Consider the following 72089-nt stretch of genomic DNA (forward strand, 5'->3'; position numbering starts at 1 on the left):
CCATCTTTTCTTTAATAGTGGTGTTACATTTGCTAACTTCCAATCTGCTGGGACTGTTCCAGAATATGGAGAATTTTGGAAAATCATAGCCAGCACATCCACTATCTCTGCAGCTATCTCTTTTAGAACCCTAGGATGTCGGCCATCAGGTCCTGGGAATTTTTCGGATTTTAGTCCCTTGAGTTTCTCTAGTACTTTTTCTCTGCTGGTATTAATTACCCTAATTTCCTCACTCTTATTAGCCCCTCAGTTACCCTCTATCTTTGATATGTAACTTGTGTCTTCTACTGTGAAAACAGACACAAAATATTTGTTCAATTCCTCTGCCATTTCCTCATTCACCAGGATAATTTCTCCTGCCTCTGCCTCTAAGGGACCAAAATTTACTTTTCATATACTTGCAAAAAGCTCTTACAATCTTTTTTTATATTCCTGGCTAGTTTACCCTCATATTCTATTTTCCTTTTTATCACCTTTATGGTGGTCATTTGCTGGTTTCTAAAACACTGCCAATCCTCAGATTCACCAATGTTCTGTGTGACATTATAAACCTTTTCTTTTAATCTAATATTATCCTTACTCCCCTTAGTAAGCCACGGATGGATCTTTCTCACTGAGTTTTTGTTTTTCGATGGTATGTATTTTTGTTGATCATTTTGAATTTTTTTTAATGTTTCCCCCATTTTTTTCCACAACCGCATCTTTTGGTCTATTTACCAAACCTTAGCAAGCCCTCTCCTCATACCTATGTAATTGGCTTTGTTTAAGTTTAAGATTCTTGTTTGTGATTGGAGAATGTCGTTAAGACCATGAGATCATAAGACGTAGGAGCAGAAACACGCCATTCGGCCCATCGAGTCTGCTTCGACATTCAATTAGATCATGGCTGATCTGATAATCCTCAACTGCACTTTCCTGCCTTTTCCCCATAACTGTTGATTCCCTTACTGATTAAACATCCGTCTATCTCAGCCTTGAAGCTACTTAATGACGCAGCCTCTACGGCCCTTTGCGTTAAAAATTCCATGGATTCACTGCCCTCTGAGAGAAGAAATTCCTCCTCATTTCCATCTTAAATGGGCGACCCCTTACTCTGAGATTATGACCTCTGGTCCTAGACTCTCCCACAAGGGGAAACAACCTCTCAGCATCTACCCTGTCAAGCCCCCTAAGAATCTTATATGTTTCAATAAGGTCGCCACTCATTCTTCTAAACTCCAAGAGTACAGGCCCAACCTACTCAACCTCTCCTCATAAGAAAATCCCCCCATACCCGGGATCAACCTATTGAACCTTCTCCTAACTGCCTCCAATGCCAGTATATCTTTCCTTAGATAAGGAGACCAAATCTGTTCACAGTATTCTAGGTGTCGTCGAACTAGTGCCTTGTATAGATTTCCCTATTTTTATACTTTGAAATAAAGGCCAACATTCCATTTGCCTTCCCTGTTACCTGCTGAACTTGTATGTTAGCTTTTTGTGATTCATGCATAAGAACTCCCAAACTCCTCTGTGCTGCAGCCTTCTGCAATCTTTCTCTATTTAAATAATATTCAGCTCCTCTATTCTTCCTGCCAAAGTGCATAACCTCACATTTTCCCAAAATTTTTCCATCTGCCAAGTTTTTTCCCAATCACTTAACCTGTCTATATCCCTCTGTAGACTCTCTGTGTCATCCTCACCACTTGCCTTCCCTCCTATTTTTGTGTATTCTGCAAACTTGGCAATTGTACATTCATTTCCCTCATCTAAGTAATTAATATATATTGTAAATAATTGTGGCCCCATCACTGATCCCTATGACACTCCACTAGTTACAGGTTGCCATCCTGAAAATGCCCCCCTTATCCCAACTCTCTGTCTTATATTAGTTAGCCAATCCACTATCCATGTTAATATACTATCCCCAACACCATGGGCTCTTATTAAGTAGTCTTATCGAATGCTTCTTGGAAATCCAAAAATATTACATCTACTGGTTCCCCTTTATCTACCCTGCTTGTTATCTTATTCCTGTTGTTTTCAAACTTAATGTGGAATTCATTTGTATTATGATCACTATTTCACAGTGGATGTTTTACCATGGCATTACTAATTAACCTTGCCTCATTGAACAATGGTAGATCAAAAATAGCTTTATCCCTTGTTGTTTGCAGAACATATTGTTCAGGAAACTGTCACAAAAGCATTCTGCAAACTCATCTTCCAGATCATATTTGCCAATTTGAATGGCCCAGTCTGTATGAAGATTAAAGGCCCCCCCACAACTATTACATTGTCTTTGTTACAAGCTACAATAATTTCTTGTTCAATGTTCTGTCCTACACCAAAACTACAGTTAGAGGGCCTATAAACTATTCCCATCAGCGTTTTCTGACCCTTGTTATTCCTAACCTCCACCCATACTGATTATGCTTCCTGATTTTTTTGAGCCAAGATCCTTTCTCACTAATTTCCTTATGTCATCCTTTATTATCAGGGCTACCCTTCTTCCTATTTCATTCTGTTTGTCTTTTTGAAATGTTGTGTACCCTGGAATATTTATTTCCCAACCTTGGCCACCTTGTAACCATATCTCTGTAATGGCGATTAGATCTAAATCATTTACCTCTATTTGTGCCACTACTTCATCTATCTTATTGTGGATGTTCTGCGCATGTAGATAAAGTGACTTAAATTTAACTTTTTCACTACTACTCCCTCTCTGAATCACTATTACAATTAAACTCTCTGTCCCTTCCTGTCCCACTCAACTTGTCTTTACCCACATCAATATACTTTTCTATTGCCTCAACTTTTATCTTTGCATTTCTAAATCTCTCTTAACCTGAACTCTCCTCCCCCTCTGTTAGTTTAAAACCATTTTCTCGAGTCTGACCATATTTGCTGGCACACTCTTAAGTTTACATGTGTTGTTCCTTCCTGTCACACCCTGGTTACCATTACCCCTATCACTACACTGCACTATTGCCTTGTCCTTTCTCTTTAACTTTCCAAATCTCCCCTCATGTGAACCCTCCCTGCTACTATTTAATTTAAAGCCATCCCTACAGCCTTAGTTATATGGCTCACCAGGACACTGGTCCCAACAAAGTTCAGATGAAGGACGTCCCAATAGTACAGCTCCTTCTTTCCCCAGTACTGGTGCTAGTGCCCCATGAATCAAAACCCATTTCTCCCACACCAATCTTTGAGCCACGCATTCAACTCTCAGATCTTATTTACCCTATGCTAATTTGCTTATGAATCAGATAGTAGTCCAGAGACTATTGCCTTTGTGGTTCTGCTTTTTAATTTAGCCCCAAGTTGCTCATATTCCCTCAGCAGAACCTCTTTCTTAGACCTACCTATGTTGTTGGTACCCACATGGACCATGACAATAGGATACTTCCCCTCCCATTCCAAATTTCTTTCCAGTCTGGAGGAGATGTCATTAACCCTGGCACGAGATAAGCAACACAGTCTTCAGGACTCATGCTCTCAGCTGCAGAGAACAGCATCTACCACACCCCCCCCCCCCCCCCCCACCCCTTAACAACACTGTCCACTACAACTAGATTCCATTTTACTACCCCCTTGCATGGCTCCTTGCACCATGGTGCCATGGTCCACCCTGCACTCCCTACACTTATCCACATAAACTGCAAAAACCACGAACCTGTTGGACAATTGAGTGGCTAAGGGTCCTCCATTACTACCTTCTCTGTTCCCATCGCTGCCTCATTCACAGTCACAACCTCCTGTTTCTGATCACAGATCAAATCAGAAGTACCTAGCTTAAGGGGCATGATTGCCTCCTGAAACAAGTATCCAGGTAAATTTCCCCCTTCCTGATGCATCGCACTGCCCAAAGCTCTGACTCCAGCTCATGAACTCTGAGCTGAAGGTCCTCGAGCTGCAGACAACTTATTGCAGATGTGGTTGCCATGGGTTACATTGGTGTCCACCAGCTCCCACATGCTACATGCCGTGAAGTGGTAGATTTTGACAGGAGGAATGAGGAGAGGCAATATAAAATAAATGGTATAATTCTAAAAGGGGTGCAAGAATTGAGTGGCCCGGGGGTATATGTTCACAAATTGTTAAAGGTGGCAGGGCAGGTTGAGGAAGTGATAACAACGGCATATGCTTTATAAAGAGAGGCAGAGAGTACAAAAACAAATAAGTTCTGATGAATCTTTATTTAACCCTGGTTCAGCCTCAACAGGAGTACTGCATCTAATTCTGGGCACCACACCTTCGGAAGAATGTGAAGGCTTTAGAGCGGGTGCAAAAAAGATTTATGAGAATCTTTTACAAGAAGCTGGGTTTGTTCTTTTAAAGGGAGAAGGTTAAAAGGAGATTTTATAGAGGTGTTTGAAATCAAAAAGTGTCTAGACATAGTAGATAGAGAGAAACTCTTCCCATTGGTAGGACGGTTCACAACCAGAGGATACCAATTTAAGGTGATTGGCAAAGGAACCAATGGCGAAATGAGAAGAATCTTTTTTGCACAGTGAGTGGTTTGATCTGGAATGCACTGCCTGAGAGTCTGGTGGAGGCAAATTCAACCAGGGGTTTTGAAAGGGAATTGGATAAGCACCTGAAGAGAAGAAATTTGCAGAGCTATGGCGAAAGGTGGTGGATTGAAATGGAACCAACTAAATTGCTGTTTCAGAGAGCCATATTGGAGATGAGGAACCAAATAGCCACTTTCTGTACTAAACATTTAAAGATTCTATGATTTTTATGTAAAGTTCAAATTAGAGAAGTAAGTTGGAAGGGTGTAAATCTAATGTTCCCTGCCTCCTTGCCATGCTCCTGAAAGTGGAAGGCAATGGCAAACCAGCACTGAAAAAAATCCTGCCAAGGGAGCGACTCAGGATGAAGCAGCGGCAGACAATGAGCCAATCTGCCTTCAGAAAAGCACATATGAATGAATGAATGAAATCCAAGGCTGTGATCGATTGGCATTAATAGTGCACATTAATGTTTAATTATTCAGGCAAAATGCAAAATACTGTGGATGCTGGAAACTTGCAATTGAAAACAGCAAATGTTGGAAGCATTCAGCAGGTTAGGCAGTATATGCAGAGAGAGAAACCCGGTGAATGTTTCAGGTCAATGATCTTTCACCAGAAGTCATGGATTTACATTTGGATCTGCAAATTGGGTATGAAATCTGCAGCTCCTGATTGCTTTCACAACTCTGCTCTTTTTGCACGAACAGATTCACTGAATGATGCAGTAAACTGCACCGGTAATGCAAGGCCAAAAGCAAAGCACTGCGGATGCTGGAGACCGGAAATAAGAACGGAAAATGCTGGAAACGTTTAGCAGGTTAGCAAAATCTGTGAAGAGAGAAACTGAGTTAAGGTTTCAAGTCGCTGATCTTTCATCAGAACTGGGAAAAGTTAAAAGTGTAAAGGTTTTATGCAAGAACAAAGACAGGGTAGGTTGGGTAGTGGGGAGGTGCTGCAGGAGGAAAGAACAAACGGGTAGGGTGGAGGGCAGCTGATTAAATGACAAAAGGGATGATGTAAGGCGAAAGGTGATAATAATAAGAACAGAGGAGAAATCAAGGAGCTGAAAATGACAAAAGCAGAATCATTACCGGCAACTGTTGTCCAAAAACATTGGGAACAGTGGTTATGATTTGAAATTGTTGACCTCAATGTTGAGTCTGGAAGGCTGTAAAGTGCCTAATTGAAAGATGAGGTGCTGGTCCTCATGCTTCTGATGAGCTTCATTGGAAGTGTCGGAGGCTGAGGATAGAAAGGTCAGAGTGGGAGTGGGACCGAGAATTAAAGTGACAGTATCCAGAAGCTCAGGGTCATGTTTGTGGACTGAATGGACGTGTTCTGCAAAGTGATCATTCAATCTGTGAGTGATCACCCCAGTGTAAAGGAGACTGCATTGTGAACAGCGAATGGCAATACACTAAATAGAAAGAAGTGTTGGTAAAGTGTTGCACCCAGAAGGAGTGTTTGGGTATGCAGGCAGTAGAAGGGAGGAAGTAAAGGGGCAGGTGTATCTGCTGTGCTTGCATGGAAAGGTGTGGTGGTATGGGGAGTGGGTGTTGGGGGTTCTTGAAACGTAACACAGGGAGCCTGGGTCAGATTCATAACATCATTGGTGAGAAGTGGGAGCAGTACCACGAATTTGACAACGTTGTCAGTATGCACAGAGGACTTAACCTTCGAAACATTAAAATTTAAAAAAAAGAGATGCAGAAATTGTTTTTTATGAGGTTTCCATTAGTAATTTAGATCAAGGTTTCACTTATAGTAACCCAGAATATTATAAATGTTTCCAGAGCAAATTCTGCTACAGATTGAAATTACTGAAACTCTGAATTTCACATCAGGTGTTAAATATTGAATCTTTCTCTCTAATATTTAAGATATCAGTGAATGGTAATAATATATCCCAGTACTGCATCACACAATGAAGTACAGACCTCATTAATTAAGGATGTGAGCTTTGTCTTGGATTTTAATCCTCAGCAACCACATTGAAGATTACTTCACGAATGGACACATTCATTTTACAAAACCAAATGAATGCCATTGAATTACCCTAAAAGCGAAATAAATAAATGTGAAAATAAAAATAAAGGTACCTTAGTTATCAACAGTTGTGTTCAGAGCCATTTGTTTCCCTTGTCCGTCCTATGTTTGTTGGTTAGACTGTATTCATGCAGTTCATTGACGGGTGTGATTGGGTGATGTAAGAGAAGACTTTGTCCTGAACAGGTTTCTCTCCCAGACAACTTAGCCAAGGGTAAGGTTTTCTTTCCAGGCTAAGTGCAATGCAATTGTCATCCAAAACTGGGATTTCGGTTTCCCATTCAGGATACTAGCACTCTGCATTTTAGTTACTGAGCTGATCATGGATGTTACTAAAAATACTATTTTTAAAAATTAATATCAGTACATTTACTTATAGTTGGGAACACTGGTGATTAGTTCCTAAGTACAATGCTCAAGGATGCATCATTGCTAAATAAACTTGTTTCACTTGTTCTTATCATATGTTCACCTTTATTTTACTTTTAACCTTTATTTTTCTTTTAACTGAAGGGTAAGATGATTAGTAAGATGTTGAAAAGCCTCAACAACCAACAAACAGATTTGAGTAACCGACAATCATGGTACTCGTACCCTCAATTACTTAGTTTGGATGTAAAACTCTCCTACATCTGATGTCAGTTTATTGATCATAGTAACCTGTCACAGTATTGTCATATATTAAACATATTTTGTCTGTATGTCTTACAAGTCAACATTTTCACTCACATTTATAATGGAAACTGCTTATGTGAACTTGTCATGACTCTCCTGCCAGTAATGGGGCTGCAATAACAAGAAATCCATTAACAAGAAATGGTAACAACAGTATGACAACTTCTCACAGGCAAAAGTAAAATACAGTACTGGAAACCTGAAATACAGTTCTGATGTGCTGAAGTTCTGATGTAAGGTCATCAAGCTGAAACATTAACTTGCTTCTCTGCCTACAGATTTTGCCAGAGCTTCATTTTTATTTGTTTATGGGAGGTAAGCATTGCTGGCAAGGTCAGCATTTATTGCTGATCTCTAATTGCCCTTGAGAAGGTGGTGTTCAGCCATCTTCTTGAACCGCTGCCATCCACAGTGTTGTTAGGTTGCAGGTTTTTGACCCAGCACAATGAAGGTGATGTAGCTCCAAGTCAGGGTGCTGTGTGACTTGAAGGGGAACTTGCAGGTGCTGGTGTTTCCAAGTGTCTGCTGCTTCTAGGTGGTAGAAGTTGCAGCTTTGCAAGGCACTGTGAAAGGAAACTTGTTGAGTTGGTGCTGCGCATTTTGTAGATGGTACTCACTGCTGCCACTGTGCGTCCGTGGTGAAGGGAGTGAATGTTTAAGGTGAAGGATGGGGTGCTAATCAAGCAGGCTGCTTTGTCCAGGATGGTGTGGAGCTCCTTAAGTGTCGTTGGAGTTGCACTCATCCAGGCAAGGGGAGAGTATTCCATCATATTCCTGACTTGTATCTTGCAGATGGTGGTCAGGCTTTGGGGAATCAAGAGATGAGTTACTTGCTGCAGAATTCCTACCCTCTGAACTGCTCTTGTAGTCACAGTATTTATATGGTGAATCCAGTTAAATTTCTGGTCAATAGTAACCCCCAGAATGTTGAAAATGGGGGATTCAGTGATGGTAATGCCATTGAATGTCAAGGGGTGATGGGTAGATTCTCTCTTGTTGGAGATGGTCATTGCCTGACACTTGTGTAGTGCAAATGTTACTTGTCAGTTATCAGCCCAAGCCTGGATATTGTCCAGGTCCTGCTGCATGTAGGCATGGACTGCTTCAGTATCTTTGGAGTTGTGAATGGCGCTGAATGCTGTGCAACCATCAGCAAACATCCCCACTTCTGACCTTACGATGGAAGGAAGGTCACTGAAGAAGCAGCTGAAGATGGTTGGGCCTAGGACACTATCTGCCGAGTATTTTCAGTATTTTCTATTTTTAAGCCTGAACTCTAGTTCCAGAGTCTGTAAAGAAAGTTGCACCATACACAGGCTCCAGTAATGAAGGAAGTTTCATTTCTGTAGCTACACTAGATTTGCTCTTCAGGGGACAGTGGCAGATTTACAGTTATGTGCTCAGCTTCATTTTTGTGCCCCCCCCCCCCACCTGGCTGGGACCCGAAAGGCAAAGCCAAGAAAATACACAAATTGATCAGTGCTTCTTCATTTGTACAAACATGCCTGTATGAATAATTGCCTTGTTGAAATCCAAGCTTACCTCTTGTCTGGATAATGGTAAAGATGTTAAATATTTCGACGCGAGGTAAGCAAACATAGAAATTGCTGATGTGAAAAGCCAAAAACCAAGGACATATGGTACAGAGAGAGGGGGAGAGTCTGCAGCTAGGAGAGGGAAGCTGACTGGATGCCCACTCGAACATCGATATGTCAGTCTGTTGGTCTAATTTTGTTCGGAGATGGAGACACTAGACTGGGGCCCTGCTCCGATGCCAACAGTTTATTGAGGCAAAACAGTACTGACAACAAATCTGTTGCCTAGGAGACCTGAGAAACATTGGACTTTAGTGAGATCTCATCACTCATTGGAACATCTCATAACAGTGTCACTCAGTGGAAGAGCAAGAGCTGTTGTTGTGGTTTCAGGCCGGCCCACATTATAAACGTTTAAATTAAAATCAAATTAAAACTCGGGTCGAGGTTAATGTTTCAACCTCTGACCAAACTGGCGGGGGCTTTACTGAATCTCCTCCCCCCCTCAAAGCTTGCTGATTATTAAGAGAGGATGAGAATGTGGGGAGTGAGGTTCTGGGATTGCCCAGCATTTTCCCTCCTACATCCGACCACAGCCCATTTTCCAATCCAGTTTCTGATGTCTCTCTGCACTGGACACAATGCCTGGAGTGAGAGCCAAGGAATGATTCTGAAGATGTGACTATGAAACCAGCTGATAGGATGTAGCCCAGAGCAGTGCCAGGCGAATCTGTCTCTATTTATTTCCTGTCATTGAGTCTAACTTGGCATTGCTGAGGTAGGAAGCTAGTCGTAAGCGTGTGTGTGTGTGGTTTACAATTCCTCCTGTCTCAGCATGGTGGGCTGGTACTTTTAAAACCACCTCATAATCGTACCAAAATTTAAAGACTTGCAATAATATAGCATCTTTCACAACCAACAAAAGTCGCAAAGCTGTACAATGAAGTACTTTTGAAGTGGGAACGTGGGAAATACCACAGCCAGTTTGCACCCAGTATGCTCCCAGAAACAATGTGATAATGACCAGAGTCTATTCTGTGTGATGTTGATTGAGGGATAAATATTGGCCAGGAAAGACACCAAAGATAACTCATCTGTTCTTCTTCAAAATAGCCTCATGGGGTCTTTTACATCCAAAGATGGCATCTCTGACAGCTCAGCACTTTCCTGGAGTGTCTGTCTGGACGGCAGTTGGACTTGAACCCGCAACCGTTGACCCAGAGGCCAGACTGCTAGCACTGGGGCCACCGCTGACACCTTTAACATGTGGCCCTGGCTAGTCATTCAAACAGCCAGTGAGTGAGCTCTCTACTTGCATTGATGATCATGGGCTGAGGGGAGCAGATGGACTTCACCATTGTTGGGTAAAGCGAGTTGGCTCACCGTGTGCCCCTAGCGGTCTGCTCTCTGCTTATTGGCAAGAGGCATGCCTTGTGTCAGAGAAAGAGAGAGTGTATGTGGGAGGAGAGAGGTTAAAGGGGGAAATGTAATTGCTGTTGCAACCTGGTTGGAAAAGGAGCAATTCCTAGTTATCTGTTAATATAGTTTCTGCACATTTCAATCTCCTTTCAAACTTACTTTTCTATGCATCTCTTTCCTAGTGGAATAGTGGAGTCTTATTTTATTTTGTGAAGGTTTGACAGAGACTGAGACAGACCCGCTTTTTGAAATGATAATTTATCAGTAAAGCCAGTGCATCTGAAAGATGCTTTCTTCCGGTATGTTTTTTAGCTGACCAGAGGCAGGGTTGTTGCTGAGACCACCCCGGGTACCTGTCATTCCCGTCAAACACGGAACTCGGTCCCAAAAATAACTCATTTACTCGGGGCTTCCTTTTTAACTTTACAGATGCAGCATCAGTTCCAGCATCCAGTTTGAATGTTTTGAAACTCATTAATTTTGGGCCCTCCTCACCGTGGTTTGGGGGCTCCGTGCCACGGCACGGTGTGTTTCATTGTAAATCCATGGGCAATACTAAGGAAATATTTAAAGCATCGAGCAAGCAGAGTATAACTTTTTATGATGCGCCACAAATGACAAAAATATACCAAATAAAATTATGAATGCACCAAGTAAATTGTGGCTATGCAAGTGTACTGTTTGATGTGATATTGAGCCATAAAAATCAGGAAGGCCTCAGCTTCACTGTTACATTTTATTCCCAAATTGTTCGGTGTGTATCATGCTTGGGTCTGAAATTTCGAGAGGCAGTGTTTTATCAATGTGCCGGATGAGGGCACTATTCGATAAATTATGGACTGCGCTGCTTACCGTATCCAGAGTCCAGTCCAAATGTTCAAAGGTCCAGAGATCACCGACACTAAGTTGCAATAAGTGATCGGGCCCTTCTGCGCTGACAGGTAAGTATATGGAGCATACCGGAATATGGTTAGTAGCAAGTTCTCCCAGGAGCACGTTTGAAATATTTCTGTGCTGCAATCGTTTCAAACAAAATGCCAGGCACTTTAAAATCAGCAGGAACACAGCACACCAGAAAAGTTAGAGCGAAATACTCTTGTGATCGAAGAGCAGTTGTAGAAAACGTATGAATTGCAGCGGAGTTTGATTGACAGCTGGAAGTGCTGAGCCCGGGAGCACCAGCTGCCGCTCCAATCTGAACCCTTCCCAATGGCGAGAGGTGTCAGCTGTGGCTCAGTTCATAGCACCCTCACCTTTGAGTCAGAAGGTTGTGGGTTCGTGTCCCAGTCCCGGAAAAAAAAAGTCAAGAACTGTGAATGTACTCGAAAGAGTTACACCCAAGGCTCTTTGAACATCAACGCTTACAAAAAATATTCTTCCCAATGGCGACCATGCCCATCTCCAGCCCTTTTTAATCCCTTTTCAAAATTTATTTCAAATTTATTTTCAAAATATTTCCTTAGTATTGCCCATGGGTTTACAATGAAACACACCGTGCCGTGGCACGGAGCCCCCAAACCACGGTGGGGAGGGCCCAAAATTAATGAGTTTCAGAACATTCAAACTGGATGCTGGAACTGATGTTGCATCTGTAAAGTTAAAAAGGAAGCCCCGAGTAAATGAGTTATTTTTGGGACCGAGTTCCGTGTTTGACGGGAATGACAGGTACCCAATTTTTATTCATTGTTTTATCCCCTTCTTTATCCCATTTTCTATCATTTTTTCCCCACTTCACCCCCAATAGGACCTCCTGTTACTTGTTCCATGTTGTTCTTTGGATTGGAATCCCACCGCTGTCAAACATTCACAGAGTCCCTTACCCTTGTTCTGCTATTATCACATTCTGCTTTCTTACCTTTATGCCACCATCAGCACCTTTTTTGGCCCTTACCACTACCATTAACACTCCCATTGTCTTTTCGTCCATGACATCTTTGTCAATCTCTCCTTTGCCCCCACCTATCGTTGACCTATTCAGCTTCACCTACTCCACCCCCTTTAAACAGTATAAATTTCATCACATTTCTACCTCCTTAACTCTGAAGAAGGGTCATACGGACTCAAAGCGTTAACTCTGTTTCTCTCTCCACAAACACTGTCAGACCTTCTGAGTTTTTCCAGCATTTTTCTGTTTTTGTTGTGGAAGACAGGAGAGATGGAATGACAAAAGAGTTGTGGTGTGAGGCTGAAGGGAGTGTTAGTGCGATAAGCAAAGAAGCAGAAGATGTGCCTAGCGGAGCTGTGAATGACAGAATCATGAACACCTGCCTTTGGAAAGAAAAAATGAGAGTAAAACTGGAATGCAGAAAGGAAACAAAGTGGGGGCAGAGGTTTTGATCTGAAATTCTTGAACTCATTGTTGAGTCCAGAAAGATGTAAAATGCCTTACCAAAAGATGAGTCCCGTTCCTCAAACTTAGATTGAGCTTCACTGAAGCACTGCATTAGGCCAAGGTCAGAGAGGTCTGTCCTTAACAAAGGACTCCGTTTTATCCTGTTACGCCCCCACCTCAATAAATTTATAGCTGGCATGATGTTGAGCTCTTCTTCTGTCATCTTTACCTCTGAGTTCACTTCCTTGGCCAGGTGACCTCCCACCACACTGTGCACCTTTTTACCCATCACCAGTATTCTCCCTCCATCTGATCCCGCCCCCCTTTCTGGCTTCTTACCCACTCGTACTTTTAATTGAAAAATGCTGGTGTGACATTGGCTATTTCAATTTCTCTCCTTCCCTGAATCACTTTAACCTGCCTCCCTCTGAACTTGCTGCATTCTTTCTCTCAGGTCCAACACTAGTTATCAAATGGGCCTCCAACGGTGGTACTGTTGTTGCTTAGTGTACCAACCTCCACCTAGCAGAGGTTGGATGCCAACTCTCTGACATTTCTTCCTCTCTCCCTCTGGACCATGACCCCACCATAGAACATCAAGCTGTTATTTCTAGGACGGTCACTAGTCTCATCCCCTCTTGAGATCTTCCCAACCTCAAAGTCGCTCAACTTCGAACAGCCCACTTCTACTCCATTCCCAAGATTCATAAACTGGATTACCATGGTAGACCTATTTTTAAAAATTCCTTCAAGGGATGCAAGGCCAGCATTTGTTGCTAATCCCTTCTCTTACCTTCACATGATCTATCCCTTCCCTTTCTTGACTTCTTTGGTGTTAGGTTATTAACTAATATTCACTATAAGTCCACTGATTCCCACTGCTATCTTAGCCACATGCCCTTACACCCCACTTCCTGTCAGCACTCCATTCCATCCTCCCAGTCTCTTCATCTCCTGTTGCACCTGTTCTAATGTTCCACGCCAGTGCTTCTGACATGTCTTCCTTTTTCTTTCCTTTTCCTTTAGGGTTTTCACCTTCCACCCCACCAGCCTCTGCCATTCCTGCCACCTCCAATGTGATGCCACCAACAAGTACATCTTCCCCTCTCCCTTAGCATTCCAAAGCTCCCTCCATGACACACTGATCCATTCCTCCATCGCCATGCAAGCACGGGAGATGCAACACTGCCCTTTTACCTCTCCTCAACTTCCAAGGCCCCAAACATTCCTTTCAGGGGAAACAGCAATTTACTTGTACTTCATTCAATTTACTATGCTGTATTTGCTGCTCACAATGTCATTTGCTTTATACTGGGGAGACCAAGCACAGATTGGGAGACCTTTTTGGAACACTTCTGTTCAGTCCACAAGCATGACTCTGAGCTTCAAGCCGCTTGTCATTTTAATTCTCCTACTTGCTCTCACGTTGACCACTCTGCCCTTGGCTTCTTGCTGTGTTCCAGTGAAACCCAATGTAAGTTTGAGGAATGGCACCTCAGCTTTGGATTAAGCACTTTACAACCTTCGAGACTCAACATTGAATTCAACAATTTCAGACTGCAATCTTTGCCCCCGTTTTGTTTCCATTTTCTTTGCAGGTTTCAGTCTTACTCTCATTTTTCTCATATTTTTGCTTATGGACAGCAGTCACTGCCATTTACATCTCCTCTTGGGAACTTCTTTTGTTCCTTTACTTGTCCCATTCCCACTCCCTTTGGCCTTGCAGCACCAATATTTTTGTCATTTAATCTCCTCTGTCTTCTGCCCAATCACAGGTCTTCCCTTTTGTTCTTCTTTCACCTTGCCCTTTCACTTGCATAGAACTTATTTCATCTCTAACTTTTCACAGTTCTGATGAAAGGGTATCATTGCAAATGTTAAATCTATTTCTCTCTACACCGATGCCGCCTCACCTACTGAGTATTTCCAGCATGGGGCTGAATTTTCAATGAGCCATGGGGCTGAGAACAGATGCAGGAAGGCCCGCAATTTCTGGCTTTCCCACACAATACCGACCCACTGCAATTTTGATACCAGTGTCGGGAAGTGGAACCCTGCTAAGTGCCCAAAAAGGCGAACAAATGAGTTAGCGGTTCATTGAGGGCCAGCTTGTTATTTTGGAAAGGAGGAAAAGAACCATGAAGGTTCTCCAATATATTCATCAGGAGGAAGTGTTGACACATAGGCAAGCCAGTCATAGCCGCAGAAGACAACCATAAAGCTGCATAAAAGGCAGAAGTCTCAGAGAGGTCCTTATGCATTGACGCATAGTTACCATCACATGAGTGGAGCTTCCTGAGCATCTGGACTGCAAATCTAGGGCAATTGGGGGTGAGTGAGCCAGCAAGGATAATGGGAGCAAGAGGGGAAAGGGTGTCCAGGAAGCCTTGGCAGTTGAATTGACAGCAAAGAAGGCTAGACCTCAAAATGGGAATGAGCTACTTTGAGATGGGGATGAGTAGTGATGAGAAGTAGCATCCGCAACAGCAGATGCAGAACCCTGGGCATGAGTAGTGCAGAGGAGAGAATGGCGGGCAGGAAGGCAATGAAGGCGTACAGTCGAAGAATAAGTTCCCTTGATATGTCAGCGCATCAGTGCTGTGGGAGGCTTTGCCAATTCAAGAAGATGGTTTCTGACCTATATGGCCTGATAGAGGATCAGCCCAGACCTCCCAGGTTTTGTGGACATTGCCCAGCCAACAGCCGTCAAAGTCACAGTAGCTTTGCATTTCTTCGTCTCCAGATTGTTCCGATGATCAGCAACAGACCTTGGTGGCATTTCTCAGGTGGCAGCACATCATTGCATAAGGCAGTTCATGTTTGCGCTGCTGAAGAGGGCAGGGGTACATAGCATTCCAAATAGAGGGGCAACACCGGGCTAAAGGACAGTGGGATTTTCCTGCAACGCTGGATTCCTTCAGGTATAGTGAGTCATCGATTACACTCATGTGGTCATAAAGGCATTGAATGAGGAGCCAGGGAGATTCCTTAATAGGAACGGCTTCAACCCTCTAAACGTTCAGCTATCTGTGAACACAACAAGCACTTTATGCCAGTGTGTGCGCGCTATCCTGGCAGTTGCCATGAAATCTTCATCCTCCAGCAATCACAGGTGCCACTGCTCTTCATGGCACCAGTGAGAATCTGTGGATGTCTTTTAGAGAATAATGGATACCCATTGAAGAGATGGCTTTTGACACCGATGTGCGACTCTGTAATGGAGCCACAGAAGCACCAACCGGTCACTCTTTCTGTGCGTGGCACTGCGCTGCTCCAGTGTACAATCAGTGTGATGCTACAAATGGCTCTCCTTGAGGTTGCCAAGCTTTCAATCAAGGCGCTCCTGTGCTCAAAACCCTGAGAAATGAGATGCTCATGTGAGGAATGGACTCTTTCATTCTTCTCCCATGACTCCATATGCCTCAGGGAACTCTGACATGTGGGCACACATCTCCTACTGCTGATCTAGGAATATCTGCCTTGTGTGATTATGGATTTTTTTAGCTGAGTCTCCATCATCTTTCATAGATGGATGGATGCTGGACCTTAAATTGGACATTGTGACTCCGGAGGCGGTGCATCCCCACCCAGCTGAGAATGGCTATGTCTATCCTCTATCCTCCGATGAGGTCCAACCACAGTTGCCTCTACCTCCTTTTTTTGCTCACTCGTGCAGTGCAGTTCACACTGTGCAGTCTGTTCTAAGCTGGATTGAGCAGCCACTGAGGTGAGGGTACATGTTCTGGTGGAGGATGCTCTTGAATGATGTGACAGTGCAGGCTCTGGTGCTTCATTGTGCATGGACTGCTGCAGGCTCCACCTCTACAACTGGCCTTGTGGGAGTCATAAGAAGGGGGGCATGAAAACTCACCTCCCTCACCAGATGCTTCTGCAGAGGTGAATCAGAACATTACAGTTGATGTATTGGCATGGTGTTGGCCTGGAAGGAATGCGCTCCAACCTCTGGATATTTTGAGATAATTTCTCCCTGCCTCTGATGGATTCCCATCTCTCCATCACCCGTTCCTTAACGCGATGTAATCTGTGCCAAATCAAGGGCCCCCTCCTCCATGGATGTAAATGTAGCAAACTGGAGCACGCCCTCTCTCTTGCATTGTATGTTCTTTTCTCCTGCAAGGTTGAGAGAGAGAGAAAGATAAAGCTGCCCTCTGTCGCCACTTACAGTGGAACTGTCACATGAGATTTGACAATCTTCACAATGGTGCTGGATTTGTGAGCTTTGCTTAGGGCTCAGTAATGCTGTTGGGCACAAATTTCTTCCATTTTCAGGAGCACTATGGACCCTCAGGCTCGTGAGTTTGCTGGTGACTACAGAACTAGAGGTGAGCATTGCATTTCATTCACCTTACCAGACCTAAGAAGGTCATTGAAAAGCTTATGGCACTGAACCCAGGCCCTCCTCACAATGCTGAGGCTACTCATGGCATATGCACCACCAGCCATGCCTCCATCATTTGGCTAGGAGGCTTCTCCAGCCACTCTGAGTTAAAAAATACTTCTCTGTATGGCCATGGCCTCCTAAAGCACCTCTAGGGAAGCATCAGTAAAATGACGACAGCCCTGGCATGGATGTGTTGTTGCCTGATGTTCTGCTCTCTCCTCCATCTGTGGTGAAATGACCAATACCATGATGGCTGCTGTTTGCCTTTTGAATTGGCTTTCTCTTTGTAAATCCTGCCTTCTCCCTGCACCAACCGCCACTAATTGGACATTGATCTCGACCTGAGATCAACTTGTGCCGTTTTCTTCCAAAATCACGCCACATGTCTATTTTTGACATGGTATGGGGTCGGGGCCCTGATGTTCTACCAGCATCGGGTCCTGATCCCAGAACAAAAATCCAGCCCAGGGTATCGATGAGACACAAACTTTGAAGCTTGAACTGGCACCAGCACTGGATGAGTTTTCCCACCTGACATGAGAACGCAGCAGCAGTGCTCAAGTATCAAGCTCTGACCTCCATGTAACACAGAGATAAACATGAAAAACCAGCAGTTCTTCCTCTTTACAAGTTCTGCTGCTACATCAGTCAGTGTTCAGCCTCCACACTCCAGGGCTTGCACTATCCACGAGCAATAGCACGGGAGATGGATGCTCATAACACTTGCTTGAGTTAAAGTTGCATTTCAAATCTTGGTTGCAAATGAGCATGGCAGCATTCTCTTTGCATTATTATTACATTCAACTATTTATTAACTTACATGAAAGCAAAAAAACAGATAATAAAGAGCCTGTTTGATGACTTTCTGAATTGTTAAAGTACCAGTTTTCCTTTTACAAAGGTTGTACTTAAACCCCTGTTAATCAAGGTGAAACCTTTGAGTGCTCATAAAACATAACAACCCTGTATGTTAAGGATGAAATCTAATCATTTCATTTATAGCCTTGACATTTATTGTCTTAAAGAGTCATTGTTACTTTTTGTGTGTTTGTAAACAGAGTAGTGCAGTCATTAAATATTATTTCTGTTAAAATACAGCAGAACTGTTTTTTACATAATGTTCTCCATAATCACAAAAGCTTTAAAGCGTGAAGACTTCACATTTTCTTCTATAATATAGGGTTGGTGTTGCTCAGTAGCACAGGTAGTTGTAATATTGGCAGGTTCATTTGCTACAAATAGCAATGACTTTATATCCTTATTTTCTGATGAAAAGTCTTTGACTTGATTGTTTCCCTTTCCACAGATGTTGCTTGATTTGCTGAGTGTTCCCAGCATTCTGCTTTAATTTTATATCCCCACTGTTCGTTAATGTCAGTTTTCTTACAGTAAGGCTGCTTACATTGCTTACTTTATGAGTGTCTATAGCCATGTATATCCTAAGTGCTGTTTAAAACAAACTTGGCAGAAGGCTATGCAGGTGCATTTGTGCTATTCTCTACTCGATGAATGTCCAATGTCAGTGGATCTGTGGAGGAGAGTGCAGAGTGAAGTCAAGGCAATTTCCCATAGTCAGAGGACACTGCTGAGCAATTTCTCAAATTCCATGTGTGCATCCCTATTATATAGCATCATTTGAAGGGGGCTGGCGTTAGGTCTCTCCCTCTTGATCGGGTAATTATAAACATCACAAGGGGAAATTAATTAACAATGGATTAAAACAATGAGACCAAAACAGAATACATTTTTATATTCTGCTGTTTTTGGCTTTCTGTTCAGGCCAAAACATGGCATCTCCAAGATTGGGTCTCCGTTTGGCTGTCTGTTTGCTGAACATTTCTGAAGCTAGAAAGCAAGACATTGTGGAAAGGATTGCTAAAGCTGCACTCTGTGATAAGCCAGGTACATTTTAATTTTTTTATTGCTACAATTATGAGCAAAATATAACTACTTGAAATGTTTGTAAGACATTTTTGTGCCTTGATTGCAGGCCAGAAGAAAACGCAAACAACTGTGCTGAATATATTTTCAGATTATGACTATAACAGATCTGTCTTAACTCTTGCTGGTCCCATTGAGACCTTAGGTAAGATTTCACTACAAACATGTTTGCTCTTAAAAGTTCCATTTTTATCAACTCCAGAAGCAATTAAATAATTTCTTGCTTAACAGGCAAATGTTCGACTCCTCCATACCAAGGTCCAAGTTCATATTGCAGGCTTGATTGACACTTGGGTTCTGTTCTTCAATGGGTTTGGTATTTACAAGATAGGCCACCAAGTGGAAAGTTATTTCGTTGTGAGATTCTTAGTCATGCTGGTGGATGAAAGGAAGAAATTTGGGAGTACCAGCTGCCTTGAAGAAGCATGCCCCTGGAAAGCTGATTCCAAAGCTCATTAGAATTCTCGCATAGTCAACTCCCTATCCTTGTGGGGCCATTTCAGAGGAGTGCTGAGGGGAGGTAAGGGAGGAAGGAAGGAAAACTCACTGACAAACTAATCTCAGGCACCACTTACTATTAGCATTACCCCATTTAGCTAATTCCAGAAGTGGTTAGTGCATGAGGTGGAATAGGATAGGATTATGGCTGCAATCACTGCTTCACTCATAATGATAATTCATTGAAAAACTTTGATTGTGTTAATAAAGAACACATCTATAACATAAATCACAGAAATAAGTGAGGGAAAATGACTTCTGTCTTAAATCCAGGCTTACATGCCATTCACATCAAACTGTGACAATTTTCAAACATGCCACTCATTTGCTGGATTCTCTAGTTGAGAACTATTTTTCTTAATTTAATCTTGAGATGTGGGCATCACTGGCAGGTTCAGCATTTATTGCTCATCCCTAATTGCCCTTGAGAAAGTGATAGTGAGCCAGCTTCTTAAACCACTTCAGTCCATGAGGTGTAATAGGACCAGAATGCTGTTAGGGACGGAGTTCCAAGATTTTGACCCAACGAAAGTGAAGAAATGGTGATATATTTCCAAGTCAGGATGGTGTGTTGCTTGGAGGGGAACTGTAGGTGATGGTGTTCCCATGTGCCTGCTGATCTTGTCCTTCTACGTGGTAAAGGTCAGAAGTTTGGAAGGTGTTCTTGAAGAAGGCTTGGTGAGTTGCTTCAGTGCACCTTGTAGATGGTGCACACTGCAGCAACAGTGCACCAGTTGTGGAGGGAGTGAATATTTAAAGGGTGCTTTGTCCTGTATGGTGTTGAGCTTCCTGAGTGTTGTCGAAGCTGTACTCACCTAGGCAAGTGGAGAGTATTTCATGACATTCTTGACTTGTGCCTTGTAGATGGTAAAAAGCTTTGGGGAATCAGAAGGAGATTCATTCACAGCAGAATTTGCAGCTCCTGACCTGCTTTTGTAGCCACAGTATTTATACAGTGTTAAAGACAGGATAGAGAGAAACTGAACTTCCTTATCCTCTTCCTGCCTGTCCATAAGCAGATATGTTTTTGAATTATTATTTTTAAGTAGGCCGTGGCATGTTTCCCCAAACCCTCAGGTTGTGTGATCCAATTTACTAATAATTCGTGCTATGATTAACTCAGAAGGTTAGTTTATTCACATTCAAACCAGGGGTGGGGCAGGGGGTGGGGAGGTGGTGGAGTGTTCACTACCTCACACAAATACACACACACAAACATATATACAGTATAGGGAGATAGGAAAGAGGAAGATTTACAACTATGGACAACAACAGTGAAAGAACCACAGAAATCCTTATTTTTAAACTGTGACCCCTAGTTCTAGACTCTCCCACAAGAGGAAACATCCTTCCCACATCCACTCTGTCAAGACCTCTCAGGATCTTAAAGGTTTCAATCAAATCGCCTCTTACTCTCCTAAACTCCAGTGGATACAAGCCTAATCTATCCAACCATTCCTCATAAGACAACTTGTTCATTCCAGGTATTAGCCTAGTAAACCTTCTCTGAACTGCTTCTAATGTATTTACATATTTCTTTAAATAAGGAGGCCAGTACTGTACACAATACTCCAGATGTGGTGTCACCAGTGCTCTGTATAACTGAAGCATAAACTCCCTACTTTTGTAATCAATTCCCCTCACAATAAACAATAATATTCTATTAGCTTTCCTAATTCCCAATTACTTGCTGCATACTAACCTTTTGTGATTCATGCACTAAGACACCCAGACCCTTCTGCATCTCTGAGCTCTGCAACCTCTCACCATTTAGATAATATGCTTATTTTTCATTCTTTCTGCCAAAATAGACAATATCGCATTTTCCCACATTATACAGCATTTGCCAGATCTTTGCCCACTCACCTAAACTATCTATGTCACTTTGTAGCCACCTTATGTCCTCTTCACAACTTACTTTCCGACCTATCTTTGTGTCATCAGCAAATTTAGCAACCATACCTTCAGTCCCTTCATCCAAGTCATTTATATATATTGTAAAAATTCGAGGCCCCAGCACTGATGCTTTTGGCTAACCACTCATTACATTCCACCAACCAGAAAAAGACTCATTTCTGGCTACCCTGTTTCCTGTTACCTAGCCAATCTTTTATCCATGCCAATATGTTACCGCCTACACCATGGCCTGAATTTCACATTTGGTGTACGCGTGAATTCGGCGGGCCTAGAAGCAGATGTAGAATCCGCTTCTGGGCAAGATTGCGTTGGTCGCTTATTTAAGATAGAGATGAGGAGAATTTTTTTTCTCTCAGATGGCTGTGAGTCTTTGCAACTCTCTTCCTCAAAAGGCAGTGGAAGCAGAGTCTTTGAATATTTTTGAGGCAGAACTAGATAGATTCTTGATAAACAAGGAGGTGAAAGGTTATTGGGGTAGACAGGAATGTAGAGTGGAGGTTACAATCTGATCAGCCATGATCTTATTGAATGGTGGAGCAGGCTCGAAGGGCCAAGTGGCCTACTCATGATCCTAATTCATATGTTCATATGTTAAATTAATATTAGTTCACGTGATTTCCAAAGTCTGAGAAGTCAGAGTCCAGACGGTGTTTCCTTTGTCGCGGGGTTCAGTCCAGATGAGTTCCTGGTTGGAGACAGCAACACGAAAAATCCTTGAAACAAATGACACTGCAGTGCAGTGGACTTTCTGTGCTTAGACTGCTTGGCAGGCATTGATCAGAGACTTTTAAAATACAGCTGGCTCAAGGAGTTGAGAGATGATGGCTGGCTGCTTGGTTAGCCGAGCTGCTGGAGTTCTTTCCAGTTGATGTGAAAACAGCAGACTGAGGATTTCTCAGTTCTCAAAGAATATAGAGATTTTACAATGGTCACTTGAGTCATGTGATTTTCTTTCTCCACAATGGTGTTATGACACAGCAGATGGTAAATGCCGAGCTGTTCAAATCCCAGAGGGAAACTTGAAACAACTGTCACAACTAATTTTCAATTTGTATAAATTTCGAGATGCGTGCCTTAAATTCAGTAATAATAAGACCACCAAGTCTTGTAGGCTTTTATAAAACTATATTAAACATTTATTAAAAAGAGAAATTATTTTAAATACATACATAGATCTACAAATTATGACTATGATAACTTCTAAATCCCCTACTCAATCTAACTCCCAGTTACACCTTTGTTAAGGCGGCAGTAGAACACATGGATTTTAAGAGATCCAGGCAAAGAAACATTATACCCTGAAAAAGTCGACTTCCAAGTGAGTTTTCTTAACTTCAGTCCTTTGAAGACAGCAGCTTGAGGCATAGAAGTTGAAGGCTTTTCACACATTTGTAAGAACTTAAAAATGCCTTCCCTTACAAGCAGTCTTCTTTCCTTTATACATACCTTACTCTTTGAATGCAAATACCCATTGTTTCACTATGTCTTTGGACTTCATCTCCCTGATAATAAAACCCTCTCATAGCACAAATTTTTACCAGTAACCTTTGGGAAAAATAAACACACTTGTTTCTAAACTTCACCTAGCTAGGTGATCTGTTTCACCCCTCTTTTGAAAGCAATCTAGTCTGGTTTATTCAAAAATGCAGATGTTCCCTTGACACCTATATTTCTAAACTTCCCCATGTTTATCTAATTAACATTTCAAACCTAACCTCTCTTAAATCAACCCAGACTAGCTGCCTCTAACTCAATTAAATCTCTCTCTCTCTCTCTCACACACATACAAACACATAGACACATCCCACTATTGCTCTATTTTACAATAAATTTAAATAACATTATGAGAATTATTATATCTTCTTGACAATGATGTCAAAAGGGACATTTACCTATTGTCTGGAACAGGCTTTTGGCTTCAGGACTGATAATGTTCCAGCCATTAGCTTTTGAAAGAGTTACCATCCATATTGAGGTTCTTGCGTCGGGAACCATTGTATAGGCAGGCCCTCTGAGTCCACAAGAAGGATAAGCTTATCAAGATGTAAATGACGCCCATTGTTCCCTCAATGGTCCTCTTTGAAACGGTCCTGAACAGTCCCAGGTGTAAGATGGATCTGTTAATAACTCTGCAGGCACAGTGAGTTTTGATCTGCAAGTCCCCTTGTTTCATGATTATAATGTGCTTACAATTCGGTGTGAGATTCCACGACAATGAGAGGAGGATTCTTTTGTTCTTGTAACTCCTGTTGGTAGCTTCCAAAATAAAGGGCCAATCCTGTGGTCATGTGACTTATAGCAGCCTTTTTTTTGGCAAAGCAGAAAGTCCATTTTAAAAATAGCAAAAAACAATAAAGTTTTGATATATATAGTTTTAGAATTCTTTTCATATCTAATTGACATAACAATAGCTAGTCCAGTTGGGTTTCTGTTCAACAGGGACCCGCAGGATGTTGATGGTGGAGGACTTGATGATGGTGATGCCATTGAATGGCAAGGGGAGGTGATTAGATTCTCTCTTTTGGTGATATTCATTGCCTCACGTTTGTGGGGTACAAATATTACTTAAGACTGTTAGGAACAGATTGCTTAGTTAGCAACTTGCTGAGGAAAAGGTATCTGAGGTAAGCTAAGGCAACAGGAAGAACATAACATCAAATCAGTAAGGGATAAAAACACAGAAGAACACAACAGGACAGAATTGATAATCGCCTCATGTTCCTGCAATTTAATTAGCAAATCATTGATAATGGAGAAATAAAGGCAGTCTGCTATTTTTCATTATAAGAGTAATTTCACTCGAGATAGAGAAAATTAGATTTCTTAGTTACAGACATGATCTTTCGTTCAATCATTTCCGCAGCCTAGGTCTCCCAATGTGTGAGAGCTAATGGACTTACATCAGCAGAATATGGCCCGCCTGATTGTTTTGTCAAGTACTAGTTAATACAGCAATATCAAGAAGCCTTAACTGACAAGTAACCAGCAAAGGGAGGGAGGGGGCAGGTTTGCACACAAAAGTGGGAGAAGTGGGAGTGCAATTGTGAAAATCGTTCAGGTGTTTTCACAGTGATTCCATACTTTAATGGAAAGCCACTTAAAAAACAAAGCAACAATACATTTTATACAATACAACACAATGCATTAGATATTTCTGTGCTGAGTAAGTCTTTGTTAATATTTAACACACTAAGCTCAATCATTACACTTTTTTGTAGTGTTATTTAACAGCAGGTCGAGTCAATTTTCTGTTTTCAGGTAATTCCATTGTGACAGCATGCTCTGAAGTATATGATTTGATTGATATGGGACACCATGATGGCATTCATCCTTGCCTTGGGAGTGTGGATCTTGTCCCAATTTACCCTCTCTCAGAGTCCGTTAGCCTGGAAGAATGTGGCAAAGTGGCTCGTGGTAGGTTAACTGCAATATTCATTTCATTCTAGTCACGCCTGAACAACAACAACTTGTATTTATATAGCCTTTAACATAACAAAATTTCTCAAGGCAGCTCACAGTAGCATCAGAAAGCAAAATTTGACCCTGAGCTACGTAAGGAGATATTAGAGAAAATGACCAAAAGCTTGGTCAAACACATAGGTTGTACAGAGCATCTTAAAGGAGGAAAGAAAGGCAGAGAGTTTCAGGGAAGGAATTCTGGAGCTTAGGACCTTGGCCACCAATGGTAGAGCAATTAAAATAAGAGATGCCCAAGAGGCCAGAATTAGGTGAGCCCAGATATCTGGGAGGGTTGTGGGACTGGAGGAGATTACTGAGATAGGGAGGGACAAGGAGGGATTCAGAAACAAAGATGAGAATTTTAAAATTGAGGCATTGCTTAACTGGAAGCCAGTGTAGGCCAGCGAACTTAGGACGTTGAGTGAACGAGATTTGATGTGAGTCAGCACATGGGCAGCACGAGTTTTCAATGGCTTCAAGTGTACAAAGATTTGGATGTGGGAGCCAGCCAGGAGTGTATTTGAATAGTTAATCTAGAGGTATTAAAAGTATGGGTGAGGTCTTCAGCAGCATACGAACAGAAGTTTGGGTGGAGTCAGGCAAAGTTACAGATGTGAAAATAGGTGATCTTAGTAATGGCTATGGGGAAAAGCAGGGGAGTGAATTAATCGGATAGCTTTAACAAAGGTCTGACACAGGCAAGACAGCCAAATCCCCTCCTACTGTGCTTTATCAGACTTACTGAGTGTTCGAGCTCCTACCTCATATCCAAACTGATGTTTAATACCAAGGGCAAAATTTTAAGTTCCCCTGCCGGTGGGTTTGCAGGCGGGGGTGCCGTAAAATTCCCTGGTTAGCTTTCCCACCGGGCTCCTGCCTGCCCCGACCTCTCCGCAGTTTTACTGTGGGATGGGTAAGACCTAAGTAGGCCTGCCCACCCATGCCCCAGTTGAAACCCATAAGCGATTAATGAATGACCACTTAAGGCAGGCTTGTCCAACCTTTTTACGCCGGGGGCGGGGGGGGGGGGGCCACATTTCAATTTTTCTCATATTCGGGGGGCTGATGAGAAAATTTCAGATAGATAGGGTTTGGCACAACATTAAACATAAATTTCAAAATAAAGCTGATGTATGAAAAGAAACAACTTGCTGAGCAAAAAACGTCACAACAATAAATTGATAATTTTTAAAAATGAGTAGTAATTAAAGCCGGCCATTAGAGTGTGAAAGGGTGAGTGTGTGTGTGCCCAGCTCACCTCCAGTCTCAGGGTGCTCACTCACTCACCCTCACCCACTATGAGAGTGTGTAGGTGAGAATACCTGTTGGTGTGTGGGGGCAAGGGTGAATGAGAACCCTAAGACTGGGAGTGAGCCACACACACATTCTCCCCTTCCCCTCTCCCTCTCTCTCACACACACACACTCACCCCTCTCTCTTTCTCTCTCACACACACATATACAAGCTCACCTCTCTCTCTCTGTCTCCCATACACTCACCTCTTTCACATACACACACGCGCACTCACCCCTCTCTCTCACTCACACGCAACACACATACCGACCCCCCCCTTCTCTCTTGCACTCTCACACACAAAAACTCACCTCTCTCACACACAATCACCCCTCCCTCTCTCTCTCTCTCTCAAACACACACACACACACACCCCTCTCTTTCTCTCAAACATTCATCGCTTTCTGTTTCGCACACACACTCACCCCTCACACACACACTCGCCCATCACATACACACATGGGCCAAAGCAACGGGAGCTGGGGAAAGCAGCTGGAGCCGTGGGAAAGCGTGGTGGGCAGAGACCCACGCACCCCAGAGTGCTTCTCTCTCTCCATATACTTGCAGTTGCCAGTGTTCACCGCTCCTCCATTCACAGCCTGTTTCTCTCCTATGTTTGCTGCTGATTGGCTCACTAGCAGCAAATGCAGGAGAGAATCAGGCTGTGATTGAAGAAGCTATCCCATGAAGAAATCTTCAACCTCACTGACCCGTCTTACCGGCATTTGAACAATTGCTCCAGGGACCACATAGAGGAGCTTTGCGGGCCGCAGGTTGGACAAGCCTGACTTAAGGGTTGTTTCCCACCCAGGTTCAATTTTCAGGCTGGCAGGAGGAGTTGAGGGTGGGAGGATGCCCGGAAAGTGACTCTGCTCAGGCCTCAGACAGGAAGGAGGGGGCGGTGGTCCCATCAACAGCCTTCGTTCAACATTGGCCACCTGCCCACAAGGTCCAGCCCCTGGCCTCTCCACAACACCAACACATCATTTAAATTTAATATAAAAACAATAGGTTCTGGAAAAACTCATCATGTCTGGCAGCATCTCTGGAAAGAGAAACAGAGTTAACATTTCGAGTTCAATATGACTCTTCTTTAGAACTGAGGAATCGTCATATTGGACTCAAAACATTAACTCTGTTTCTCTCTGCATAGATGCTGCCAGACCTGCTGGGTTTTTCCAGCACTTTTTGTTTTTATTTCCGATCTCCAGCATTAGTTGCCTACTAAGTAATGTTTAGTCGAAGTTGCTTTTAGTTTGTCTGTTACAGTAAAAGTTTTATCATTTTAAACCTTGTGTAATTCCTTTAAGTTGGTCACTAGAAATTCAAATATCTTTTTAAAAGTTATCAGTCTCTACAGGGATGGTAACAATAATGTCTTTCTTGGTGAGTATTTTACTCAATATTTTGCTTTTATTTTAGTGTATAAATTTCATAACTGAATAAAGAATGGTGTATGTGTGATAGGCACTGCTGGAAGGGGCAATCAAGACAGATTGCATCAGTAAATTAAAGAGGGAGCAGACTGGATATTTGGCAAGGGTAGAATTTCAGGGATGTGTGTGTGTGAGAGAGAGTGATATATAGCATTTTATAAACTTTGGGATTGGTCCAAAGGATAGTCATTTTTTCCCAAGTGTTATATGTTCCTGAGCTCTGTTGTTCGCCTCCTGGTGGCTAAACATGGAACAGTATTGAGGATGACAGTCGTAGTAGAGCACAACATTTGGCTCGTGTTTTTTTTCTTCCCTGGTTAGTAGGAAGGAATAATTGATTCTGGAGGCAGTGAAGCCACATTGCCTGTTGCTATTCCTCCCTGCCACCTGCTAAGTTTTTCAACCTAACAGCCTGACTGAAGTGGAACTCACCAAGGAAGACATTATTGTTACCACCCCTGTAGAGACTGATAACTTTTGAAAGGATATTTGGATTTCCAGTGACCGGCTCAAAGGAATTACACAAGATTTCAACTTTTAAGACTATTACTGTAACAGATAAAGGAAAAGCAACATTGACAAAACGTTACCTAGTAGGCAGCTAATACTCTAAACTACAGAAAAGATAACTCATATTAATGTCTTAACGTGACTGATAACCCCATGCCACATTTATGTGTGTACATTGCAGGGCACTTTTCGCAGAACTGCAATCTGTTCAGAAAACAGTCCAAAGTCACTCCTAGCTTCCAACAGGTTCAATGCTCACCATTTCACCAAGTCATGACATCCAGCATCCGTTGAAAACTATTTTCCTAAGTTTTCCAAGAAATCCCCGACTGACCACCAGCAGCACGGCTCACCCCTTTGATTCCTGCCCCCAACCACGCCAGGACGAATTTTTCAAAATTCTTGCCAGTTCCCTCTCTTCAACTAGAGGACCTTTGCCATCAGCATCTCACATGGTAGCTAACATGGACAGCCATTTTCCTGCTGCTTGCAACCACTGCTGTCTCTCTCTCTCTCTCCCTCCCTCTTTCCTGGGCTCCCCCCCCTCTTTCTGTTCCTGATCAAAACTTCTGAGACAGAAAGTCTGCAAGAACAGGAATATCTGACTGCCTTTGTTTTCAGATGGCATGTGCATTTCAATAAAATCTGACCTAGGCCCCTTGTCCCCATGGTAACCCAGCCTCGCCGGCTAGTTGTCGGGTAGAACTCATAATAGATCACATGACTCTCTTCATTACTCCATTTTACCTTAAATTAAAGACAGTGTAAAACATAACCATGTTATAAAACCTCACATTCGTAACATTATTGACAAATCTGTCTGGGAGAAATTACTGGTCTCAACGGTCCACAGGAGCTGATTAGCTTCAATACAATAGCAAAATACTGTGGATACTGGAAATCTGAAATAAAAACAAAAAATGCTAGAAATAGTCAGCAAGTCAGGCAGCATTTGTGGAAAGAGAAACCAAAGTTAAAATTTCAAGTCGACCATTTGTGAATATTGATGAAGTTTTCTTTTTTTTTTAAAAACAATTCTGGCTTCAAAATGCAGAAGTTTTTATAACACAATCTTGCTCTTAATTTCCTTCAATGGCTGATTCATTGCTTCTATTTTTGAATCAGTTCAGGAATTGTTTCTTTTTAATTAAGCAAGTTACAGCTGTGAGGTCCTGTAACCTGAGGCTTTCTCATCCCCTTTTATTACCTCTCTATAGATATTGCAGAAAATCTATCCCATGATGTACCGGGTTGCAGTATGTTTTATTTTGGATACGCTGATCAACCTCTCAAACGAAATCTGGTCCAACGCAGAAAAGAGTTGAACTGGTATAAGTGGACCAGTTTGAATGTGAATGAAATAAAGCCAGATGTAGGAGCTGCAGTTTCTTCTAAATATGGTTTAACAGGTTGGTGTCCTGAAATAGAACCTGAAATTATATGGTGGAAATGGATTAATGACTATAAGGATTGCAGTCAGAAAACGTAGGCTCTCAAGTGCACCATCAATTTGTTCATCTGTACCAATTCACCTTTGTGTAACCATTCTCAACCTACTCACCTTACCTCAACTAAACTGCATCAAGTCCATTTGCTTATCTTAATTGGACTCAATTACCTCAACACAATTATTTCTACATATCAGGTATTCTCTTTAAATCTTCATAGGCTATCTCACATTGCAATCTTTAACTACTCAAAATTGGGCCCATAGGTTTATACAGATTAAATAAATTAGAATTCCATTTTTATCACGACAATGAGGAATTGCCCCCAGTATTTTGGAAATCATGCTCTGTGATTATTTTATTTTCCCATGTAAACCAGAAGACCAATAGTGTTAATAGATCAATAGAGTTAATGTTTCAAGTCCAGTATGACATTTTTTCAGAACTGCATGTCTGAATGACCCAGAAGTCGTTCACAGGAGGTACCCCAAAGACGCTCTGGGAGCCCTCCAGAAGTCCCCAAGCAAGGACTGCATGGCAATTGCTTGTTCGAACTCCTGATGGACAATTATCCAGCACTGGGAACCATCCAATACTCCAATTTAAATCAGAGACTTCAGATAGTTCCAACCCTTTCAGCAGAATAGTTCCCCAAGATAAATTAGGAGGATTAAAACCACTTCTAACTCCTGGGTAACTATGGTGCTGATTGCCCCCTCCCCCCAACTCCTCAGTGGAACCACTGACTACTATCCCAACCCCCTGACTGCCCCCAACCTCCAACTATGTTCCAAACCACACCCCCAAATACCTCCCCACCCCCTGAATAACTTCCCGACCGCACCCCACCCAACTACACCCCACCCTCTAACTACCCTTCTGACCTCCCACCTACCCCGCCAGCCCCCGGCTACCTACCTGACCCCCCCAACCTATCCTACCCTGCCCCCCCCCACCCCGACCATCCTACTCACTCATCTTACACATTTACCTTAACCCTGGGTTCTCAAGGTCCTCTCGACCCTCTGAGTACCCGCCATCACCCCCCATTTGACTACCCTCCCAACCCCCAACTACACCCCCATCCCCAGACCACCCTCCTGAACCCTCCCCCAACTATCCATCCCAACCCCGCCCCCCCGACTAACCCCCAACCCTCCGATTACCTTTCCAACCCTCTGACTACCCTCCTAAACCACCAACTATACCCCTGACTGCCCACCTGACCTCTCGTCTATCCCCTCCACCCCCTAGCTGACTACCCAACCCATCCTATTCCGTTACCCATCCTTCCTCCCTGACTCATCCCAACGCCCAACCCAGCCTATCCCCCCTGACCTATCCTACCTGCCACCCCACTCCCCTGCCACCCCCCTCACCCCAACCCATCTTAACCCCGTCTAAACCAACCTATCCCCCTCTGACACATCCTAACCTCCCGGTCCCATCCTATCCCTCTCCGACACATCCTATCCCCTCTCCAACTCATCCTATCCCCCCGGTTCCATCCCATCCCTCTCCAACCCACCCTATCCCTCTCTGACCCATCCTATCCCCACCATCCCATCCTATCTTCCCGGTCTGATCCTATCCTCCTGGTCCCATCCTATCCCCCCCAACCCATCCTATCCTCCCCATCCTATCTTATCCTGGTCGAATCCTATTTCCCCCCCCCCCGACCCATCCTATCCCCCTGCGACACATCCTATCCCCACCATCCGATCCTCCCGACTCCATCCTATCCCTCTCCAACCCATCCTATCCCTCTCCAACCCATCCTATCCCTCTCCAACCCATCCTATCCCCTCTCCAACCCATCCTATCCCCTCTCCAACCCATCCTATCCCCTCTCCAACCCATCCTATCCCCTCTCCAACCCATCCTATCCCTCTCCAACCCATCCTATCCCCTCTCCAACCCATCCTATCCCTCTCCAACCCATCCTATCCCTCTCCAACCCATCCTATCCCTCTCCAACCCATCCTATCCCTCTCCAACCCATCCTATCCCTCTCCAACCCATCCTATCTCCCTCCAACCCATTCTATCCCCCTCCAATCCATCCTATCCCCTCTCCAATCCATCCTATCCCCTCTCCAACCCATCCTATCCCCTCTCCAACCCATCCTATCCCCTCTCCAACCCATCCTAACTCCTCTCCAACCCATCCTATCCCTCTCCAACCCATCCTATCCCCTCTCCAACCCATCCTATCCCCTCTCCAACCCATCCTATCCCCTCTCCAACCCATCCTATCCCCTCTCCAACCCATCCTACCCCCTCTCCAACCCATCCTATCCCCTCTCCAACCCATCCTATCCCCTCTCCAACCCATCCTATCCCCTCTCCAACCCATCCTATCCCCTCTCCAACCCATCCTATCCCTCTCCAACCCATCCTATCCCTCTCCAACCCATCCTATCCCTCTCCAACCCATCCTATCCCTCTCCAACCCATCCTATCCCTCTCCAACCCATCCTATCCCTCTCCAACCCATCCTATCCCCTCTCCAACCCATCCTTATCCCCTCTCCAACCCATCCTATCCCCTCTCCAACCCATCCTATCCCCTCTCCAACCCATCCTATCCCTCTCCAACCCATCCTATCCCTCTCCAACCCATCCTATCCCTCTCCAACCCATCCTATCCCCCTCCAACCCATCCTATCCCCCTCCAACCCATTCTATCCCCCTCCAACCCATCCTATCCCCTCTCCAACCCATCCTATCCCCTCTGCAGCCCATCCTATTCCTCTCTGACCCATCCTATTCCTCTCTGACCCATCCTATTCCTCCCTGACCCATCCTATCCCCCTCCGACCCATCCTATCCCCCTCCGACCCATCCCATCCTAACCTCCCTGACCATCCTATTCCTCTCTGACCCATCCTATTCCTCCCTGATCCATCCAATCCCCCTCCGACCCATCCTATCCCGCCCCCCCCATCCCATCCTAACCTTCCTGTCCCATCCTATCCCCCTCCAACCCATCCTACCCTCCCTCCCCTGACACATCCTACCGCCCCAACCCACCCTATCCCCCTGTGACCCATTCTATCCCCCTCTGACCCGTCCTATGCTCCCTCCCCTGACCCATCCAATCCCCCCGACCCATCCTATCCCCCTCTGACCCATCCTACCCCCCACCCCTCATCCTAAACCCCCCTTCCACATCTTACCCCTCTCCTTCTTACCAAATCCTACCCACTTACCTTACACAATTACCTTATCTCTGGCTTCTCAAAGTGCTGGGACTTTTAAACTTAACTGGTTTAGGCAGCTAGTGCTGTAGAAAGTGGGCCTGACTGCACTTCCCCTGACACTGCTGCCCTGCACCTGAGACCTTGGGAACCAGGTATGCTGCACATTCCTCACCAGGCCCAGTCCAGAAGGTCAGGCAAGAAATGTGGAGCTTCCAATTAAGGTAAGTAAAAAGGAGCTGGTCATTCTGACTGTCATTCCGACTGTCCACTTCCTTGGAAGTTCTGGCCCAATGTCTGACTGCTGGATTTGACCCCAGTGACCTCTGAATAGGACTCCAGTATACCAAAGAAGAAAGTGTTTTATTATCTGTTTGGCACAAAGAAGTGTACATTATAAATTTTGATGAATAAAATCACACAGATATTCAATCTCTTGAGAAACACGATGGGACATCCAGTTGTGGAGAACATCCAGTTTTCACTCATTTCAATAAGTTGAAAGGTCCTTCTATTGTAGCACCTCTGACACTTACTTGGGATCTTGCGTATTCAAAGGCACTCAAATATAAAAACACTTGCAGTTTTACATTCACCCCCTGACGGCATCTAAGCATGAAAAAGTTGAGGCTCTGTATGTCTTGCTGCATGGTGAACAGTTGCCAGTCAGTCTAGAAGCTATAAAAAGGTCCCTAAATCCAGTGTAATAAATAAGGAATTTGACTTATTTACAGTTAAAAACACATTTGGCCATGGTGCTGGAATACCCCATCTCAAAGGATCAAAAGAAGAATTTAATTATCAGCAACCTTCGCCCATATTATCCCCCAAGATTTGCCTTCCTTATCCGAAACAAACAGAAAAAGCCCAGATTTGGACCATTGAAGGAGACTATTTGCAAACTTGTGTCATATTTGACTCTGACCCCATAGCCATTCTTTCACCAAGACTCCTTACCTCCATCTTGATAACATTGCCCATTTCCATCCTTCACTCAGTACATTTGCTACTGAAAGTTTTACTTAAGCCTTTGTTACCTCCAGACTTGACTATTCCAAAGCTCTCCTGATTGACCTCCCATGTTCTATTCTATATAAGCTTAAAGTCATCCAAAACCTTGCTGCCTGTACTCTAACACGCACCAAGTCCCATTCACCCATAATTCCTGTGTTTGCTGACCTATATTGGCTCACAGTCTGGTAACACTTTCCAGTTTCAAATTCTCCTTGCTTTCACATCCCTCCATGGCCTCACCTTCCCTATCTGTTGTCACAACAGTGGACTACAGCTATCAACTACCTACGGGCGTATTGAACCTTTTCGAAGGAAGACCTGTGTTCTTAAAAGAAATGCAAGTAAAGACTGATCAAAAGATGGCTAATAATGTAAAGTCACCACTTTCTGGAAAATTCCAATGTGGATTATACTGACAGATCTGTCCTGAGATAACTTGGAATGCTGCACCTGAAGAGATGTCAAGGCCTAATTCACTTGAAAGAAGGGTATGGAAAATGCAAAAGACTGGACTTTAATCTCCTGTGTTTGCAGAGACAATGGAGACTGATTCCCACATCTCAGCAGTCATCCAAAAATCCTTATCCTGTTATTTATATCTTAGAATGTGTAAAATGGTCTGAGATGAAAGAAAAATGGACTCTGGGTGCAAGGCATGACTATTTTCCCTCTCGGAAATACACAAGAAAAATGGGTTAGAAAGCTGGCTGCAGACCAGTGCTGTATGAGTGACATAAGTAAGAAGAAACACCAGTCAGTCATCCCTGCAAAGACAAGCAGGCAATTCTCTCTCTCTCTCTCTCTCTTTTACTGGGGGCAAATACATTCTAGCAAAGACCACAAGTAAAAAGAAACAAGACAGCCTCTTCAGTTACACTGCAGAGAGAGAACCAGGATTCCTCCCATTGGGACAAGCCAACAAGTGTCTCCAACAGACTGCGCATCTGCCAAAGTCAGCTCTACTGAAATCACCCAACTTAACAGCCACAACATACCACCATCTACGCCTTACAGACGAACCCAGGACTGATTTGTGCATTGTTTAAACTTTTATTCGGACCCTTAACTTCTCATTTCTGATCTTAGTGTGTATGTGTATGTCACATCTTTATTACTTTTCCTTCGGTATAAGTAACTAATAAATTTACTCTTCCTTTGACTCAAGAAAGCCGAGTTAAATTGGCTCCTTATAAAAAGTAAATACATTTGGACCGGGAAAGGGCATCCCAGGGAAAGGATTTTCAAACTAAACTTGTTGCGACCAACCGAGGGGGTTGAATAAAGAGAGGAGCTAGCTCATCCCCCCTCACCCAGGATCATAACAAAATTGGGACCCCATCCCGGTCGTAGAAAATTGGAGATCCCATCCGGGAATTTAATCAATTGGGGACCTCGTCCGGGAACACAACCTCTTCTGGCCCTAAAACCCTCTGAGATTTCTCCACTTCACCAATTCTAGCCTTAAGCATCCTTGGTGTTAAGGCCAAGGCCCCAAAAGCCCCAAACTCTGGAATTCCCTTCCTAATCTCTCCGCCTCTCTCTACCTATCTTTTCTCCTTTAAGATGCTCCTTAAAACCTACCTCTTCAATCAATCTTTTATCCTAATTTGCCCTTATCCTCAGAGTCAAAATTTGATAAAGCTCCTGTAAAGCACTTTACGGCATTTTACTTCTTCAAAGGTGTCAAATTAATGCAAGTTGTTGTTGGAAAACCAGGTTATGAAAATAGATTTTACATTCGTTTTCACTTTTAGTTCCTGAAGGACAGTGATTTTGACTACATTTTCACTACTTAACTTACATTTATCTAGGCTATCTGTAACGCCACCTTGTATAATACCCCTGTTGCTTTGACTTTAAAGAACCCATAAGCTTGCCATGCAAGTGATTTGGGGAAAGATAAAAATACTGGCTTTGAAAGCAGAAATAATTTTGAAATCAAATTGAATACAGTTTCTGAAAAGTGCCACCCATTTAAAATGTCATTTCCTTTCATTCTTTTAGGAATTGGTGCTAGCCCGTATGTTATGAACTGCAATGTGACTATAGATACACAGGACCTGAACATTGGTCAGCAGATTGCCAGTGCCATCCGAGGAGCGAACGCTGGTGGTCTTCAAGGCATTCAGGCAATGGCCTTTCCTCATGAGGGCACTGTGGAGATAGCCTGTAATGTGGAGAGCTTTCAAGACAAGTCTTTATCATCTCTGACAGAAGAAAGCAAGAAATATATTTCTTATTATATTCAGGGAGAAGAATACTTGTACTTTTCTCCAAGATCCATTGAGAGGCAGATTAAAAAATTGGCTGCCAGCCATGGAGTTACAACGGTTGGTACGGCATTAGTTGGGTTCACTCCCGAACGATGTAAAAGCTTGGCAGAACAGGCTATACTGGAAGGGTGTGGAGAGTTCTGGAAGAAGCGCAAGGCCATTACTATGTAAGAGAGGCATGGGTGTGTGATTAATGCCATTAAGCAATCGTGTTTAAACTAACCACGTCTCCTACATGTAGACAAACATCAATGTACTATGATGAATATTTTTGAGTCTTATTAACATATTCCAAAAGAAACTGACCTGTTTTCGATATGTGGAAAGTAATTCTTATATAAGTATGACAGTAGATTAGGCACATCATAGAAATGATTCAAATAGGAACAAGTTCCTCTGAGATGGTAGACAGGCACTGATTTCCAATATTCTGCCAATGTCACTGTTGACATGGCTCATGAGAATGTATGAAAGTGGTCCAGGGCGACTGAGTTATTCATTGATTTTCTTTTTGAGGCGTAATTCTTTTCTTTTACTGAAGGCATTGGGTCATGCTTAGTTACAGTTTGACAGGTGTTGAAAACTCTGTGGTCTCTCAAGCAAATGACAGTTCTGCATTTGTGAGCTCAGACAAAATTTGCTGGCAGATGATTTAACCATTAAAGGTTTTACAGATGAGACCAATCCTGCCCATGGGTGCTGTTTCTAACAGGAGGTACTAGATAGTGATAGGACTGGAAACCGCTGATATTTGCTCCTCCTTTTTCCAGGAGTCTTAAGGTCAAATAACTCGATTGGATCACTGGCCAGGCTGAGTTCAGCTGACTCAGCACAGACAGGATTTGAACTTGGGATCGTCTGGGTCATATTGTAGAAAATGTTTGGTCATTGGGAGAATTTCTTTCCTGCCTTTTCAGGACGTGCCTATATCTGATGACACGGGAAGATTTAGGAGCTCTGCTGTGAGACATGCTCCTGTTGCCAGCTCCAATGCGAGCACAAACTAACACTATATTACTCTGTATGCAGAATTACTGTGGCAAGCCTAGAATTTTGAAGTACAGGGCATAGCCTTTCTATAATCCACTGTTGAAGTTTAAAGAATGAAAACTCAGCCTTTTTTAGAAAGAGGAGGAACAGTGTTATTCATCAAAATAGTTCACCTTGAATATTGCACAAGAAAAGTCACGTAAAAGAGATCCACTTATTGTTACCAGACTGTGGGAACAAGTATGTCCACTACATATTGTTTAGTTCTAGTTTGAAGAATGTCATCAGAGGTTATTGCTGCAGAAAGTGGCTGAGCTGTGGTTTAAGAAGCCAGTATAACAGTTCTTTGTTCAGTTATTTTTTGTGCCTGTGTACCTGCCACAATCTCATTTGCACATCAGGCCAGCTAGAATTACCTGAGGCATATTTCTATTTCCTCTCACTTGCTTCTGGGACAAAAATGGATATACAGATATTTCTGAACTGCCAATCATGGTTAGGATTCTAATTAATACTGTGAGTGAGAGCCTGTCTGATTATTTATGGGACTATGGACTACTGTATTAAGTACTGATATCATAAGTCATAGTTATTGCATAATATTGTATAAACTACTATGTTTAATTGTGCTTAATATCCATAGTGTGGAGAGACCAATAAACTACCCACCTGTTAAATAAACCACTTGACAGGGGCAGAGGGAGAACATGAAAAAGTTAGAGGATTTGGAGCAGGCAGCGAGGAAAATGAAACCCATCTCCGCCGCCCCCACCTCCACCTGCCCCAGTGGCTGCACCTGTTTTAGTCAAAATAGGCTTCAATTTTTCATTTTGTTTTTTTCTTTTAGCCCTGTGTTAGAAGATTAATTAACTAATAATTACAATATGAGTCAGCACCGAAGCTGAGTCATATTGGACTTGAAACGTTAACTCAGTTTCACTCTCCACAGATGCCGCCAGACCTGCTAGGTTTTCCCAGAATTTTCTGTTTTTAATTAACTAATAAATTCTTATCCACACAATCTGCTTAATGATGTAATGAAGCAATGTCTCTTTGCTGTCATTTCATCACTTTCCTTGTGGATATAGTGTGTAGATATGGAGAAGGGTGGGGAAAATATAAGAACAATTTAATTACTTGTAAGCAGTTTGAATTGCACCTGGCTATTTGCATAATTCATCACAGGTTGGCCTGCTGGTCGAATAAATGATGATCGTAATCTGCACAGTTTTGGCAGCCAGGATTGTTTTGATTTTAAAAAAATACAAGACCATGTAAATGAAGCCAAATGAGAATAAAATGGCAGTCTTTTCACACTCAGAGCTTCATTGCTGAAGGAGGCCCCTTGGCCCATCATCTTGATGAAAGCTTTAGCTCTATGTTGGACCCGTTTTGTGTTTTCTGATCTTCAGAAAGTGGAAACGCCAAGTGTTTGCTTTAAGGGATTCTGATGCAAGACTGATCTTCCAGTCATTTCATTGGGGATTGTCTAATTGGCTAATCTACTTACTTGCATTAAACAGCTCCAGTCTCCAGATCACACCATTCAATAGAGATCCTGAAAAAAAAACATTTCTTTCACTTTTTAGCCCCTGGGAAAATAAATAATTTGATTTTGTAAAAATAATTTTTGCATGAGCCATACTGAGTTCACTCGCATCATAAAATAATTCCCTATAAATAAACAATAGGATTATGTTAATTCAGCAAAAATAATTGGGAACCATCAGTGTGTATTTGGATGAAGATTAATATTCAAACGAATTAAGTTTCTTTCCCCAATTTTCTCCTCTCATCTTCTAAAGGTGCTCACTCCTATTGTGATATGCCCCTTGGGTGCCAGGCATCCTCATCCCACAGTTTAGACAGCATCATCAGACTGTACACCCTGAAAGGAGTCACAACCAAGCCTGATTCTGTTCTTGCATGACATCAGCACACTTCCTACAGGAGCACTAGTGATTGGTAGGAGTAACCCTGTTATGCTCTAGCCTTGGGTTACTGAGGTCAATGTTACAGCCCCACCTGGGATCAAAAAACATCTGCACTGACTAGACATTAAACCTGAGATTTTCCCAATTTGTAATTCCAGTGAGTTCAGTCTTTAGTGATACCAACCCTTCCCTCCCACCTCACCAACTACCTAGGCCATTGGGGTTGTAGTTCAGTTCAGGAATTAATGTGGGGAGTTGCAAGCTGAAACCTGGATCTTATCACTCAATGGTGCAGTGCATCAAAAGGTGTACAGGCTACTTACAATTGTGAGAAATTGAGATCTTGAATAAACAGGCATTTTCTGTCTAGTACAGAACTTTTATAGGATTTGCTAAACAGCATTGATTCTCTCTCTGGAAAGAGGATTTCTAAACGCTTTGACCTCTAAACAATTGTAGTTCAGGCTGCCATGTTGGCATTCCTAAGCTGTTAGGATGGCGTCTTTGTGCACCCCCTTATCTATGCAAGTGTTTAGAAAGAGCCAGCATGATGTAAACTGACCTCTAACAGGGTGACGAACATGGGAGGCGGTAACCACCCTGACAGTTTGGGTACATGTCCTGTATCCATTGGTCAGAAGGGTGCAGATAGGTGATTGACACTAGGTAAGCTACCAGCTGCCAGAAAAAGGGTATATTAACAAGTGTTCAGGCACAGGGGCCAGGTCCTGGTGGGGTTGCAGTGCTCAACAGGCAGCAGCCTTCTTCAGATGGACAAGGAGAAGGAGGGAAGTCGAGGGAAGCATTCCCTAATACTTCGTCTAGACAGCAGAATGCTGTTATCACAAGCCACTGAGATCAACACACTCTGTGCCAATCGTCTATCCATCCTCTGACATCAGTAAACTGCTCTCAACTGTTACGGGTTATATGCCTTTTCTGTCTAATTAGTTAATGCATCATATCTAAACTGTTGCTTCATAATAAACTATCTTAAAATCACATACAAATAGTCGACTGCCTATTTAGTTACCTGTGGTTACTGAATCCAGAATCTTACACAATGTCCCCATACTGTTTAATTAAAATTACTTAATCCCTACTGCTGAATAATTTTAATTTTTAGCAAAAAAAGAAATCAAATTAACTTGAGTAATTATTCAATATAAAATAATTGCATTTTATTGAACCTCTGATACCTGTACGTTAGGTCGTTACTTGGTAGCCCTGTTAAAAATTGGCTTATCTACTGAGCAAGCCACAGCATTTATGTGATGTGTCTTGCTATATCAGTGAAGCTTGTGACTGTTGTGTTGCTTTGGTGTTTCAACACTGGATATGTCTTTTGCACTCTGGTGTTTCTGGAACAAAGTCAATCCAGATTGACAACTGAACTCAGCGGAATCAAAATAAACAACTTAACACCCATAGCAATGACTTTGGGATTTCTAACTGAGAAACCTCAGTAACATTGGGTAGAAATCTCCCTGAGGCACAGAGGTGCATCAGGGAGATTACTTTCACTTATGAAATATTGATTAAAGGTAAACAAAAAATTTAAGGACATGTCCCGTCATGTGAAATGGTCACATGAGCTGGGACATGTCCATTAATTTTATTAAAAACTTTTAAAACACTTTAAAATCATTCATGAAGCCTCATCCCGCCTGTGCATGAGGTTCCATGAAAAATGCGAAGGCCGCCTGGCCTCTTCGTCCGCCTACCAACCTTAAGGTTGCATGGGCAGCTCAGTTTATCAGTTTAATTGCTACTTAAATGGCCTTAATAGGTCTTTGACAGTTCGGAAACTATCAGAATTGAAAATCTAAATGATCCACGGTGACGTCGGGACACACGCCCGATGTCACCATGCGTCATTTTATGCCGTGAGGCTGCACCCAGGTGTAGCGCTCGAGTTAGGAAAGTTCAGAAAAATTGATGTCATTTTCGGGTGTGCTACCACTTTAAAGAAATTGCACTTTTGTGAATACATTTGATGGTCATGTGAATGTTTTGGTCAGCTGAAGGCGTTATGATTTTGTACACTGGAATCCTCTTATGTTAAGGTTCAGCCATCCTCCCACTCAGTGACAGTGTCCCACTGTGATGTCAACCTCAGCTGAACTATTCTCGGCACCCTTGTGTGATGTCAGGGAGATGTGTTTAAATCTTTATCTGAAGTGTATGATGTAAGTGTTTCTCACCCTTCTTCCTCAAGGAACACCAGCGAGTGAGGGCAGCTCATCAGCATTGATAATCTCGCGGCATGTATGTCTCCTCAGTGGTAGAGGCAGAAGAAAAGATATGTACTGGATGAGGTGATCCCTAGGTATGTGCACATCTCAGTTGCAGCAGTGTTTGCATCATTAGATGGCAGAGAAAGCTTCAGGGCTACTCTCACATTGCTCTTGATCCTAAGTGGACTCTCAGTTCCCAGAGTGAGCTTTACTCACAGGGCCGCACAGACCAAAGTAAAGGTCATGGCCTGGTGATTCATGAAACAAGAACATGCAAGTGTAAATGTGGGACTCGTTCTCACTGCAAGTGGTTGGATATCCCGAGTTGAAAGAAAATGGCATTGAGGGCTAGGGGAGGTGTGGCCATATGCCGTCACTTAACTTTACTCTTCCTGGAACCTGTCAGCAATTCTGACCACATCTTCCTTCCTCCATGGCGTGATCACACACATACTGACCCTCAGCAGCCTCCTGAGGTTCATGGGCGTCCAGATCTTTATCCTCCAATGAGCTCTCATTCTCCTTCATTTCATTCTCTGGCAGGGGTTCACCTCTTTGCATTGCCAGATTGTGAAAGGCACAACACACTGTGATGATGCGGGAAACCCTGCAGTATATCGGAGTGTATTGGAGTGAGCCACCTGAGTGGCCCAAGCACCTGAAACACACCTTCAGAAGCCCTATAGTCTGCTCTACAAGGGAGCATGTGGAACTTTGAGCAGCCTCTCCTCGGAACGATTCTGAGGGCGACGCACCAGTGTCATCAGACAGCATTTCATTGGGTACTCCTTATCCCCAAGCAGCCAGCCCTGCAGACGTAATAGCCCCTCGAAAATCTCAGGTACCTGGGAGTGACTCAGGATGTAGGAGTCATGACAGCTCCCAGGATACCGTGCACAAACATGCAGTATGTGCTTCTGGTGATCACACACCAGTTGTACATTGATGGAATGATAGCCCTTGCGGTTTATAAACATTAAGGCCTGCGGCCATGGAGCCCATATAGCCACAAGGGTGCAGGCTATTGCATCCTGCACTCTTGGGAAGCCTTTGATGGCGGTGAAGCCGGTGAATCTCGCAGCCTGGCTAACGCCATCCAGAGCAAACCTGACATAACGATGGGCCTTCCTGTAAAGGGTATCTGTGACCTCCTTTATGCATCGATGTGTTGCGGACTGAGAGATGCACACAAGTCGCCTCTTGATCCTTGGAAAGAACCAGAGGCAAAAAAATTGAGTGCTGCGGTCACCTTCAAAGCCACTGGCAGGGGATATCCTCCAACTCCACGTGGCGTCAGGTCTTCACAAAGAATGTGGCATATGTGATGTACCAGAGCTCGGGACAAGTGCGGACGAGCATGACATTGCCTCTCCTTTGTAAATAGGAGACTTTTCTACAGTATACCTGAGATCTGGCGATTCGCCTCCATTGCCTGGGTGTCTCCTCTAGGGCCTCCTGTTCATGCTCTGGCTCCCCTTGACCCATGTCCGTCAGATGTGGCCTCCTGCTGGAGCTGTGCGCAGAATCGCCTCTCCCTCCTTCGCATCTTCCATTGCATTAGGACCCTGACAAAGGCAGCATTGAGCCCAGGATCCATATCTGCTTTTGCTTTCTCTCTGAAATGAAACATTGAAGACATTAATGATTCATGGGGCAAGAAAGTGAAGCTTAGAAGATGAAATGTATGGAGACTGTAAGGGTCCATAGTTTTTCATGCCCTACTTGCATGGTGGCTGAAGCCACCTTGTCCCTGAAACACTAGCACACACATCGAGATGACCTGCATGGGATGATAAGGTGTAAATGAGATGAGTGACCCAACCTAGCTTTGTGCTCCAATATCTGATGTGGCATAGTAATGACCAATCAGTTGCTCATGGTTGTCGCTGGCTAGACAGCATTTAATGCTCATTCCTAATTGCCTTTGCCCAGAGGGCATTTAAGAGTCAACCATATTGGGCCTGGAGTCACTTGTAGGCCAGGGCAGGTAAGGATGGCAGATTTCCTTCCCTAAAGGGCATTAGTGAACCAAATGGGTTTTTTCAGACAATTGGCAATGGTTTTATGGTCATCGTCAAACCTTTAATTCCAGATTTTTATTAAATTCAAATTTCACCATCTGCTGTGGTGGGATGTGAACCTGGGTCCCCAGAGCATCACCCTGAGTCTCTGGAATACTAGTCCAGTGACAATACTACTATGCCACCACCTTTTTAACAGTGCTAATGAAGGCATTGGCTTTCAGTGGCTTTCTTTCCAAGGAGGTCTTTCTCCTTTCTCATTAAGCAGATTCATGTTCACTCTCACAGCATCAACAAGTTAAAGGGCACCCCCAAAAATGGCTCCATAGCCCAGCAGCGTATTCCTCCCACACTGCCTCAGAACCCTCCCCATCAGATTCACTGGTACTTTCGATTTGAGACAGCACCATTACAGTGGTACAGCAAGATGGTGGTTATCCATTATTACTTGGAAACATAATTCCACTCTCCCTCTCTCACTGTCCATCTGCCTGAACTTCATGATGTGAAGGTAGAGCTCCCTCCTGTTGTTCTCCAGCCTCTCCCAATAATACTGGATCCCATAGTTGTTGTGGTGACATTTCTACCCTCCCCTCCAAGCCCATCGCTTCTAACATCCCCATGCCCCATATGGATCTTTATCCACCCCATCTAGAGGCTGCGTGCATGCTCACGGACACAGTCACCTACTGAGGTGAGCTCCCTCAGGAGAGCTTCACATGCCCTCCCCGCCCCCCTGTTATTATGTGTTTCCAATCTACAGACTGCGGGTGCCTCCAGTTACCATCACCAATTGTCCCCCGCCCAACCATCTTCAGCTGCTTCATCAATGACCTTCCTTCCATCATAAGGTCAGAAGTGGGGATGTTCGCTGATAATTGCACAATGTTTAGTACCATTAGACTCCTCAGATACTGAAGCAGTCCATGTGCAAATGCAGCAAGACCTGGACAACATCCAGACTTGGGCTGACAAGTGGCAAGTAACATTTGTGCCACACAAGTGCCAGGCAATGACCATCTTCAACAAGAGAGAATCTAACTATCTCCCCTTGACGTTCAATGGCATTACCTTCACTAAATCCCCCACTATCAACATCCTGGGGATTACCATTGACCAGAAACTGAACTGGACTAGCCATATAAATACTGTGGCTACAAGAGCAGGTCAGAGGCTAGGAATCCTGCGGCGAGTAACCCACCTCCTGACTCCCCAAAGCCTGTCCACCATCTATATCACAAGTCAGGAGTGTGATGGAATACTCTCCACTTGCCTGGATGTGTGCAGCTCCAACAACACTCAAGAAGCTTGACACCATTTGGGACAAAGCAGCCCACTTGATTGGCACCCCATCCACAAACATTCACTCCCTCCATCACCAACGCACAGTGGCAGCAGTGCGTACCATCTACAAGATGCATTGTAGGAACTCACCAAGCTCCTTAGTACCCTCCAAACCCACCACCACTACCACCTAGACGGACAAGGGCAGCAGATACATGGGAACTCCACCACCTGGAAGTCCCCCCGCCCCAAGTCACTCACCATCCTGACTTGGAAATATATCGCCGTTCCTTCACTGTTGTTGGGTCAAAATCCTGAAACTCCCTTCCTAACAGCACTGTGAGTGTACCTACACCACATGAACTGCAGGGGTTCAAGTAGGCAGCTCACCACCACCTTCTCTAGGGTAATAAGGGATGGGCAATAACTGCTGGCCTAGCCAGCGACGCCCACATCCTATGAATGGGTAAAAAAATGTCCCATCTGCAGTCCAGTACAGAGACAGCCAAGCCCAAGGACAGCAACTGTGAGACAGCCCTGCATACCAAGCTGTGCTTTTCTCTTCTGGAGAACACAATCCTTACCCCTCTCTCCAGCTGGAGTGCACCGTGCTCCCGATGATTCTTCCTGCTGCATGCCCGCTGCACCTCTGGGCTGCCTCTTGTCTCTGACTTCTGATTATGAGGTTCACATAGCCCGTAGGCCACCTGCACTCTCTGACTCCTTTCCACATAGCCACAGGAGTGTCTTTACTCGCTGACTCCTGACTGCACACCCCAGACCAAGGATTTGGGCTTTCACAGAGTTCTCCATTGCCCTGATGACTGAAGACTACAAGGAGGAAGGGATAAAGTAGGGAACTACAGGCCAGTCAGTCTAACCTCATTGGTGGGGAAACTATTGGAAGCAATTCTGAGGGACAGAATTAATCTACACTTGGAGAGGCAGGAATTAATCAAGGACAGTCAGCATGGTTAAGGGGAGGTCATGTCTGACCCTTTTGATTGAATTTTTCGAAGAGATGACCAAGTGTGTAGATGAGGGCAATGCATTTGACGTAGTCTACTTGGACTTCAGCAAGGCTTTTGATAAGGTCCCGCATGGGAGACTGATAACGAAGATAAAAGCCCATGGGATCCAAGGCAATTTGGCAAATTGGATCCAGAATTGGCTGAGTGGTAGAAAGCAGAAGGTGATGGTCGAGGAGTGTTTTTGTGACTGGATGTCTGTGTCCAGTGGGGTTCCACAGGGATTGGTGTTGGGTCCCTTGCTGTTTGTGGTATATATAAACGATTTAGACTTGAATGTAGGAGGGTTGATCAGTAAGCTCGCAGATGACACAAAAATTGGTGAGGTGGTAAATAGTGAGGAGAATAGCCTTAGATTACAGGAGGATATATACAGGCTGGTCAGATGGGCTGATCAGTGGCAAATGGAATTTAATCTGGATAAGTGTGAGGTGATGCGTTTGGGCAGGACAAACAAGGCACAGGAATACATGATGAATGGTAGAACCCTGGGAAGTATCGAGGATCAGAGGGACTTGGTGTGCATGTCCACCGGTCCCTAAAGGTAGCGGGACAGGTAGATAAGGTGGCTAAGAAGGCATATGGCATACTTGCCTTTATCAGCCGAGGCATAGAATATAAGAGCAGGGAGGTTATGCTAGAACTGTATAAAACTAGGCCACAGCTAGAGTATTGCATGCAGTTCTGGAATCCACAAAATAGACAGGATGTGATTGCACTAGAGAGAGTGCAGAGGAGATTTACCAGGATGTTGCCTGGGCTGGAGAGTTTTAGTTATGAGGAGAGATTAGATAGGCTGGGGTTATTTTCCCTGGAGCAGAGGAGATTGAGGGGGGACATGATTGAGGTGTATAAAATTATGAGGGGCATAGATAGGGTAGACAGGAAGGAACTTTTCCCCTTGGTGGAGGGATCAATAATCAGGGGGCATAGATTTAAAGTAAGGGGCAGGAGGTTTAGAGGGGATGTGAGGAAGAATTTTTTCACCCAGAGGGTGGTGGGAATCTGGAACTCACTGCCTGAAAAGGTGGTAGAGGCAGAAACCTTCATAACATTTAAGAAGTATTTGGATGTGTACTTGTGATGCCGTGGCATACAAGGCTATGGGCCTAGTGCTGGAAAATGGGATTAGAATAGTTAGGTACTTGTTTGACTGATGCAGACTCAATGGGCCGAAGGGCCTCTTTCTGTGCTGAAGACCTCTCTGACTCTATGAGTATCCCCTCTCAATCCACTCCCCCACCTTCTGAGCCTCCGTGCGACCCATCTCTTTTATGCCACACTAACAAACCCCCCTTAATATTCCAGGGTCTGCGTGCATCCCCTCCCAGTCAAACATGTGTTATCCCTTTGACCCACTTGAATATCAGCATTTCATGTTCCCTTGTCAGGGTCCAGCTTCCCACCCCTCGGTCTACCCTCGGCCTCCCATCGTTCCCCTTCCTCCTCCACGTCCTTGCCCTTCTGCCTTCCATTGTGCACCTTTTCCCGCTCACAGCCCTTGCACAGCCTCCCTTCCCTAATGTCACTCTTCTGTTCGTCATCCCCGCCCTCACCTCACTGACCACCCCTGTTTGAAGTACTTGTTCCGCCTGAGTATTACAGCACAGTGGTGTCCTTCTGGACAACAGTCTCAGCCACTGGGAGTAGAAGACCTCAGCACTCCCCAACCCCAGCCAGAGTAATAGTCACTGTCTGAAAGTGGAAGCCTGCATGAGTACCACAGCACTGGTGTCCTTAAGGACAATGTAGGCAAAGAGCAAGAGTAGACCAACCCTACAGCCCCAGCAGCGTGGCATTCATTGCAATAAGACTGGTGCAGCGCTATGGCAGGTAGGCTATGTATGTTGCACACACCTCAAATCACAAACTACTTTTATGGCAGGGAGGGTTTCTGACTTTTTGACTGCCGCTGGACTCTCCGTTCCTGCCTGCCATGAAACCCATGGCGGGAAGGATGGGAAAATTCCGCTCTTAGTCTTTCACCTTTTTAACGTTATTAGGGAGTTAGCACACCATTGCTGACATGAAAATTTGGATGCCATTGATTGGAGCTCCGTACACTGGTTTCAGCATGTATGCAGCAAGCTCCATGGGCAGAATTTTACGGCAGCGGGATTTTACCTTCCCGCTGAAGTCAATGGGGTTTATAACGGCCCGCCGCATTTTATGGCCCCGTCCCCACCGAAACAAGGCCGTAAAATTCTGCCCCATGTTTCTAGCTTGTCCCTGATGAAGAGTTAACAATATACATCAAGCCTAACAATCCTATTCTACACTCAACAGGCAACCTGTTCGCTGAAGTAAATTGACTCCCTAAACCTATAAATGTTCATGATTATTTAATTGAATTCTATTGCATATTTGTTAGCTGTAAAGCTAAACACTACATACTATGGTGACCTACAAAATAGATTATCCCTTGAACTCATTAAGAAATGCATAGGGAACATTCTGGATTAAAGCAAGGTTAACAGTACTTCCTGAAGCTTATAATAATTAACTGACTTTATGGTGTGTGCAACCATCATGTGGTTTAGTATCTACCTTCAATCTATAACCTTGCATAAAGGACATAATTTTTTAAAGAACCTTGCCCATCTTGTTTTGTTTTAATTCTATTTGGCATTTCTGCTGGAATTTAGTCCTATAACAACTTGATTGACAATGAGTCCAACACTTTGGCTATAATTTGCTTGGTTTTACTATCACAGTTCTGTGTCCCGTGGTTGTGGTAATTACTCTCCTGCAGTTCTGTTATCTCTGTGGATTAGTAAATCAATCATATCTAGGACATTGGCAAGGGCTTGTAACTAATTTTCCTCACGCATCCTGAAGACACTGTCCAGTGCATGATGAAAGTTACCTCAAACCTTTACACTACACTGCTGGAAAGAGCTTTGCAATGCTGACATTTGAGAATTGTATCACAATAGAAATTCATTCAGTGAAATAGGATATCACCACAGGGGTACTGTGACACTGATATCACCCTTTTTAAAAAATACATTTTCATGTTTTCAAATAGACACAACACTACAGTGGTATTCTGCACTGGTATTGTTGCGTTGTGCAAAACATTGCTGGATTTCAAATGTCCAATGCCTATTGCTGTAACACGTATAAACAAGTCAAGCTTGCTACTGTACTTCTAAAGCTAGATCCTGGCATGCTCATAAGGTATCATAGTAAGGCAAGTACTGTGATAACCCACTACAGATAAAGGGTGCTTCCCTTAAATACACAGCAGAAAGATTGCAAGCCCTTTTGGTCACCAGGGCTGATTACATTTCACTATGAAGCTGAACCCGGGCCTGCGGGATTTTGAAGCAAGCTTCATTCGGCTGTTGGACAAAGTAACAAATGGTTCTAGGATTGAAATAAATGAAACTGGTACTACATTGTATTACCAACCAGATCTTCTACATGGAGGGAAGATTGAACATGACTGCCACACTCAACGCTCCATTGGCTATTACCTGGAAGCCTTGCTCTACCTAGCTCCTTTTATGAAGAGACCGTTAAAAGCTACCCTGAGAGGCATCACCAATGATCAAACAGATCCTTCTGTGGATACTCTTAAAGTGACAGCTCTCCCCCTAATGAAAAGGTTTGGTGTAGATGGCGAAGGGCTTGAACTGAAGGTAGTCCGGAGGGGCATGGCCCCTGGAGGAGGCGGTGAGGTTATCTTCTCGTGCCCAGTGCGGAGGTTTTTAAAGCCTGTCCAGTTAACCAATCCTGGCAAAATCAAACGGATCAGAGGTGTAGCATACTCCGTCAGGGTGTCTCCACAGATAGCCAATAGAATTGTTGATTCAGCTAGAAGCATTTTAAACAAGTTCATACCAGATATCTACATCTACACCGATCACATGAAAGGAGCAAATTCAGGAAAGTCCCCAGGGTTTGGCCTCTCCTTAGTTGCAGAAACAACAAATGGAATATTTCTCAGCGCTGAGCTGGCTTCAAACCCTCAGGGTCAAGGCTTACCAGTCCTACCAGAAGACCTTGGCCAGAACTGTGCAAAGCTGCTTTTAGAAGAAGTTTACAGAGGTGGTTGTGTAGATTCGATAAATCAGAGCTTGGCTCTACTATACATGGCCCTTGGACAGCAGGATGTTTCGAAAGTTCAGATTGGTCCACTGTCCCCATACAGGATTGAATTTCTGCGCCATTTGAAAAGCTTCTTCCAAATCATGTTCAAAATTGAAGCCCAGCCTATGGAAGAGCAGAAAGGCGGAGAGAAAGTATTAATGACTTGTATAGGTGTCGGCTTCTCGAACATCAGCAAGACAGTCACATAGGAACGACTACCATACTGTTACATCTTGATATGTTTGGCGCCGTTCCTTGTATATTTAAACCTTCACGCAGGAAAATTGTACTGCTGAAATTTGATACATGAAAAGGTCTTTCTCAAGTACATGGCGCAATTCATCTGTTAATTACATTGCTTTGTCATTTGGCTTATATGAAAATTTAAATGCTAAATGCCAGTTGGTCAGTTTCTCACTAGAAACCAATGTCAGTTTTCTTTTCCAAAGCTGTTGTAAGACATGTATTTACTCAGCTGAAGCTTTTTTTCACTTAATACTATAGTGACTATCAAGGAATGACACTTCATAATGTCCGTTCAGTACACAGTTTGTTGGGTTAGTTTATATTGTATAATGGCTTGGGATAAAGATATAAAGGCTTCAAATATAGTTTCAGTCAGGATGACAACTGATTTCTAGCACAGTTGTGATGAATGGATAATTCAAGTGAATGCAGTCTGTTTTGTAAAAATTGAACCTGTATTCCAAGTAAAATGGGAGTCAACAAAATTGGTTCAGAAAAAAAAATGAAGCTAGCTGGCTCAATAGAATTATTTTAATTGGAATAATGTGGCAAGGAAGCAAAACAACACATCTTCATGAATCACATAAGCCTGACATTTAATGAATCCCTCCTATGAAATCAAACCAAGTTGAAAGGCAAGGGAGCTACATTTTCTCCCTTGGCTGGTTTTACCACCAAAATAGCATTGGAACTGCAGTTCTGCCTCCCATATTACATTATAAAGGCCCGATCCAATTTTCCTCATTGATTCATCATTAAATATTCATGGTGTGTTCTATCGAGAGTCTGTATTAGTAATAGTGGTGGGGAATCCAGTGTTTCTGCAGCAGCTGGAATGATGTTTAAGCCATTTCTGTGGGTTTTCCAGGAATATTCTGTCAGAATTACAATACACAATCAAGAGAGGCTCCATGAAAATTTAATCCGTAGTTTCTTTACAACTCTCATAAATCAAACAGCTTACATTCTTGCCTTTGATTATTTTGCCTTTACTCTTTCATCTGGAGACACTATTGGCCTCACCATCTTGACTGACAATAAATGGAACTTGCATTATTATCTCCAGCGCTGAAGCTACCAACACAAAGGTCAATTTTTCTTCCATTAGCAAACTCAACTTTCCAAAAGCCTAGACCTTGAAACTTGGTGAGGTTCTTCTTGCACCTCTCTCACACTTATGGATATAACAGAAAGGGTCTCTCAACTCTCGCCTCCAACTCTCACCTCCAACTCTTTCCCCCACTGTTACTAAATTCCTTTTCTCTTTGGTACAATGGTGAATGGTCCTGTTTTTCATCCTAAATTGCTAATACACTGTTCAAAATAGGTTTCAAACAATTTGGGTTAGCCTGGAATAGTGGCTGGGGAGGGACAATGGAATATGAGTCAGGAGGTTGTGGGTTCAAGTCCCACTCCAGAGAGTTGAGCTCATCATCTAGACCAACATTAAAGTGCAGTGTAGTATAATGGGGCATGCTTTTTTATTCATGGGATGTGGGTGTCACTGGCTACACCAGCATTTATTGCCCATCCCTAATTGCTGGTATGCTGCCTTCTTGAGCTGCTGCAGTCCATGTGTTGTAGGAACACCCACAGTGCAGTTAGACTAAGTCCCACAAAGGGTTATCTGTAATAGTCCATGATGTCATAGAAGAAAATGACGTATACTCATATGATTTGAAAATCTAGGAGAAAGCAGCATGTAAGCTAGTGTGAGGGAGTGTTCTCATAACTGTAAGTATGTTACAATAAAGTTAGAGGATGGAATTTTCTATTCTGGGACTAAGCCCTGTGGCGGGGGCAGGAACGGGGAGAGTTTCCCATTGCGGAGGACAGTGGGAATTCGCGCTGTATTGCACGACACTGGCCTAATTAATTATGCAGTTGTGGGTTTCCCGACATTTTGCACGGTGGGGCGGGTTGGATGACTCGTACTCCATCATCATATCTGGGCGCATATTTAAAAGGTGCCTGGATATCAACTGACTCATCGTTGAAGGAAAGGATCTACCTCCTGGAAGCTCCTGAAGATAGAAGGTGGACCTCCTGGAAGATTCTGAAGATAGAAGATGGGCCTTCTGGAAGATTCTGAAGATAGAAGATGGGCTTCCTTGAAGATCCTGAAGATAGAAGATCCACCTGGAAGATGCCCCACCCACCCACTGCTGCACGTGGTGTTCCGGGGTCCACGGTCACTAGAGACCTCCATCCCAATGTCCAAAAGGCTGCCCCAGGCCTTTTTCAGGTAAGTCCTGACATCTCCAAGCCACATTGGTCCAGACGTGTTATGGACCGATGTGATATCTCCCTGGCAGTGCGGACAGTCAGAAAGGGAGAAGATTCTGGTCTGGCCTGCATCTGCATCCCATTAATTTTTCAGCTCCTGCCACATTGTTCCATCTGAACCCCACCATCTGCCATTAAACCTGCCACAGGAGGTGGGTGGGGGGGCTGGAAAATTCCACTCAGAGTGTTGCAGCTGGCAATCTTCGGGAGTTATTGAAACTACTCCAACATTGACCCACACTATTATATGCAGACTGAGGGAGTACTGTACCTTTGTACATGTTGTCTTTCAGATGAAACCATGGCCCCTATCTGACCTCTCAGGTGGACATAAGAGTGTTCTACTCGGTAACCTGGCCAATATTTATCTCTCCAAATAACACTAAAAATATTGACTAAACAGTGACTGAAAACCCTGATGCAAAGTCATCAAGCTGAAATCTAACTTCACAGGTACTGCCTAATCTACTGAGCATTTCCAGAATTTTCTATTTTTATTTCACTAAAATGTTATCTGGTCATTTATCTCATTAATTGCTGTGTGCAAATTGGTCACAGCGTAAAACAGCTTCTTGAGTTGTCTTCACATGCTCCACCAAGATTTTCAGGGCTGTGTCCAAAATTCCTGATGCTCCAGCCTGTGCAATAACAGATCTTCAGTTTCACATACAATGGTCAAGCACAAAAACAAAGAGCTACTTGCTTTAAGAGGTTGCATGATGCTTTAAGAGTTGTAGCCTCTATTTTAACATTAGGTCCACTTGTAAACCCACTGCCCAGCCTTCTACCCCACCCCGTTGATGAACAGCCCCTTAACTCCGGAAAACCTATGGACAGCTCATCTGTCATAGGCTAATGAGGCCTAACTATCAAAATTGCCCAGGTTTCACCTGGCAGCCACCCCCAGTTGTCATGCCCATTGGCTGCAGATTCAGATTTGTCAAAGTTGAAATTGACCCCAGTGCTCTTGTCCTTCATTTGCAGTTCTGAATAAAAAAGGGCAAGACTATATAACAAGGCAGAAGGTTAAAGAAAAAAAAGAGTAAAAATAGGGAACGTTAACTGGCTTTGTAACCTGAGCAAAATTAGTGCAATAAAGAAATCTAAAAACAACATTCCACTGCCTGCATCTTTTTCAATTCTTTTTTTTCATGTTCTTTTTAAAACATAAGAGGTTAATATATATACAGGGATAGATACCTAATGGGAGAGAGAAAATTAAACCCAGAACAATACTTCCAGATATGCCATGGCGGAGAAGAAGAGGGCATGGATCCAGAGTCCTGGATACCATGTTTGGGATACCGGCCAAGAAATAGATCTTTACATAGTGGTTTCTACTAGGTAGAGTGGCTTGCCAGGAACAGTAACTGAGGCTGGGATAGTGAACACATGTAACAAATAGCTAGATGCTTAATTGGAAAATATAAAGTTGATATTCTGAAATGCTGAAGACATATGAACTGAATGGGTTACTTATTGACTGAACCCATTCAACATTTTCAGCATCTCATGGTACTCTCTATACCAGAATGGGTTGGACTCTGTCAGAAACCCTCCCCTCCCCCTTAAATAGCAAATCCTTCAACAGGCTCAGTTGCTCAGTGGACACAGTCATAAGTTACAAGGCTGGCCCCAAACTGCTTTTGCTCAGAGAATTCTTGTGAGAATTTGCATGCAATAGGGCTCTATCCTAATACTGGTAACAACCAATATTAGGTTTAGCATGTTGTCAAATGATTGAATAGTAATAACCACAATGGGTGGAATCATCCCCGAATTGCACTAAGTGCAGTAGCGGGCAGGAAAAAGGACGTTTTACCCACCAGCTGCAATGGCGGACTTTCACACTGTATCGTCCTCTTCCCACCTCAATAATTATGCAGCCACAGGAAACACACCAAGTCTCTGGCGGGCTGCCTCTGAATTTCCTGCCACACCGTTACCTCACCGTTTCCTCACTGCCATATTTAAACTGCAGCTGCTTACACAGTTCTTAATGTTTGCAGCCCAGAAATGCTCCAGTGAAGATATGGCCCTGAAAGGCTATAAGAGTTCAGTGACTCGCCACTGGAATGCCTATTGGAGGCCCGCCATGATGTCCTCCACCTCCCGCTCTGACCGCAGGAGGTCCAGCAATCTCACCACTCCGGCTTGGGAGGTGGTGGCAGTGGTGATCAGTGCCAATGCTGCACAGAAGAGGTTGGCCATCCAGTGCAGGAAGAGAATGAATGATCTCATACCAGGGTAAGTCAACCATCTCATCACTCTAAACTCACACACTCACAAGCCCATCACACATTCACTGGCATCTCACTCACTGCCAGCCCAAGGGACACCACCACTCACTCTTTCACACACATCCTCACATCTCCATCTGGCCTCATCTCCTCTGGAGACTGTCTCCACAGCCTGCACCATCTTGAGGCCACTTGCACAGATCAACATGTGCCCCCTGTTATGATCCCAGCTGATGTTACTACTGGACAAGTCAGATCCCAGCTTGGGACCCAACTTAATAGATTCTAACTTTTATTGTTTGTTTAGATACGTGGAGAGTGGCTCCTGAGTGGCAGGAGTCAGTTGATGAACTTCTAGCAAAATAATAAAACATTTATTAAACAAGAAAACATGAACTATAAATCAATACTCTTTCACCCACAACTATACCTTTACAGATATATGCGGATTTGTAAGGATAACACAAGTTGCAAAACCTACCCTATACTCTAATGTTAACAGTAAATACACAGTCTATATAAATCAATAGGTGACCTATGGCCAGGCACACCACACCCTGAAACCAAGTAACAGATGCCACCCCAAACAGATGCTATAAATCTCTCCTCAACTCCCCTCCGCCAGATGCTTGTCATACCGTGAGCCAACCAGTCTCACTGAACTCAGTCTTTTATATGAGGGATTCCAGTCTCCAATTTTGAAGTGCTCACTTTGCAATCTTCTCCCAAACAACGCTTTCTCTCAGATGCCCACTACACTAGTCCACCTCCAGGGTTTCAAACTTTCCTTCTGATGTTCCTCTCCCCTGGATCACTACATGCATTCAAGCTTTCTTCCGTGCACTCTCTCTCTCACTGACTCAGCTGTGCCAACAGAACACCACTGCTTCCCTCATGTGAAAGGCAGAGCTCAGAAACTTGGAGCCTTCCTCTGGTCTTCACTCTTAACTTCACTTAAGAGGATCTTTTCCAGGTTCCTGTCCTTGCCCTTTGACTTAACTGTCCTCTTTGGACATTTCCTGTCCCACTCCCCTGGTTTTGGGGACTTTTTTCTTCCGTTCTTTAGGGAATCCTGCTTCCTCTGCAGTTCCCTCTCCTGTCCTGGCAGCTGGCTTCAACTTTAGTTTGGGACTTGCTATCTGTCCCTCTGCTATGCTGCTTCTGCTGGCAACTCCTTTCAACTTTGGAGCACACTGACCAACTCCACTCAGACTGAACTGAAACTACTTTTCTGTCTCTGTGAGGCCTCCCATTGCCAGGCAACAGCACAGTATTTTTCTACCCTGTGTTTGTTTACCTTCCCTTCAAGAGTCGTAAAACCTTCATTAAAATGCAGGCATCTTTTAAAGTGAACCTAAAACTCAACTTCGCCTTTTCTTAAATACACAAATACAGAAACACAAATCAAACTTGACTTAAAGCTAAAACTCATTCCTAACACCCATAAATACAAATATAACTTAATTAAACCATCTCTATTTCCTAACCGCTTTCCCTTGAAAGAAAGAAACCTCCATAACATTAAAGGTTTCTTTACAATGGCCTTACATCCACCTCACACAAACTTAACATCATAAACCTCTAACAGTAGCTTATTAGTCTATACAAATACATTTTCCATCTCATTTAACAGCTACACATCATATTGTATAATTACAAAAATGTACATAAACAAAGTCAATAAATGTAACAAGAATAGTAGAATTTGTACATTATAGCATTTTTAGCCTTCCTGCCATGTTTTCTGCTCATGTCCATCAAGACGCCCAACGCCAAGGGGAACGGAATATTCTAGCCAACATGTGTGAAACCCAACTGATGTAACATCATTTCCTGGAGGTGGTCTCATACCTCTTATCTTGAGTGGAGTTTGAGTCCAAAGGTTTTCTTTTGCTATTGCATTGATGTGCATCTGAAACTATTTCACGTCAACACAGATATGGTAGTGTACCAACATAGTTGCATTGTTGAATTATTGAACTAATAAAGATATTGTAATAGTTTGGGAGAGGTGATGAATAGTGGAGTTGTTGGAAAGTCTTTACTCCCTGATGCTATCTATATGACAGCCTGACTTAATGTGAAGCAAATTCCTTAGGAAGTTATTGATACTGACTTGAAATGTTTTAACTTTATTTCTCCCTACCTCCATGCTGAGTATTTTCAACATTTTCAGTTTTTATTTCAGATTTACAGTATCCACATTTTTTTGCTTTTAGAATCCTTTGTATTGATGAACAGGTTAGTTGGACTATCAGCCTCCTCTCAACCATCAGTTAAATGTTTGGTTAACAAGGAAAGATCAACACCCTCAGTGCAAAATCAAAGGGGTATTTTTGGTCAATTAACATTCTTTTCACTTTGAAAATAATTTTCTTTAGAGGCACAACCATAGCCTATTATGACTACATAGTCAATAAAATGTCTTTTTATCTTTTCCTGGTTATAATTTTCATCTTAATTTAGGTATGTAAATGAGTATGTGCTCCTTTCTCTTGTTTTTGGAATAGTGTTTGGTTTCAATTTAGTTGCAAAATGCAAATGTAGCATGTTTTGTATCCTACCCAGCTCCTTCCTTGTTGCTAAAATTGGATCCTGTAATTAAACCACCCCCCCACCCCACCCCACCACAAAAAAAACCCATCAATATGGAATTCAGAATGCACACTTGGTATTTTCTGGTTACAAAATCAGTAGAACATTCTGTTTCAACTGGAAATATGATCAACTTTTATGATAGCTTCATGGCTAAAAGTCATAAATCAGTTTTGGGCACATGTTCAACAGATCCCATTTGTAATGGAGAAACTTCAGAGGAATCGGTAACTTCTCCCATGTTTTCATAATGTGCCTCCGCACCACCCACCCCCCCCCTCCCAAATCGGCCCATACTAGATTAGAATTGAGAAGAGACAAGGAAATTACTGGGATCTCTGTCACCTTTAACTTCCTAAATTATTTTTTAGTCCTTTTGGAAACCCTATCTGATCCCTGAATAGCCCATAAAATAAACATTTTACATTGTATTGTTATTGTATTCCAGTTCCCACTGGGACAGCAGAAAGTACAGGGATGGCACTGCCTGAAATAGCCAACATGCTGAACAGGTTTTAAGCAGTGCCTTTGTAAGTGATGCCTATGGTAATGACAATAGGTTAGCGCATTTTCCTGACACAGACAGCTTCCCATCCTTAATATGGAAGGTATAGGTGATGGGGATGGTACTTCATTCATGAGGCATCTGATGCTGTTTTTTCAGAAATGACCCTATTGGAGAAGATCACTGTTAATTGTATTTAATTGTATGCAGATGGTGGGCATTAACTGGGGATTCACTTGTGCCCTTATGAATAGGTGCAGACTGAAATGATGGTTGTTGTGTTGAGAGGTGCATGTTTGTAATTTGTGTCTGTCCATAAATGCTTATGAGACTGTGTAAAGATCAGCCCCAGTTCTATTCTTTAGTACCTGGTTTTTTGGAACATAAAAATGGGCTGGGTTTTAAGCTAGCCCATTGATGGGTTTGGACTAAGCTGGAGTGATGTAAAATCCAGCGGGCAAATTGCCCGCCACCTACCTGTATGCCTCTGCTCCCACTGCAATTTTACCAGCTGACATCAGGCGGCCCACCCATCAGTGGGAAATTTGAATCCTCAAGTGGGCAACTAATGCCTACTTAAAGGCCTCACTCACCACTGCCAAGATTTAACCACCGGCGGGAGAGGCCCATGCCAAGCAGCCAGTCTGCCAGGTTTCCCTGTGCAGCCTGGTGCCAGGCAGTAGCTGTTCTTCCTTAACCGGCCCTGGGCCTATCGGACAGCTTCCCTCCCCCAAAGTGTTACCACCCCCTCCCACCCCCCAACCACCCACGCCCCACTCCCCTCACCAGGCTTGCCAGCCTGGCCTTGACGAGAACCCCAAACACTTACAAAGTTACGATCCAGCGCAACTTGCTTCCTCAAGCTCCGTGTGCAGTATCAGTTGGCGAGCTGGGGTGGGGCCCGCTCGCTGACACGTAAAATGATGCGCGGTAATGTCGGGCGGGCGTCCTGACGTCACTGTGCGTCATATAGATTTTCAGTTCGGCGGGCGCGCAGCCGACTCAGCTGAGCGTCCGCCGAACTGTCAAAGGCCTATTAAAGCCATTTAAATAGCAATTAATTCAATTAGCTGAGCTACCCGTCCAACCTTAAGGTTGGCAGGCAGGCGAAGAGCCCAGGCGGCCTTTGCATTTCTCATGAAACCTCATCCACAGGCGGGATGAGGTTTCATGAAGTGTTTTAAAAGTCAATAAAAATTTTTAAAATAATTCTTTCAAATGTCCCAGCTCATGTCACACTGTCACATGAGGGGACATGTTTTAAAAGTTTTTATTTCCCTTAATTTAAATTTACACAAGTCAAACCGATCTCCCTGAGGCACCAAAGTAGAGATAAGTGAAAGAGCGCAGGGAATGACTCAGGGAATCTGCCCCCCGTCCGCACAGGGAGTGCTCAGCACTTCCGGGCGAGCGTCATGCTGGGTGGGCCTTAATTGGCCCGCCCACGTAAAATGGCGGCGCGGACCCAATCGGGGGCGCCGATCGGGTTCGCGCCCACCCCTGCATGACCCCCCGACGGGGGGAAAATTCAGTCCACAGTGTCACTAAAATGTGATGTGTTTTAATCTAAAATGTTAATACGTGGAGGAAACAACTTATTCAGAGCAACTGCATAAGCAATCTTATTTTTTAGACATGTTTAATGTTAAATAGGATGCATTAAAAGAAATGCACCTGCACTAAGAGAGAAGTTCAATTGAAAAGTGAACGTTTTGTAGGTACGGTAGTTACAAGACCAGATGATTGGGTGAAACTCAGTGCTAAGAATTGCAGTTACTAAATCTGCAGTGTCTTCATTATTAATTGTCAATTCAGATTAAACTGATGGATCTGTTATCCTAGATTCAGGTGAAACTGGCAGAAAATGCCTATCTGTTCTGTACCTCATTTTATACCCAGTAAAGGCATATCATATTCATAACTTGACACATGGACTGAGCCTATATGGAACTGTCTTTTGTTTAAAATGGACTTTGATGAACTATTAAGAGGGTTGCCAATGTGTCAGATGGCCTTTGATTATTCGACACAGACTATCAAAATTTCACGATAACCATGGATGGGGCCTCCAAGATGAATGGACGTAACAAGATAAATATTGTCTGTGGAATTCATGCAAGCCATTGTTCAAAGCTTACTCAAAATACAGAGTCAACGGATTCCTGAGGTGGAATCATCCAGATTTGCACTAAGTGCGGTAGCGGGCGGGAAAAAGGACATTTTACCCGCTGGCCACGATGGCGGCTTCTCACCCCATAACGTCCCAATCCCAGCTCATTAATTATGCATGCCCATGAAACATGCCGTTTCCATGGTGGGCAGACTCTCATTTGCCCGCAATGCCATCACCTCTCCGCTTCATCACGCCTAGCACCATATTTAATGTGCAGCCACGCGAACACCTCTCAGTTCTTTCAGCCCAGGACTGTTGCACAGAAGACATGGCCGGAAAGGCAAGAAGACTGCAGCCCTCCCGGTTTAATGACGTGTCCCTCGAGAGCCTTTTGGATGCAGTGGAGGCTCGCCATAATGTCCCCTACTCCCGGTCTGGATGAAGACCAGCGAACCAGGTCACCAATCCACCATGGGAGGCAGTGGCAGCGGTGGTCAGCGCCAATGCCCTGCAAAAGAGGACAGCCACCCAGTGCCGCAACAGGATGAATAGTCTCATTTGTTCCACCAGGGTAAGTCACTCTTCTCATCACTCTCAACTCACAAACCCAACACACATCCACAGGGATCTCATACCTCAAGGGAAAACACCACCAACTCTCACACACACCCTCACATCTCCATCAGGCTCATGTTTGGCGCTCATGTCCTCATTCTGTCCATGTATCCGTTCACCACACAAACATTCTCTGCAGTGCCATATGTCTTGCTCACATTCTCTCCAACTGTTTCCATGCAGGTGAAGCTGGCTCACAACAACAGGGAGAGGTCGCAAACCAGGGGTGGAGTGGCCCACATTAGGCCCCTCACTCACTTTGAGGTGCGTGCCATTGCGCTGAATGGTGAGGACGTTAATCGTGCCTGCGGTGGCGGTGAGGTCAGCAGCGAGCACCCTGGTGAGGATCCTGCATCACATCATCCCTCTCTCAACGCAAATGTGAGTGCTCTCTCTCCTGTTTTTGACTCTGCTGCCATGCACTAATTATCTCTACTTTGGTTCACAGGGAGCTCTGCCAAGTGACCAACACCCTCAGCCTGCCAGTCCCTCAGCTCCATCCCAGTCCTCGCCTCCAGCCAAGAGGACACTTCCTACATTGAAGAGCTGGAAATAAGCAGCCTGGAAGACCCGTCACGGCGCTTACCCACACCCTCCACCAGCGCAGAGACACACACCTCGGTGGGACCTCGATCTAGAGCAGGCTCAGGTTCACAATGTGGTAGTCACTGCATGGACCAATGTCTGCAGCAGGAGGAGGCAGATTCAGCAGAGGTCCCTGGCATTCAGAGGACTGCTGCAAAGAGGCATCTGTGAGGTCCGAGTCAGATGACAAGCCTCTGGATTCGGCCTTCCAAACTCATCCTGGAGGGTCAGCAGAAGGTGTGGGAACATCAAACAGAGCTGCTGGAAACCCTCAACAGAGTGGCATGCGCGTTGGAGGAGTGCATCCGCCTGCTCTCTGATGAAGTGGTGCCTACATGTGCGCATATGGAGATCTCCATGGAGAGGATGGTGAATGCCATGGAGACCCTGGTCCAGGAGAATGTGGAGATGCGCACAGACCTGCACTCCATTGCGGTAGCCTTGGGTGAGTTCTTGCAGTGGCAAAGCGAGAGGGAAATGGGGCACCTTCTTCCCCTCAAGGAGTCAGGTCGAGGCACTTGGGCACCCAAAGGGGGGAGGAGCAGCTGCTAGACACCCCTGGGTCACCCACTCATGAATCTCATAAGCTATCCTCTCCCTCTGAGCCCCCTTTGCCTCTGACACCCTCAACTTCGCCCTTTGTCACCGCAGAGGGAACAGCTGGCCCACGAGTGATTCTGGAGGGTCAAGAGTGTGTGTGTGTGTGTGTGCGTTTCGCTTTCAGTTGACCATCTGAGCTGACCTGCACCTCCATCCACCCACTGATCACACTCCCATGCAGCAATGTTCTTGCCCACCATGACTCTCATTTCACTTTTGATTTAGCAAGCATAATAGTCCTACAATTTTTCTTGCATTCCCCTGCTCCAGTTACCCATTTTCTTTCCCCCATCACAGTTGACCCCCCAGCATCACGTTTCACCTCTCCTCCAGCCACAACCCTTTTCCTCAGGGATGTGCAGGTGAATATGCACATTCCTTTCCTTCCCGAAAATCCCATCCCCATCCACATTAACCTCCCTGACCTCCTCCTTCCCACCCCCAGGGTCCGTGTCAGCCTCCAAGTCCCCACAAACCACCCTTGCCGTCCCTGCTACTGATACCGTCGCACCCTTACCCTCCCTCCCTACTGCCTCACACTGCCCTAGGTCATTCTTACCATTCCCTCATACCACACCCACCCTCAGTTGACTCCCCAGGAGGCAGTCATGGACTCAACAGAGCCTCCCTTGCACGTTCACCTGGACATCCCCCAATACAGACTCCTTCCCCTCTTGGAACTCCTTCCCCTTTTGGAATTCCTTCCCCCCACCCCCCTGGACATCCCCTTAGTCCTTCACCCTTCCTAACTCCTTCCTCCACTCTTACTTCATCTGCCACCCTTACTCCTTCCCCTCTGCGGACTCCTTCCTGCACCCTTACTTCTTCCTCCAGCCTTACTCCTTCCCCCTCCCTGACTCCTTGCTCCACCCTCACTCCTTTCTCCCCCTGGACTCCTTCCTCCCCCAGACTCCTTCTCCTCTCTGGACTCCTTCCTCCCCCAGACTCCTTCTCTCTGGACTCCTTCCTCCCCCAGACTCCTTCCCCTCTCTGGATTCCTTCCTCCCCCAGGCTCTTTCCTTCCACTGGGCTTCTTCCCTTCTCAGGACTCCTTTCTCCCCCCCAGCTCCTTCCTTCCCCTGGACTCCTTCCTCGCCCTGGGCTCCTTCCCCTCTATGAACTACTTCTCCCCTGACACCAGCGGGCATGGAAAATTCTGACCCTAGATTCTATGTCTCCAGGTTTGCAATTCAACAAACGAAAGTTGACGAGACCAGTTATCCACAAGTTAAGTGTGAAAGTCTACTATCTATCTCCAATTGTATGTCAATGGTCTTTTAGCTTTAAATCATTCTGGGCAGACAGTGGCCGTTGACCATGTGATCAAAATTAGTTTCAGATATGGAGATCCTTTATTATCCCAAGACCCAGAGGGCATTTGGGAAGACTACAGAGAAAGGCAGTGCCATCTTTGGCTTTTAAGAATCATCAGTTGTCAGCCAGTCTGAGAGCCAGACTCTGAAACTAGCTGCAAGTCATCAAGCAGCCAATGTAATCTGTTCCAGTTTACCTGAGAATTAACCTCCTCTATATTCAACTACAAGAAACCTCACAACCCTTCGTGAAGCCTTCAATCTACAAGATGCTCACTTCAACTTTAAACAATCAAAACCATTCAAGAATCCACAGTCCTGCCCTGTGGGAGATCATAAATCATAAATCAGTGACTGAATTGGCTGTAATCCATAAAAGTACACTATCTCTGTCAATACCCAATCTTTGTGTGTGTGTGTGTGTCTGTGTGTGCACATGCACAAATGCATGAGACTGAATGTGTGACATTGTGTTAATTCAAAGCAAGTCTTTGAGAATAAATAACCTTTATTTTTAAACTCACAAAGGCTTGTTGCTGAAATATTTAATTGGAATACACACGCCAAGGGTATGAAAAGACACACCTCTTTCTATACAAAACATACTGATTGTGGGCAATAAGAAAGAACATATGTTCTGACCTTGACACCAATAAAATTTAAACAGCTCTTTTTATATTCTTTCACGGGGTGTGGGCTTCGCTGGCTGGGCCAACATTTATTGCTGATCCCTAATTGCCCTTGAGAAGGTGGTGGTGAGCTGTCTTCTTGAACCATTGCAATCCACATGGTATAGGTACACCCACAGTGCTGTTAGGAAGGGAGTTCCAGGATTTTGACCCAGCAACAGTGAAGGAACGGCGATATATTTCCAAGTCAGGATGGTGAGTGACTTGGGGGGGGGGGGACTTCCAGGTGGTGGAGTTCCCATGTATCTGCTGCCCTTGTCCGTCTAGGTGGTAGTGGTGGTGGGTTTGGAGGGTACTAAGGAGCTTGGTGAGTTCCTACAATGCATCTTGTAGATGGTACGCACTGCTGCCACTGTGCGTTGGTGATGGAGGGAGTGAATGTTTGTGGATGGGGTGCCAATCAAGTGGGCTGCTTTGTCCCAAATGGTGTCAAGCTTCTTGAGTGTTGTTGGAGCTGCACACATCCAGGCAAGTGGAGAGTATTCCATCACACTCCTGACTTGTGATATAGATGGTGGACAGGCTTTGGGGAGTCAGGAGGTGGGTTACTCGCCGCAGGATTCCTAGCCTCTGACCTGCTCTTGTAGCCACAGTATTTATATGGCTAGTCCAGTTCAGTTTCTGGTCAATGGTAATCCCCAGGATGTTGATAGTGGGGGATTTAGTGAAGGTAATGCCATTGAACGTCAAGGGGAGATAGTTAGATTCTCTCTTGTTGAAGATGGTCATTGCCTGGCACTTGTGTGGCACAAATGTTACTTGCCACTTGTCAGCCCAAGTCTGGATGTTGTCCAGGTCTTGCTGCATTTGCACATGGACTGCTTCAGTATCTGAGGAGTCTAATGGTACTAAACATTGTGCAATTATCAGTGAACATCCCCACTTCTGACCTTATGATGGAAGGAAGGTCATTGATGAAGCAGCTGAAGATGGTTGGGCGGGGGACAATTGGTGATGGTAACTGGAGGCACCCGCAGTCTGTAGATTGGAAACACATAATAACAGGGGGGCGGGGAGGGCATGTGAAGCTCTCCTGAGGGAGCTCACCTCAGTAGGTGACTGTGTCCGTGAGCATGCACGCAGCCTCTAGATGGGGTGGATAAAGATCCATATGGGGCATGGGGATGTTAGAAGCGATGGGCTTGGAGGGGAGGGTAGAAATGTCACCACAACAACTATGGGATCCAGTATTATTGGGAGAGGCTGGAGAACAACAGGAGGGAGCTCTACCTTCACATCATGAAGTTCTAGGTATATATCAGGCAGATGGACAGTGAGAGAGGGAGAGTGGAATTGTGTTTCCAAGTAATAATGGATAACCACCATCTTGCTGTACCACTGTAATGGTGCTGTCTCAAATCGAAAGTACCAGCGAATCTGATGGGGAGGTTTCTGAGGCAGTGTGGGAGGAATACGCTGCTGGGCTATGGAGCCATTTTGGGGGTGCCCTTTAACTTGTTGATGCTGCGAGAGTGAACATGAGTCTGCTTAGTGAGAAAGGAGAAAGACCTCCTTGGAAAGAAAGCCACTGAAAGCCAATGCCTTCATTAGCACTGTTAAAAAGGTGGTGGCATAGTAGTATTGTCACTGGACTAGTATTCCAGAGACTCAGGGTGATGCTCTGGGGACCCAGGTTCACATCCCACCACAGCAGATGGTGAAATTTGAATTTAATAAAAATCTGGAATTAAAGGTTTGACGATGACCATAAAACCATTGCCAATTGTCTGAAAAAACCCATTTGGTTCACTAATGCCCTTTAGGGAAGGAAATCTGCCATCCTTACCTGCCCTGGCCTACAAGTGACTCCAGGCCCAATATGGTTGACTCTTAAATGCCCTCTGGGCAAAGGCAATTAGGAATGAGCATTAAATGCTGTCTAGCCAGCGACAACCATGAGCAACTGATTGGTCATTACTATGCCACATCAGATATTGGAGCACAAAGCTAGGTTGGGTCACTCATCTCATTTACACCTTATCATCCCATGCAGGTCATCTCGATGTGTGTGCTAGTGTTTCAGGGACAAGGTGGCTTCAGCCACCATGCAAGTAGGGCATGAAAAACTATGGACCCTTACAGTCTCCATACATTTCATCTTCTAAGCTTCACATTCTTGCCCCATGAATCTTTAATGTCTTCAATGTTTCATTTCAGAGAGAAAGCAAAAGCAGATATGGATCCTGGGCTCAATGCTGCCTTTGTCAGGGTCCTAATGCAATGGAAGATGCGAAGGAGGGAGAGGCGATTCTGCGCACAGCTCCAGCAGGAGGCCACATCTGACGGACATGGGTCAAGGGGAGCCAGAGCATGAACAGGAGGCCCTAGAGGAGACACCCAGGCAATGGAGGCGAATCGCCAGATCTCAGGTATACTGTAGAAAAGTCTCCTATTTACAAATAAGAGGGAATGTCATGTACTATTGCCGGAATATTGTCAGCGCCATTGCCTTTGCACTATGCAGTGCCTTCAGTCGTTTCTTGATATCACGTGGAGTGAATTGAATTGGCAGAAGTCTGTGATGCTGGGGACCTCTGGAGGAGGCCGAAATGGATTGGCACTTCTGGCTGAAGATTGTAGTAAATGCTTCAGCCTTATCTTTTGCACTGATATGCAGGGCTCCTCTATCATTGAGGATGGGGATATTTGTGGAACCTCCTCCTCCAGTGAGTTGTTGAATTGTCCCCACCATTCATGACTGGATGTGTCAGGACTGCAGAACTTAGATCTGATCCGTTGGTTGTGGGATCGCTTAGCCCTGTCTATCACTTGCTGCTTATGCTATTTGGCACCGCAAGTAGTCCTGTGTTCCAGCTTCACCAGGTTGACACTTCATTTTTAGATATGCCTAGTGCTGCTCCTGGCATGTCCTCCTGCACTCTTCATTGAACCAGGGTTGATCCCCTGGCTTAATGGTAATGGTGAGTGGGGGATATGCTGGGCCATGAGGTTACAGATTGTGATCAAGTACAATTCTGCTGCTGAAGGCCCACAGCGCCTCATGGATGCCCAGTCTTGAGTTGCTAGATCTGTTTGAAATCTATCCCATTTATCACGGTGGTAGTGGGACACAACACGATGGAGGGTATCCTCAATGTGAAGGCAGGACTTCGTCTCATCAATGACTGTGCAGTGGTCACTCCTACCAATACTGTCATGAACAGATGCATCTGCAGCAGGCAGGTTGGTGAGGATGAGGTCAAGTATGTTTTTCCCTCTTGTTCATTCCCTCATCACCTTTTGCCATTAAACTGAGGGCCATTAAACTTTTACAATTTCTTCTGCAATGCCCATGACACAAGACTTGTCAATAAAAGATCAAGAGAACCTCCTTGGCATTTCAACTGCTCCGAGACTCAAGATTGAATTCCAACAAAAACAGCTGGTTGAATTTTGGGTCCAAATGCGAGCAAATTCCTCAAATTGTCAACAGAGCAGTCAACGTTTTGATCCTGTTGGCTACAACTTATTTGCATGAATTTGAATTTTCATTACTCACTAGAATCAATCACTACCCCTCGCCACTATCTCCTCCACCCTCAGCTCCAACAAGTGAAATTTGCTTGTGGCACTAAGATTCAAACTACCCAAACAGTTGCACCTGCCCCTTCCTTCCCTTCCCCACCACCACCGGAGCAAACTTCCTCTAAGTTTCCACTGTCCCTAAACCTGAACATATACCATTCTCTAGGCTCTCTCCTAACTCCCTTTATGCCCACTCCAAGCACCTCTCATCCATGAGACACAGCCCTTGCTGTCTTGACCCTATTCGCAATAAACTGCAGGCCACACCCAACTTCCCTCCCTGGTCCGCATGAGCTGTCCCCCTGTCATTCAAAACAGCCGTCATCATCCCTCTCCTCAAAAAAAAATTGACCTCTTTGTCCTTACAAATTACCATCTTACCAACAACTTCCCTTAAACTTGTTGTCACTTTGCAATTCCATACCCATCCTTTCCGGAACTCCTTGTTTGAACCCCTCCAGTCAGGTTTCCACCATGCCACAGTATCAAAAGTGCTCTTATCAATGTCACAAATGACATCCTATGTGACTGTGACAAAGGTAAGCTATCCTTCCTTGTCCTTCTTGACCTGTCTGCAGCCTTTGACACAGTTGACCACACACTCTTCCTCCAACACTTCTCCACCCATGTCCAACTGTTTGCATTCCTATTTACCTAATCAACTCCTAGAACCAGTTGCAATGGCTTCTCTTTCTGCTCCCACACTGTTACCTCTGGTGACACCCAAGAATCTATCCTTGGCCTCTCTTACTCATCTCCATGCTGCCTTCTTGGTAACATCATTGAAAAACAACATAATTATTCACATTATGTATGACAATTCCCAGCTTAACCTCACTACTACCTCCCTGGACCCCTCCACTGCCTCTTGTCCAGTATTCAGTGCTGGAGGAGGAGATACTTCCTCCATTTACATATTAGGAAAATGAAAGCCATTGATTTCAGTCCAGTTAGAAGCTCCGTTCCCTAGCTCACAACTCCATCCCTCCCCCGGCAACTGCCTGAGGTTGAACCAGGCTGCTTACAACCTTGGTGTCACATTTGGCCCCAAGATGATCTCTGACCACATATCCACACTATCACCAAGATCATCGATTTCCATCTCTGTAATGTCACCTGACTCTGCCCCGCATCAACTTATTTACTGCTGAAAATCTCATCCTTGCCTTTTTTTCTTTCTGGACTTGGCTATTCCAATGACCTGCTAAGCCTTAATCTATCCCCCTTGAACGTGATGTCATCCAATACTTTGCTGCCAGTCTCCTGTCTTGCATCAAGTCGCATTCACCCATTACCCTTGTGCTTGCTGACCTACATTGATCCTGGTGAAGCAACGCCTTAAAATTCTCACCCTTGCTTTTAAATCTCTCCATAGCATCACCCCTTCCTATCTGCCCTCCAGCCCCACGACCCTCCGAGATATCTGTGCTCTGCCAATCTTGGCCTCTTAAACATCCCTGATTTTAATCGCTTCACTGAACATACCTTCAGCTGCCTGGGCCCTAAGCTCTGGAATTCCCTTTCTAATCCTCTCCACCTCTTTACTTTGCTTTCGTCCTTGGACACAGTCTTTATAACCCTTTTCACTTTTTGGCTACCTGCTCTAATATTCCCTTATGTAGTACAGTATCCTATTTTGCTTTATAATGCTCCTGTTAAAGGCCTAGGGATGTTTTATTACTTTAAATGTGCTACATAAATACAAGCTGTTGTTGTTGAAATAAAAGTGTTATCAGCCTCTTTGTGTAGAAAACAACTTATGACTCAAATTATCACCTAACATTAGAAACATTATTCTCGAACAAACAACCTCATCTGTCACATTAATGGTGAACAGTACTATGAAGGCATTGTTGAAGTTGTATATGTGTATTAGAATTTGTACATTTTGTACAATACTTGGGCATTGAAGTGGTTAAAATATTAAACCATTATGCCGGTGGTATGTGGACAGCTGGTATACCTGGAAGGAGTAAAGTTTGGGAACCCCTGTGCTAGAGCAAACTGAAACTAATCTCACTGCTCCAGAAGTAGACTGTATTTGCATTTTTATACAAGGTGCTTACATTATGAATGCTTGCAAAAGTCTTAAGTCAATATTCAATAAATACTAAAACATAAATCTAAAACTTTCCCATGATAGAATAATGACCCATTTCTTCCTCTGCACATGTACAAGTAATTAGCCCTGCACAGACTTACATTGTATGTTAATAACAATTGCTACTGTCAATAGGAAATACAGAAGCAATTGTTGCCAACTTAAATAAAAACAGAAAATGCTGCAAATGCACAACAGATTTGTCAGCATCTTTAAAATAACAGAGCAAAAAGTTACTATTTCAGGTTTCTGCCATTCATTGGGAACTGATTAAAAGGCCTGCCTGCATCTGGCACTTTAAACTCATTTCATTTATCAGATGTTAAAAAAATCCGGCATTTGCTATTTTGTTCAAAGATTTCCAATATTTTGGTTTATTCTTGTGTTGAAGATGGAAAAGTATTTTCATTAGTTCAGATTTAGTTTTCCAAGGAAAAATAAAGTTTTGATAAATTACGTGGTCCAAGAACAAAACTTCTTTGCTACATATTTATCAATAACACCACATTACATGCAATGAGATTTAATTTGTGGTGGAGGATGGGAACATTAAAGTGAAGAAGGAAGAACTTAGGGTGTATCGTCCCACTGAAAACAAGGTTAATCGAGGTGTCAACTAATGACTTTCAGAATGTACAGATCAGAAGTACAAAAGAAATGAAAAGTGTCAAAAGAGCCACTATCGTACAGCGATTAAGCATTCAGAGTCCGTTGCTGTAGCAATTATAGTTTTGATAAATGTAGGACTGTAGCTTTAAGAGTAATCCTGTGTTGTAAGGTCACATGATCTACGTAAACCAAAGAATATGTAGCGCAGGGAACCTCTAGAAGGGAGAGTTCTTCTTTAGTTATGAAGTTTGCTGCTGCTGTCTTTTAAATAAATGTGTCCATTAAGAAAAGCTGTCTGAAAGATCAACTCTATAACAATTGCACTCAACACTTTACACTATGAAAAGGCAATGGTAGAAACCATCTTGTGAAAAATTGTGAATTGCGCAGTGGTGTTTCTCATCCTAATTGCAGGTTACCACTTCGAGGTCAGCCATGGCATTGCGGTATTAAAGCCAACAATAGTCATTTAACCAAAAATCCATAAACATTAAGAATTCAGGAACTTTCTTTGTATCTCTATTTCTGTGATTCTAATTGTTCTGAGAAAATTACAGAATATTAATTTTGATTGCTTTCTATGAATTCAAACAGAAAGTATCATTTGAGAATTGATATAGTTTCCCAAATCTGAAAAAGGTAATGGGACGCTCGCAAATTCACAAAATTACTAACCGCAGCACAAGGTCTGCTACAATTGAGTGAGGTACCTGGGGAAGTAGCATCTGAGGCAGCTAAGAGTCACCAGTTTGTTTTCCAACTGGTCTGTGAAAATTTGTATTGCATCAGTGGTGGAGAAGGTCACTATTGCAGTATGATTACCAATTGTAGTATGATAAAAATAGGAATTCCTGATAAAGATCATTTTCAACAGCCTCCATTATATCAACAATGGAAGAGTTGCTGCTGATATGGGCAGCATGGTTACATGTCCTCCAGAAGCAGGCTTCCATCTTAACCTTTAGGATCTGATTGTCTAGTGGCCAAGTTTGGGCTTCTAAACATTCCCCAAATGTGTTGCTTCATAGGTGTCAGCCTTAGCAATCTCACCTCTCAATCTAAAGGCTGTGGTTTCAAGCCCTACTCCAGAGATTTGAGAGTATCATCTGTACTGGTGCTTAAGTGCAAAACTGAGGGAGTGCTTCATTGTTAGGCATTGAAACATTGGGTGGAATTGTCCCAGATTTGCACTAAGCACAGTAGCGGGCGGGAGAAAGGGCGCTTTGGCTGCTAGCTGCAATGGCGGCTTTTCGCACCATATCGTCCCATTCCCACCTCATTAATTATGCAGCCACACGAAACACGCTGTCTCACCAGTAGGCAGCCTCCGATTTGCCCGCCTTCCCTTTACCTCATCACTTCCTCACACATGGTGCACTGCAGCTGCGTGCACACTTCTTAATGCTTGCAGCCCAGGAGGGTACCAGCGAAGACATGGCCCCAAAAGCCAAGAAGAGTGCAGCCCCCCGATTCAGTGACGCATCCTTGGGACGCCTTCTGTACACCATGGAGGCCCACCACGATGTCCTCTACCCCCGCTCTGGCTGTAGGAGGCCCATCAGTCACACCACTCCGGCTTGGGAGGCGGTGGCAGACATGGTCAGTGCCAATGCTACATGTAAGAGGTCACCCATCCAGTGCAGAAAATGGATGAATGATCTCATTCATGCTGCCAGGGTAAGGTAACCATCTCATCACTCTAAACTCACACACTCACAAGCTCATCACACATTCACTGGCATCTCACTCACTGCCAGCCCAAGGGAAATCACTACTCACCCTCTGATACACACCGTCACATCTCCATCTGGCCTCATCTCCACTGGAGACTGCCTCCTCAGCCTGCAACATCTTGAGGCCACTTGCACAGATCTACATGTGCCCCACCACACACCCTGTGATACCCCTGCAGCCTCTTCCCTTGCCTGAGGCCACTTCTCCCCTTTCCCCAAGCAAGCCCTAACCCTGCAGCTATTGAAAGCCACCCCCACCTTACTGCTGATCTGGTAGGTAGAGACCTGCCCGTGAGCCCCCCTTAAAAGTGATGTGGTGCTGCCTGCGAAGCCTGGTACTGATGACCGCGAGTGCTGCTCGAAGCAAGGTAGACAAATAAACCTCGAAGTCCCGAGCGAAGTGCAGTTCACCAGGTGCACAGTGCTTATGTGCAGTTGTGAAACGCATCGACGTACCTGAATGGTCCACCAAGCGGTGGGGTGGCGGGGGGTGGGGGGGGGGTGTTATTCCGGTGAGCAGGGCTTATAATTAGTTGCAGATGTATTAAAATGATGTTCCCAACACCCAGCAGCAGGAAGGCGGCCCGCCATTGACGATTGCGAACCGGATTCATGATGACGTGAAACCGATTTTTGGTCTTCCCACCATATTGTCTGTTCACACACACCATGATGCCCAATGCGAACGGGCATGGAAAATTCCACCTTTTAAACCAGGGCCCTGCCTGCCCTCTCAGGTGAAGATAGTAATGACATCTTATTTAGACTGAAGAAAGATCTATTTCCATTATTTATTTTGTTTCTCCCAATGTCAACATTATATTTATTTCAAAGCTACTTCAAAGTG

General features: G+C 44.1%; 2 protein-coding genes across 4 annotated transcripts; both read left to right on the top strand.

Moving 5' to 3' along the window:
- Positions 1–11026: 11026 nt before the first annotated feature.
- ftcdnl1 (formiminotransferase cyclodeaminase N-terminal like 1) lies at positions 11027–38204 on the top strand. 3 transcript variants are annotated; one of them, XM_078551809.1, is made up of 6 exons: positions 11027–11118; positions 18691–18813; positions 18902–18997; positions 24508–24681; positions 29183–29374; positions 35630–38204. In XM_078551809.1, exons 2-6 carry the CDS (start codon positions 18699–18701, stop codon positions 36067–36069), a joined length of 1017 nt encoding a protein of 338 aa, XP_078407935.1. In that variant the 5' UTR covers positions 11027–11118; positions 18691–18698; the 3' UTR covers positions 36070–38204. The 3 variants fall into 3 exon arrangements, with proteins under 3 accessions (XP_078407935.1, XP_078407936.1, XP_078407938.1); XM_078551810.1 differs by having other exon boundaries at positions 24526–24681; XM_078551812.1 differs by lacking the exon at positions 24508–24681.
- A 10555-nt stretch (positions 38205–48759) lies between these two features.
- Positions 48760–50219, top strand: LOC144686265 (RNA 3'-terminal phosphate cyclase-like protein). The gene has a single exon (XM_078551354.1). It carries the CDS (start codon positions 48902–48904, stop codon positions 49694–49696), a length of 795 nt encoding a protein of 264 aa, XP_078407480.1. The 5' UTR covers positions 48760–48901; the 3' UTR covers positions 49697–50219.
- Positions 50220–72089: the final 21870 nt, after the last annotated feature.

Source organism: Cetorhinus maximus, chromosome 11 (genome assembly GCF_964194155.1).
Source record: "Cetorhinus maximus chromosome 11, sCetMax3.hap1.1, whole genome shotgun sequence".
NCBI classification, from domain to species: domain Eukaryota; kingdom Metazoa; phylum Chordata; class Chondrichthyes; order Lamniformes; family Cetorhinidae; genus Cetorhinus; species Cetorhinus maximus.

Excerpts from the sequence above, each read along its gene's own strand:
- ftcdnl1 (XM_078551809.1), top strand. The coding sequence starts at position 18,699 with ATGGCATCTCCAAGATTGGGTCTCCGTTTGGCTGTCTGTTTGCTGAAC. Across the intron at positions 18,814-18,901 it reads TGCACTCTGTGATAAGCCAG|GCCAGAAGAAAACGCAAACA; the intron begins GTACATTTTAAT and ends CCTTGATTGCAG. Across the intron at positions 29,375-35,629 it reads TTCTAAATATGGTTTAACAG|GAATTGGTGCTAGCCCGTAT; the intron begins GTTGGTGTCCTG and ends TCATTCTTTTAG.
- LOC144686265 (XM_078551354.1), top strand. The coding sequence starts at position 48,902 with ATGAAGAGACCGTTAAAAGCTACCCTGAGAGGCATCACCAATGATCAA.